This window comes from Dermochelys coriacea, chromosome 15 (genome assembly GCF_009764565.3).
Source record: "Dermochelys coriacea isolate rDerCor1 chromosome 15, rDerCor1.pri.v4, whole genome shotgun sequence".
Lineage (NCBI taxonomy): Eukaryota > Metazoa > Chordata > Testudines > Dermochelyidae > Dermochelys > Dermochelys coriacea.
This window is the reverse complement of record NC_050082.1, coordinates 5361231-5422178: the sequence shown is the minus strand read 5'-3', so window position 1 is coordinate 5422178 and position 60948 is coordinate 5361231. Positions and strand designations below refer to the sequence as shown.

At 50.6% G+C, this 60948-nt stretch overlaps 1 protein-coding gene across 2 annotated transcripts; it reads right to left on the bottom strand.

Moving 5' to 3' along the window:
• Positions 1-19040: 19040 nt before the first annotated feature.
• On the bottom strand, positions 19041-40326 carry LOC119843730 (proline dehydrogenase 1, mitochondrial-like). Of its 2 annotated transcripts, XR_006275822.1 has the most exons (15): positions 39949-40273; positions 39028-39236; positions 31365-31399; positions 30637-30786; positions 30217-30281; positions 29384-29500; positions 28149-28228; positions 27443-27524; positions 24359-24451; positions 23822-23968; positions 23358-23533; positions 23175-23273; positions 22279-22367; positions 20711-20828; positions 19299-19435 (listed from the first exon to the last, which is right to left on the bottom strand). XR_006275822.1 is itself a non-coding variant. In XM_038373511.2 (14 exons), exons 1-14 carry the CDS (start codon positions 40261-40263, stop codon positions 19245-19247), a joined length of 1848 nt encoding a protein of 615 aa, XP_038229439.2. In that variant the 5' UTR covers positions 40264-40326; the 3' UTR covers positions 19041-19244. The 2 variants fall into 2 exon arrangements, 1 of the variants encoding a protein (XP_038229439.2); XM_038373511.2 differs by lacking the exon at positions 20711-20828 and having other exon boundaries at positions 19041-19435; positions 39949-40326.
• Positions 40327-60948: the final 20622 nt, after the last annotated feature.

Here is a 60948-nt window from a genome sequence, read left to right as displayed (position 1 = left end):
AGGCCATACTTACTGAATGGGGAACTCTATCCTGGGACACAGTGAGTTTGAAAAGACTTGAGGGTTACAGTGGATAATTAAATGAACATGAGCTCATGTGATCCTTGGTTGTATAAATGGGAATTTCAAGTAGGAGCAGAGAGGTTATTTTACCTCTGTATTTGGCACTGGTGTGACTGTTACTGGAAAACTGTGTCCAGTTCTGGTGCCAACAATTGAAGATGGAGGTTGATAAATTGGAGAGGGTTCAGAGAAGAGCCATGAGCATGATTAAAGGATTAGAAAACCTGCCTCCTAGTGATAGATTCAAACTATTTAGCTTAAGAGAAGGTTAAGGTGTGACTTGGGCATACCTATACAGTGCTTTAGTCCAGGGATTCTCAATCTTTTTCTTTCTGACCCGCTCCTGACATGCTATAAAAACTCCATGGCCCACTGGGCTCAGGGCCCCAGGCTTCAGCCCCATGTGGTGGGGCTTCAGGTTTCTGCCCTGGGCATAGACACTGAAAAAAATTAGCCAGTTCTTAGCACCCACTGGCAGCCAGCTCCATACTTCCCCCCCCAGCACCTCTTGTCTGCAGGCAACCCCACCAATCAACTCTTCCCCCTCCTTCCCAGCACCTCCCACCTGCCGCAATCAGCTGTTCCATGGCATGCAGGAGGCATTGGGAGGGGGGGGGGAGCAAGGACAGGGCGTGCTTGGGGGAGGGTGTGGAAAGAGGCAGGGAAGAGGTAGGGCAGGGGTGGAGTGGGGGTGGGAAGGGGCAGGGTGGAGGCTTGGGGGAAGGGAGGAGTGGGGCTGGGGCTGGGGCAAAGGAGATGAGCACCCCCTGTGTAGAGAGGAAGTCGGTGCCTATGGTCCTGGGCCCCAGCGAATCTAATGCTGGCTTTGCTTGGCAGACCCCTTGAAATCTGCTCGCGGCTGCCCTGGACCCCTGGTTGAGAACCACTGCTTTAGTCCATATCAGAGGGGTGTACATTTTAATTTGCACTAGTGTGTTGCACACTTACTGGCCTGTACAAACACTCCTGGTGTGCATGAAAAGTTCCCCAGTGCATATTAATGTAGGATTGTCTGAAACGGGACTACATTGATGTGCAGTATGGAAATTTTAGTGCATATTTAGGCCACACGGATTTACATTTACAACCCTCGGGTGCGGACTAAAACACCATGTTGACAAACCACTGGTTACAGTCTATAAGTGCCTCTATAGGGAACAAATATTTGATAATGGGCTCTTCAATCAGACAAAGGTAGAACAAGATCCAATGGCTGGAAGTTGAAGGTAGACAAATTCAGGTTGAAAATATGGCACACATTTTTAACAGTGAGGGTGATTAACCATTGGAACAATTTACCAAGGGTTGTGGTGGATGACTGGCCATTTTAAAATCCCGATTGGATGTTTTTCTAATGGATACATTGTAGTTCGGGGAGGAGTTATTTCTGGGTGTTTCTCTGGCCTGTGTTATACAGGAGGTCAGACTAGATGATCACAATGGTCCCTTCTGGCCTTTAAATCTCTGAATAGATTTGTTTGTGTGCTGTTCATCTTTGGGACCATGATTCCCCAAGCCCTTATTGCCAATTTCAACAAACGCCCTGACAAACCTCAGACAGGATTCCGTCATTCTGAGCAGAATCACTCTCTAAGACGTGACTGTCATCTGTGACCACTAAACAAGGCACCACAGCATTCAAGAGAAATGATACCCAGATCGGATCAGACCCAACTTCCATCTAGCCCAGTCTCCTCTCCAGCACCATCTGCTTCAGAGGAAGGTGCAAGACCCTGCAGTTATGGGCTAACCTGTCCACAGGGAAAGTTTCTCCCTAACTCCCATCAGTGAGAAGCTGTTTCCTGCCCTGAAGCTTGAAGCTATCCCTTCCCAAACTCTTATTTATAAAAGATGTTTATCAGTAGCAATGCTCAATACTTTTTTGAATCCTGCTGAACTTTTGCACTCAGTGATATCTTGTGACAATGAGTTCCACAGGCTAATGGTGTGCTGCACAAAACAGGGCCATTTTAAATGTGCTGACTTTCAATTTAATTTAGTGCCCCCTTGTTCTTAGGTAGATGGCAGGGTGAATAGAAACACCCAATCTCTGTACCAGTCGCAAACCCGCTGCTGCTTAATGCTGATGGCTCTATTATCTTCAACACATTTGCAGAGATTTCCCCCTTCATTTTTGTACCTTGTATGACAGCAGGCATTAAGGTTACCAGTCAGAGCTCTCAGGGTCAGTGCTGTCCCTGAGCGGAAGTCAGTGCTGTGTTTGCTTCATTCCGGGCCTGTGCTACATCCCAAACGCTCCAGGATTTTACATGAGCAATGCACTGTGGATAAGTAAATTTAGGCCTGATTGTACCACTCTGCTGGCCAATTCTTGTTGCTTCCTGACTGTCCAACCTTGTCTGTATTCCAAAGCTAGATTTTCGAAAGTGGTTTAGTTTTGTAGCTGCTTTTATAACATTCATGTTGTGTCCTCCCTAAAGATCATGAAATCCCTTCCTATTCCCTGGTCCTTTGGGGGCTGTAATGCAGGAGTCACCAGGGGATGCTGTTACACATAATGTTATGCATTTTTTCTCCCCAGAGTGTGAGTGCTGCTCAGGTGTTGAAGAAATGCTGTGTTAATGTTAGTTGTGTGTTTGTGACGCTGTGGCAGGCAGCAAGGGAGTGTGCTCTCTGCCTTAATCCTTCTAGCTAGAGTCACTTCTGGAGGCAGATTGGGCACTGATGTTGGGCTGAATTGGGCACTGATGTTGGGCTGAGATTCATGAAAGAAGGGAGTAGATGCAAGTCATTTGTGACCATCTCTGTTCCAGAACTGGTGTCTATAGCATTTAATAAACAAGTTGTCCTAAGAATATACCCAGACACTGCGTCCCTGATTTTCTGCTCCAATGGAAAGCTGCCCTGCAGGGCCCTGACCCTTGCTTCTGCTCAGCAAGAGGGAATGAGCTCATTTCCCTGACAGCCTGGCCCTGTATCTGACTGCCTTTCTGCCATCCTGTTTCCAGAATAGAGTTTTCATTATTGCCCATTCTTTGAGCAGCCCCTTTTGAAGTCCCACTGGCCGCTTCCTCCCCATTGCATTATTGTTGTACAGAGGGCTTACTTCTGGAGTCCTTTTCAGGGTCCTGCTTGCATTCCCTGCCTTCCTTCTATTGCACCGGTCATGCAGGGCTGGAGGCTCCTGTTGCCATTAAAATCAGTGGGGCTTTTCACTGACTTTTGGGGCAGCAGAATCACGCTCCTTTCATTCCTGGTTCCATGCTCGCTTTTTATTTCCTTGCCAGCCTGCGTCCCCATCCCTTCCAGTGCCAGTGGCTTGGAGCATCGGTGCTGTGATTCTCAGGCAGTGTCTTGCTGTCAGCAAAAGGTAGCTGCTCAGCCAGTTCTTCTCTGGCTGGGAAGTTTTATTTTTTGGATCATTTTATTTTCTGTACTAGAAGGCAAACTCCCTTGGGCCATGGTTGGCTGAATTTGTGACCCAGCATTTACTGGGTTCTTAATCTCCTATGAATATGAGATTCAGGGAGTCTCAACTCCTGGAGCGTTAGCCCAGAAATGGCCTGTCTCGCTGTCCTCTGGACCTCGGCTCTGTGGCAAGAAGCCAATGGAGTTTGCCCTTCTTTTCTCTTTTTGATTCTCCCCCAACCCCTTCATTGTCAAGCTGGATCTCCCTGGTTTTCAGTCTTTCCCGATTTAGCACCAGGCCTCCACTTCCCTGTCAGGAGAACGGGACCCTGGCAAGATTTACATCTAGTTATAATCCGCCACCAGCTTTCACTGCACCCACAGGGCATGCTTACCACAGATGGGCCCAAGAGGCAGCACCAGCACCTCTTGGGAGTATTTCTGTCTTAAAGAGTTTGAAAAGAAGCTGTGATTTGCTAGGTTCCTCTTCACACCCTAATCACCAATCACCCCAGCCCAGGGCCATGAATACAGCTTCCCTGTGTTCATGGCTCAGATATTAACATGAAGAGGCAGGTTAATTTCTACTTTGGTTACTGAGGGCTCAGGGGTAGGCTTGCCCTGCTGCATCTCTCCCCCACAGCCTCCGGAGTACATTGGGGCTGTGTGGAGTTGGTACGCTGTCCAATTCCTGCAGAGTGGAGGTTCCCACAGGGCCTGAGCCTCTGGCAGGATTGTGCAGTTGTGTGAATGGACCTCAGCCAGAGAGAGCAGGGCCCCTCTGGCTAGTCCTCATATGGCCCACTGGCTAGACCACCAGGTAGTACCTGGCAATTGACACTGGCTAATTGGTGAGGGTTCAGAGAAGCCACTGGGGATGCTGTATTGAGGAGGAGGAGGGGGATTTATGGTCCCTGGGGTGAAGGCTTGGATTCATGCCTGAGTGAGTCTGGATGGGTTCATCCAGCTGAGACCCACCCCATACCCAGTCTGTTCCTCATGTGATGTGCCAAACCCTGCTGCAGGTCCCCACTCCCAGGACAGAAACGCACACTTAACATACACACTTAACACACACCCGCCAGGCCAGAGTCCAGGAGCTTGGGTGGGAGAACTGGCAGAGGATGGGCGGGGGGCGATGTGCTAGTGCAGCCAGCAGGCCTGTGTTGAGGGAGGAAGGCAGGACTGAGGGCAGGTTCCCAGTACAGAAGGCCTGGGCCCAGCAGGCAGCTCTGGGGCTACTGAACCCCTCTCCCCCCTCCCCGCCCCAGCCCCCCCGCCGCTAGCAGGCATGAAGGATGCCCGAGATCTAGAACAGGAACGTAGCACTGCCTCCCCCTGGTGGCCACGCTGCTGAACTGCAGGATGCTGCAAAGCGGATGGTCCTGTGTCAGCGTGCACACAAGCCTAGTGAGCCAGTCAAAGGCTCGGTGGTGTCTGTAGATAATCCACATTCATGTACTGGACCCGACGTACAAATGGATCAGGGCTTTAAGTCCGCCTGCTTCAGGGCATGAGCCAGACATTATCTGGAGGTGGGCCCCGGCATATCTTAGTGCCACATGGCAAGGGGCACCGAGGAGTCCTTAGGGGTTACAGAGATATTCTGCAGCTGGTAGGTATATTCTAGTTCACTAAAGAGTGTGATGGGAGGTCTAACATAAAAGCCGGGGGGTCACAGTATCATTGTGAAAGGCATGCAAGCCTGGTTTGCGAGGAGTGATCTTTATTCACTGAAAATTATGGTCATAAGGTCTGTTTCAGCTGAGGTGAAAAACAGGTTTTCAGTCAGCCAACCTAAGAACATAACAGCCAGACTGGGTCAGACCAAAGATCCTTCTAGCCCACTATCCTGTCTTCTGACAGTGGCCAATGCCAGGTACCCAGAGGGAATGAACAGAACAGTCAATCAAGTGATCCATCCCCTATCGCCCATTCCCAGCTTCTGGCAAACATATATATAGAACTTGCTTTTAAAGAAACTTCTCTTACCTCTTGAAACTAAAGATTGTAACTCATTTGCATGTGGATGTTTACCTGCTTTAACCTTGTACATAACTCTCATTTCCTTTCCCTAATTAATAAATCTTCGGATAGTTTATTATAGGATTAGCAACAAGCATTGTCTTTGGTGTGAGATCAAAGGTGTGACTGACCTGTGGTAAGTGACTGATCCTTTAGGACTGGGAATAACTTGAATATTTCTGTGATTCTTGGTGTAAGAGACTATCTATCACAAAGGTAAACTCACCTGGGTAGCCAGATAGACTGGAGTACCCAAGGAGGACTGTCTGTGACTCCCTGTTTAGCTGTTATAGTACCTGAGGAGTTTACACTTGATAACTGGTGGATGAAATCCACATATAGAATTCACAACCAATTTGGTGTTTGTGCCCTGGTTCCTAATAGTCTTCCCTGAGGTTGGTACTCACACTCTTGAGTCACTGCATGCAGTTTGACAGCATATTGTCATGACAGGTGACTACATATTGGTCCAAGAGGTCCCAGAACACATCGTAAACAAAGTGCTAAAAGGTTGCAGAGGTGTTCACAAGATCAGATGGCATCACTAAGTTCTCCAAGTGATCGTAATGGATTCGGAAGGTGGTCTTCCATTCATCCCTTGCCCAGATGTGCCCCAACCTACAAACCCCACCCCCGAACTTTCCAGGTCCATTTTCATAGATAGCCAAGAAGACCATATGTGGTCTAGCAGTTCAGGGATCAGAGGTAAGGGGTACACATGTAGGGTGGCTGGCTCTAGTTCAGACATTGTGTAGATTCGATCCTAAAGGGCCTGTGCCCCCAGACTGCAAATCTATGGGGCAGTTGTAGTCCCGGTGCAGGGGTAGGGTAGCTGCATTATTTTTCTCAAAAACATCCCCATAGTCTTGTTATTGATAGGTAGGTTGAGGGTCAGTCCTGAGTATGGCCCCATCTGACCCCTCACCAGTTCCCGGGATTCCCTGGAGATGAGCACTGCCTCACACTAGAAGGGTCTACCCAGGTCCAAAGACCCACTGTCAGCTGTGGGCAGATAGACTTGAAGGCAAAATTTGTAGGGGAAGCTGATTTTTTGTTATTACCAGAAAACCTGTGGGTTGTAGAGAGACACTGAGTATCAGCAGGAAATGCAGGTAACAGATTGCACTGAATTGCAGTGTCGCTCGGTGTCCTTGGATGGTGACTTCCAGGGATGCAGTCTCTTCCTCGATCGGACCTGGGGACAGGAGTGACCAGACTATTATCTCTAGGAGGTCCAGGATAGATTTCAGCCATACGGGAATTTGCACAGCTTGAGCTGTGATGGTGTATATAAAGTTAGCAGCAGCATCAGAATCAACAAGGGCCCAGTGTGGAGGTATCTGTTGGGATTCATCCTGAATGCATAACTGTATCTGTACTTGAAAGTGCATGGAGGACCTATGTGGCCCACAGCACATTCCAGTCAGGTCTCTCCGGACTAGTGTTTGCAAAGGGCAGGCAGCCAGAACGGGGCCAGGCTCACTGCCATAAAAACGTAGGTTATTATGCCGGCATCGCTCCCCCACCTTGGTGGTCAGATGCCAGTGAGCCAGACTAACCCGCCTGGGCTCGGGGGTCTGGTCTGCTGCTAATGGGGCTGAGGTATTGATGGGACAGCTATGACACCCTTTTTTCTCTCCCCTTCACTCACACAACTGGTTGTCAATACAGAGAGCTAAGTTGATGAAGGAATCCAGACTGGTAGGTGTTTCTGCATGGGCCTGCTTGTCCTGGTCTCTTCCTGGGGCCTGTCTCAAAACGGATAAAGCTGAGCTGCCCCATTCGATTCCACGTCAGGAGTGAGCCATTGGAAAGGTGAGGTGTACGAGGTAGCCCGGCCCAGTCATATCCTCCGCAGGTTGGCTTTCGCTGAGTAGCACTGAAGAGTAGAGAATGCTTGCAGGGAAGTGTTCTAGTCCTACACCACTGGGGTATTTTGTTCCAAGAGGGGAAAGCCAGTCTAACACTTCCACTTTTGCCTGCTCTGTGGAATAGGTCTGGGGTGGAGCAGGAAAAATAGGGGGCATTGATTGAGGAACCCTCTGAATTTTGGGCTGCTTCCATCAAAATGCTCAAGCAGGGTTACCGGGACCTTGTTGGGGAAACAGGGCCATGACCAATGCCTGCCTGCAGTGTTTTCTTTGGGCAAGTGGGCCACTTGTTCCTGAAGGGGCTGATTCGCAGCCAAAAATTGCATCACCTGAGCTCACCGTGCATGATTTTTTGCCTGGAGATGGTCAACCTGCTCCTGCGGTCCTGGTGTCCAGTGGGATCTGCTGGGGGGTGGTAAGGCTGAGGCCATTTCCACAAAGGGAGTTAGGGCTCTTCTAGCCCATGCAAACTTTCACAGCTGGGGCTTGGGTGGTCAGGATTAGTGGCTGGAGCAGTGATAGTCAGAGGCCAAGAACATTGTCAATGGGCAGAGCCAGAGTCAGGAACCAGGGGTCAGAGCCAAGGCTCAGAGCTGGGGTCAGTTGTCCAAGAGTGAGCTGGCAGGCAGTTCTGTAGCTACAGCTGGTGGAGGAGTCTATCTTGTTGCACAGACACTTCTGGGAACCCCTCTTGGGCTTAAATAGGGAGCCTGGACCAATAAGGGGCCATGAGAGAAGTTGTCAGTTCGGCCATCTGGGGTGGTACTTTCTGTGGGAGGTATGTCCATAGGGTCTGTGTCATAGGGTCTATGTGCTAACACTGCTGGGTAACGGCATGGAGGCACTGGCCATCCCGCACTCTGCAGAACCTCACACCCTGGCACCCTTCACCTAGGAGGTAAGTGGACAGCAAGTACCCTCATGAAAGAGGGCTGTTAGCCAGGCTTGGCTGAAACCACTGGAGATAACTTTGGGTGAGAAAAGCTTCTTTAGACAGGAGGGTCAAACCTGGTAGTTATGTTTAGGCTCCAGAAAGCGTGTTATTGATTGTGTTTTATATGTAACCATTTGTTTCCAATGTTCTGACTCACTAGCTGTAGACCGTTCTTTGCTAATATTCTTGTTTTCACTCTTGCTGGCTCTATGTCCTGTGTGTTTCGCAGAGCTGGGTTCTGAGGCCTAGCTAAGAAGCTGGTGTGTTGGCAACAGCAGTCCTGGTAACTCAGTGTTCAGGGGAGCAGGGGCTGGATACTACAGGGAACATTTGGAGGCCTCGGGGCATTTCTAGCGCTCGCTGTACAGAGAGAGTGAGGCCTGGCAGGCAGTTCTTGTGCTACCAGAGGCTAGTGGTTTTAGGGAGCTGATCCACAGCAGGACCAGACAAGACGTCCTTGCACGAAGGGCAGGGGCCTCACAACCCTGGGTACCCCTGGGAGTGTCACCAATGGGTACAGTGAGAAACTTCCCTGGGGCAGGTTAGTCCACCATTATCCACTGCAGGATTCTTGCCCCTTTCTCTGAAGCAGTTGGCTCTGGCCACTTTTGGAACAGACACTGGGCAAGATGGACCATGGGTCTCTGGCGGTTCTTGGGCTCCTCCAAGGGACAGTGCTGTATTTCCTATATGCCATGTTATATTTATTATGCACAATACTCCAGTCTTTGCTTTAAGGCAGGAGCACTGGTGCCCGAGAGGAATGTATTCTGGAATATGCCTGCAGTGCCATGCGTGGAGATGGCACAGGGCTATGCCAGTGTGGACAGAAAATAGGGCATCCTTGACTTAGCCTTGTTTCATGTCACAAAGGAACAAGAGGCCTTTTGCCTGCACTTCTAGAATTTACTATATTGGACAAGCTCAGCCTTGCCCAGGGATACATCACTCGGCACACTGGATGGGCAATACTCAAGGCAGGGCTCCTGCCTGAGGATAAAAATAAACCTAGCTCAGCTGCCTCATCCACTCAGTTTCCAGTCCATCCTGTGCACCGAACAGGACGGGGTTCTGCAGGAGCAATGTATGTGATAATAGGATTAAGGACAAAAATGACATTTCCTGTCTCTTCAACACTTCATTGTGCAGCCTTAATGTGCTTTTAACAATGTTTACATGGAATTAATAGAGGATTAATTAACACTATCAAGCCTAATGACTGGTGGTTGTGATACAGAGTATCCTTTAGAAAAAGACAGCCAGTCTTGATGTAAAAAGACGTCATGTGATGAACAATCCACTACATCACTTGGTAAGTTTCAACAACGGCTAATTATTCTCAGTTAAAAATGTGTGACTTAGTTGTAGGCTTGGCAGAATTTGATTGTTTAAACATGTCATTGGACGATGTTGATATTTATTTTTAAGCATTTTAATTTTTCACAGTTGTGGGGAATTATTGGAGAGGTCAGACAATTGTTTCATGACAGAAGCCCTTTTGAATTTCAAAAAAGTAAAGCTTTATAAACCATTGAAACACCAATTGTCAACATCATGTCAAAGTATGCAAAGTAAATACCCTTAAATCAAATCATAACTGTTTTCAATATTCATTCACTAGCCCATTTGCAACAAGCCTGATTCAGAAGTCTAGATTACTGGGTTTTGACTCTGATGAGTTCTCAAGCAGCATTACCCCCTCCCACCCTCACTCACTTTGCCTATCTGTAAATTCTTATTATTGATGGAAATATTTTTTCACCCATTTGTGTGAACTTGACATTTACCAACCTCAAATCCTTCCAAATCTACCTATTTCCAGTTTGAATGTTCTATCTTTAAATTCCAGGCCTTGAACCTTGGCTTGCCTTGGTTTGCTAACTTAAATATCTCTGCTATCAGAGATCTTCTCCCCACATAGGTGCTTACAGCCTGTGATCAAGTCATATCTCAACCTTCTCTTGAATAAACTAAATAGTTTGAGGTTTAATTTCCCAGGGGAAGGTAGGTTTTCCAGACTTCAGGTCATTCGTGTGGCTCTTATCTGAACACTTTCCAATTTTTCAACCTCCTTTTTTGAAATGTGGACACCAGACCTGGATGTATTATCCTAACACATGCCATATACACTCATGCCATACACATAAGTAATCCCACCTCCTTACTCCTGCTTGATGTTCCTCTGCTTAACATCCGAGGGTCACAGTAGGCCTCCTGTACACTGTTTTCTTCTGCAAACCCTATGGATGTCAGTCACTCAGGGGAGGAAGGTGGGTTGAAGTAGTTTGTTTCCACTCAAGGGTTAATAAACCCTGTCCTAGGTGGAGCTGTTGTGTTTTTCTGTGTTCTGAGCTGCATGTGAGTAGTAGTATAAAGAGTATCTACCCCATAAAGAAGCCCCATGGCAGCGAGTCTGAGAACCTGGTTCTACCAATGGTTTGTTGTCAAACTGGGAGGGTGCATCTAGTGGGGTCCTGCTGGGGTCAGTCCTGGGTCCAGTACTATTCACTATTTTCATTAATGATTTGCATAAGGGAGTGAAGAGTATGTTTATAAAATGTGCAGATGACACAAAGCTGGGAGGGACTGGAGACAGCTCGGAGGACACAATTAGAATTCAAAATGACCATGACCAGTTGGAGAATTGGTCTGAAATCAGCAAGGTGAAATTCAATAAAGAAAGTACAAGGATCTTGACTTAAGATGGAAAAATCAAATGCATAGCTACAAAATAGGGAATAACGGGCATGGTATAGTTCTGCTGAAAATAATCTGGGGGTTATAGTGGATCGTGAATTGAATAAGAGTCAATAGTGTGATGCAGCTGCAAAGCAAGCTAATATTGTGGGGTGTATTAACAGGAGTGTTGTATGGAAGATGGGGGGTGATGGCAATTGTCCCACTCTACTTGGGCTCAGCTGGAGTACTGTATGGACACCTCACTTTAGGAAAGATGTGGGCAAATTGGAGAGTGTCCAGAGGAAAGCAACAAAAATGAAAGAAGGTTTTGAAACCTCACCTATGAGGGAAGGTTAAAAAACAAACACAACAACAACTGGGCATGTTTAGTCAAAAGAAAAGAAGACTGGGGGGAGGAACCTGATAATAGTCTTCAATTATGTTAAGGGATGTTATAAAGAGGACTGTGATCAATTGTTCTCCATGTTCACTGAAGGTAGGACAAGAAGTAATGGGCTTAATCTGCAGCAAAGGAGATTTTAGGTTAGATAGCAGAAAAAACTTTAACAACAAGGGTAGTTAAGGTCTGGTATAGGCTTCCAAAAGAGGCTGTGGAATCCCAATCATTGGAGGTTTTTAAAAACAGATTGGACAAACACCTGTTTAGACCCTCCTTATGTTTACTTGGTCCTGCCTCAGTGTAGGGGGCTGGACCTGATGACCTCTTGTGGTCCCTTCCACCCCTACCTTTCTACGATTCTATAAGGGGAGACTTGATTACAATCTAGAAGTATCTACTTACAGAGAACAAATATTTAATAATGGGGGCTCTTCAATCTATCAGAAGATATAATATGACCCAATGGCTGGAAGTTGAAGGTAGACAAATTCAGGCAGGAAATGAGGTGTGAATTGTTAAGGGTTGAGTGTAATTAACTATTGGAATACAGTTTACTAAGAGTTGTGGTGGATTCCTCATCACTGGCAATTTAAAAAATCAAGATTGGATATTTTTTGAAAAGATCTGCTCCAGGAATTATTGTGGGTCAGGACTCTGGCCTGTGTGAGGCAGGAGGTCAGACTAGATGATGACAAAAATCCCTAATGGTCTTAAAATCTATGAACAACACAGGCCAGACATGGTGTTGCTCCTTCCACCAGTTCAGGGAGCTCTTCACATGCAAGGGGACCATGACCTAGGTGTCCAAGGTGTCCCTAGTCAGAGAACAGGCAGTTCTCAACCAACATTGAAAGCAGGGGAAGTGTAATCATGCACGATTGGTCCCAAAGGTACATGCTACCATATTGCCAAGGAGTTGAAGACAGCTCCTTAGTGATATCTGAGGGCTTCCCTGAATCATCCCTAGCAGTCCCGATAGTCACAAATCTGTTTGAAAGAAAGTACACACCGGCTGTCCCAGAGTCCATGTATGCCCCTATAAATGGTATTCCTTGCACTGGTACTAATGTTGGTTTCTTTACAGACAGCTGTAGGCTCATCTCTTAGAACAGAGCCTTCTGACTGGATGACAACACCGCCTGGAAAGAGCAGCCTTTGAGAAGCCAGTCGCTGAGGTACAAGTAAGCCATCACGACTGCTAGAACCTTCAAGAACACTGAAAACAGACCAACAGAAAAGCACTTGTTATTGGAAATGATCTTTGCCTACAGTGAATATTTCCTATGTGATGTGTGTTTGGCTATATGGAAAGAGGTTTCTTGTAGGTAAAGGGATGAAAACCAATCCCCTTCCTCTAGAGCAGGAATTCTGATTGTTAAGAGTCACCATCCTGGTCTTTTCAGGCATCACAAATTTGTCCAACTGTCTTAGATCTAAGAGTGGCCTCCAATCTCTGTCCTTTTTCAGTAGTAGGAAATATTATGAATAGACCCTCCCCTCCCCACGCTGCCCCTGTGAGGGGAAGGGACTGGCTCTATTGCTCCTAGCTGGAGGAGAGTCCACCTCTTGCCTTAGTAGAAGACCATGAGAGGGTCCCTGAAGAAGGACAGGGAATGGGTGTGAAAGGGAGTGGCAAAAACTGGATGTTGTAGCCTGATGTTATGACCATCAAGATCCATTGGTCTATGGTGATCCACTCCCAGGCCTGGTGAAAATGGACAACATGGTCCCCAGAGGGAGTGAGGGTGTAACTGTAAAAATCAGAGGAATGGAAGGAGTTGAATCTTCATCCAAAGCTGCTGTTTAGATGACACCTGGGTGGTTGCAGAGGGTGGCCCTCTTCCTCTGAAATCTGTCTCTTTCTGGGGAGCTTCCTGGGTCTTTGGTGCCTTGAGAACTGAGCAGGGCATGATTTTTGGGCAGTCTGGGACCTACTGAAATGGTTCTTGCTTGTAGGCGTATAAACACTCAACTAATGTAGGGTAACCCTGGTGTCCTTAAGTATGTGCAGTGAGCCATTTGTGGTCTCTGAAAAGAATTTATGACCATCAAAGGGGAGGTCACCTATTGTGTTTTGAACCTCTATTGGAAACCCTGAAAGTTGGAGTCATGACTCCCTGTGCATAACTATCACCGTGGAGATAGACCTGGCAGCCGTATCCGCAACAGCTAAGGATGCTTGGAGAGCTTGTCTGGTCAACAGTTGACCCTCTGCAACAATAGACTGGAATGGTTCCCTACAGTCACATGGCAGATGTTTAATAAAGGCTGTAAACTTCTTGTAATTAGTTAAGTTTTTTTGGCCTTGGCCACCTGATAGCACATGATGCAGAACTTCAATATTGGGGATGAGTAAGAAAAGAGTGGATCTCTTTGCACGAAAGTCTGATCCTTGTCACAGGGTAACCCTTGAAAAATACTGCCTATCCTGCTCATTCACAGCATCCACCATGAGGCAGTTAGGTTGCTGATGGGAAAACAAAGTCTGAGTCCTTAAGAGCACATACTACTACTTGTTGCCATTTTGCATGTTGGTGGCATGGCCTCTGTCATGCTGTCTGAGCTGGATCCAGGAGAGCCTCATTGACAGGTAGTGCCACTCTGGAGGGTGTTGCTGAGTGCAAAATATCAAGCAGCCTGTGGGGCTAGTCTTTGACATTCTCCAGAGGGATCTGTAGGGCACTCGCTACCCTTCTAATGAGGCCCTGAAATTTTCATCGATGGAAAGAGGGGGAAGCATGAGTGCCTCATCCAGCAGCAACAACAAAATGGGAGTTTCAGGGGTGACTTCCTCATCTGCCCTCCAACATCTCCTGCCTTGGAAGGGTAGAGGGAGGATGTGGAACCCCGGTCTCCCTAAAGGACAGTACCAGTAGTTTACTGGATTGTTGCAGATAAGCAGCCCACGGGTCCCAATATGGTCATTGTGGGGATCCATCAGGGAGCAGAAGTTGCGTACAAGGGCTGATTCCACCATGCTTGATGAGCCACAGAGTCCTCACCGTATGAGGGCAGGTTCCTACAGGGCTAGGTAGGAGAACCTCAAACAGAACTTGAAGAGAGACCGACGGAGTCCTCTTCTTTTTCCTCAACATCTTCCCATGGGGGAGCAGCCACTGAGGACAGAGGAGAAACCTCTGCCAGGGAGCAGCCACTCAGAGACTGAGATCTTGGTACCACAAGATGCTCGGTACCTGACAGCAACAGGGACTCTGGTTCATCCAACACTGAGCGATCCCTCGAGTATCGGAACTTCTGTGGTACTGGACAGGACCCTGGTACTGACACCATACCTGAGGTTGCTTTGGCTGGAGCTGCCAGTGCCAATAATGAGCATACCACAGGCTTTGTGGGTGTCAAACACCAACGCTTACTTGGTACAGAGGGTCCAGGCACCCCCAGCTGAGCTTGCATCGGTAACTATGACTGGTGTGTCACAGCACCCATGAGCAGGATGCTTCAGTGCTGATTGGACCGAGCTCAATGGTACCTTGTGTTTACCCTCCTTTGTGATGGAGGGCACAGGAGCCCTATCAGCCGCGCTGCCTCTCCTTGGAGCCCCAGGCCTTTATGGGCCCACTGCTATCAGAGGAAGAGTCCTCCAGAAGACAAGGGTCCCAAGGGAAAGAATTGTCCTCTTACCTTCAACTAGCAACCACTCTAAACTAATGGCCACAGCAAACAGAGAAGGCTGAGCACTCTAGGCGGACACACCAGTGTTCTGTCCTGGGCTGAGGTGGTAGGGAAGAAACTGAGGGCGGTTTGCCTATGCACCTGTATATAGCCTCTATGTCTGCCACAAGGTGGTTTAGGGGGCACGTGTGGGCTGAATGGGCACCGGTAGCTAGAACTCTCCAATAAGGGTTTGAGGGGCACATGCAGACGCACACCTGAAGTGCAGCACCTATTGGGCCACTACTCCAAGAAGAAGGGGGAGCACTTGAGTGGAGGGGCAGAGAGTTCAGGAAGAAATTGCGGTGAAGACCCCAGGAGCAGTGGATTACGGGAAGGATGGGGGGGGGTGTCAGCAATTTGTGGGGTTAGTGAGGGAGGGGCTGGAGAAGTGCTCAGGGTGGAGCAGTTTAGGATGATGTTTGTGGCAGGCTGAGGATTAGGGGGAGGGCTATATTTGGAAGTGTTTGAGTTCTGGCTGAGCCGCTGGTAGATTGGGGAGCACATGCCCAGGGGCTGGGTTTACAGGGAATACACTCACGGACAGAGCGCGGCCAGAGTTGATGGTTCAGTTCAGTGGCCAAAACAAAAAAAAAACCCCAATTGCTTCAGTTTTTCCACCCCAAAATGAAAACCTAAAAAAACCCAGTTTCAGGTCACATGAAACACTGACTGGGGAGTCAAATCAACACTTTTAAACAAAACATGGATTTAAATTGATATTTCATTTAAAAAATGTCATCGCAAAATATTGTTCGGAAAATGTCAATTCACAATGGAATTCAAAACTGGTCATTTAAAAAAATGTCCAACCAAACCCAACCGTGACTTTTCCAAACACATTCCAGGTGAAACTACTGGCTGAATTTGACCCCAATTAGTGAGTAGGTGCAGTGCCCCTCCCCATGAACTTTTTGGGGCACATTTGCCATTCACCAAATTTTTAGTTGCCCCTCTCTACTCCAGCAGGAACTTTGTGCAACACTTGCTGATAATCTATTGTGAACCCTAAGGCTTCCAATCATGAATCACAAATCAGGTCCTTCAAAATCCTGTGACTTTAAAAATAATGTCAGGTTCTGTACATTGACCTTCTGGTGTTTCCATCCCAGCCTCTAGGAGCCACATTCCAGCTTTTCTCCCCACGCAGGAGGGCTAGAAACTGACCCTTGTTTTAAAGGTCAGCTGAGCTTCTCCCATATTCATATGATTCCAGGAGCTGGGGTTTCACTGAATTCATCACAGATCATGAGACTCTCACTAACACCCCTAGGCACAAGCTTTCACTCTTGTCCCTCTCATTAACAGAAGTTGGTCCAATGAAAGATATTAACCCCACCCCACCCCCAATGCCCTGGGACTGACATGGCTACAATACTGATAACAGTCTGAGTCAGCCACACTAGACAGCAATTTGTGGGTGAGGTCGTGACAGTGGGGAACACCATGGTAATGATGCAAGTAGGGCCCTCATCTTCAGGGTGAGAACTACCTGGGGGGAGTGGCGGTTTTCCGTGAGCACCATGGGGAGCAAGCCCTCTCCCAAGGACTTTGCTTGAAGACTTGTGTGCTGTGGGGAGGAGGAGCAGGAGATGCGTTAGCAGCAAGGAGTCTGTCATGGACAGCATGAGAACCACTAGCTGGGGGGAGGCTAGCCCCCAGCCCTACCCCTTCCACATCAGAGCCCACAGTCCGTCACTGTGGCTGCAGGCCCCTGCCCCAGGCTAGTACCCACAGCCCCAGGAGGGTGGGCAGTGTGGCTGCAGCCTCCACAGCCCTGGGAGGCATGGCCCCAGCCTAAGCTGGGGCCACCGCCCAGGAGGAGCAGCAGAGCATGAAAGGGTCTGGGGGAAGAGTATGCTCAGGGCCACACCTGGCTGTATGGGGAGGCACAGCCTCCCACAGTCTATCATACCCACCGCCCATTCAGCCTTTAGTAACCCAGAGGGGGAACGAAGGAGGGTAGCATTCCTAGGGGCTGCAGCAGAGCTAATCCCCTGAACACCTTTCAGCAGGAGTACTACTCAAATCCTGCAGCAGGAGAATCAAGAATGAGAACTATGGGCTGCTTTCTCCTTTCCCTTGTGCACTGCCAAAGGCAGCTGGGCACATTCCTGGTCTTTTAATGAAAGAAAGCTGTTTTAGACTCCTCCCTCTCCTGAAGGGGAAGCTTTATGAGCCAGGAAACCATTTCCACATTATTTTGTTTCATACCCCGCTTAGCAGCACTAGGATTGACCAGGGGAGGAGGGAACTGCAAGAGGCAGATACCTCTATGTCTCCACAGGCACTCCTTAGACCCCCTGGCCTGCAGCAGGGAAGGCAAGACACCCCCCCTCTGCATTTGTGGGATCAGTTTTGTGCACTAGGAGCAGGTGCAAACAGTGGCAATGGGCACCCCACCCACACACCTTTGAGTTGTACAGGACCCTGGCCCCCCAATTTTTCCCTCCTCCAAAAGCAGCCTACATTTTATTCCCTGCCCTCTTTGCTACTCGCTTTGGGGCTGAGGATGAAAGCTCAAAGCAGATTGCTAAGAGGTACTCAACAATACTCATCTAATGTGGCCGTGCTAGCCCCAGCCAGGACTGCTGAGGGGCAGGTCCTTGTCCCCTAGGGCCCAGGCTCACGGGCCTGACAAACACCACCAATGCTGGTCTGGGAACGTTGGTAGATTTAATACAATCACAGTTCTTTTTTCAAACCCAGGGTGTCACCGCAGCCAGCTCCAAATCCAAGAAAACCCAGCAGTGCAGACAGCTGGGCCACATATAAAAACCACAGTTCTGTTCTAAAGCAGCACATTCCCTTTCCTCTCCCTGAAACCCCCCCCACCCAATTTACCTCATTACCAGCACAGGTGCTTCCCCTTGTGTTGCAGTCAGCACCCCACCCTTCCTCCTTCAGCTGCAGGACCAGGGAAGAGCTGCCATAGGCTGGCTGTGTGCAGTCTGTGCAACAGAGACCAGCCATGCTGCCCCCCAGACTCTGTTCACAGATAGGTTGAGCAGCAGCTTGGAGAGGCATTACCCCACTGGTGAGAAACAGGAGCAGAGCATGCCAATCCCCTCCCACCCTACCCATTCCATCAGCTAGGCAGGCCCTCTGCTCTAGTGACCAGCATCAAGTGCCAGGGCTACAGGCTTTGGCTGGTGAGGGCACAGAGGTGGCTTTGTAAGTGTCATCTACTGGAGTTCCATCCCCTGAAGGCAGCTGGGCTGTGACAGCACTTCACAGCCTGGGAACAGCTAGAGAGTGCCCTGGCCCAGCTGGCAGAGGGAATCCAGCTCAGGCTCTTCAATAAAGAATCTGCACATTAGTGATCTACGACCTCCGTCACGCCACTCACAGAGCAAAATCCACCCTCAGCTTAATCCCCAACCCACCTTAGACAGCTAGGCTGGCCCAGCCTGGGGAGGAAAGGGTGTGATGAAGGCACTAGCCTGAGAACCATTCCTGGCTCTAATAGACTTCCTTCCCATGTGAGCTCAGACCAGTCACAATCATTGCATGCCTCAGTTTCCCTATCTGTAAACCAGGGACACTCCCCCCAGGTGAGGACACAATTCAAGATTTAAGTAACCCTTAGCAATGTGCAGGCCACAGAGCTGCCTGGATGGAACCTCCCACTATAGTATGAACACCCAGCTCTCACCATCCTCACCCCACCCTGGGGAGCTAGTGGGGGTGCCAAGCTACAACTGCTTTCTGATGACTTAACCTTTGACCCCGGGGCATGCCATCCATCCTCCTAGGAGCCAGGAATGTGATCGTGCCAGCACCAGGAAGATGGATGGAGTCACAAGCAGATGGCTATGACTTGCAGTGACATGATCAAGTCTCCCACTGTTTTACACCTGTGGCTGCTCTCCCCCCAAAACCCTGCCTTTAACTAGGGGCCATGCTGCAGTTGTATTAAATCCCAGAGAGGCAATGGTGGCCTAGGACAACATTTAACTGCACGACGCCATCCTTAAGGAAACAGCTGCTGCTGAACCATCCTACAGCAGGGGCAGTGACATGGGCCTGCAGCCGAGATGTTTATTGGAGATTCAGGTCAGATATTAATGCACTAGAGAGTGTCTTTGCAGAGGACCAAGATTGGTGGAGAAGGGTAGTTGGAGAAAAACAGCAGCAGTTCTATTAAAAAGCCACTAGGTCTGCCAGTCTGGGATATTTGCTGCCGCATGACAGCAGTTCTACTTCTATATCCCAGCCCAAGGCAGGCAGGTTAGTGGCTTGGATTACAGAAAAGGCTGCCAGTGATCAGTCTTCTCTTCAACTCACTCCAGAGGAGCTGCCTCTCGCGTTTGGCTCTCTTCATGAAGCCCCTGTTTTCAAGAGCCCTTCTGGACAGGTATGGCAACACTTTGTTCACAGGGCCGTAGGGAACATATTTGTAGACTGGATAACCTGCTTGCCCTGAGGAGAGAAATCAAGGTAACTTACAGGATACAGTGGGCATGAATCTCTGCTAGTGCAAATCAATCCCACTCCATCGACTGCTGAGATACCAGTTCACAGCAGCTCAGGATCTGGCCTCCCAGAGCAAGACTTTAGAATTGCATCTGGAAAATGATTCTAGACCACCTCTGTGGCCTCTGGAAACCTTTCTCAGAGAGCACTCATTTTAATGTCTCAAGCAAAGGAATTTGCACCTGACCTCAAGGCAGCACTTCCCCAGCCCAACAGAAAAAAGTCACCCTACATAATCTGCTAACACCATTTCTTCTCATTCCTTTGTTACACCCCACCATGTTTACTTCAGTGTGACTGCGGCACATTGAACCCTTTCATGCTTCAAGTAGAGATCTGCAGACTAAGACGGGGTGCAGTGAGGAGCAAGAGCAGCCCTAAGGTGCTACGGGGCGGAGGGACAATTCTGGAAATGCTCTGAAGGTACCAACAAAGGGACTCAAGAGAGAAAGGTTCAGACTCCAGTCTGAACCTAAGTGACTCTCCCAAGAAGCAGAGATGAGGAAGATGAGCCATAAAGAACATGTCTGAAACATTCAGCAGTAGTCCTGAGAGGCAGATAAGATCCCCTTAAAAAAAGGATCCCCTTGAAAAAGGCAGGGGTGGGGGAGAACTGGGAATTTCCTTGAGCTTGGGGAAGATAGAGAGAAGTGGCTGGTGTCACAGGAGGAAACAGTGGGAAACCCCAGAAGCAGGGAGGGTTGGGCCAATTCAAGAAGCACTCAACCAAAAATACTCAAGTTATGACATAAACATGGTCTTTTTCAGCCAGCGGGCCAGTGACTTGGCTGAAGGAGACTGGAAAGGCCAAGCCACCCTCAGCTTGCCATGGAAACTGCTGTGACTCCAGCGGGGTGAGGAGTAACAGCCCAGCACCGCCATTGCACTAGTGACAGGCATGTGAACAGTTACTGAGTGCCTCGGCACTCCTCATCCGCGCCAGTCCAGGCAGCTAGAACAGTGATGTCCTAGGAGTCACTAAAGCAAGGGTGGGGCAGCACTGGGCAGCTCAGCACAGTGCCACAGGCAGACCACACAACAACTCCACCCACACGACATTCCCATGTCAATTTAGTTCCACAGTAGCTACAGCATCATGCACATGTTTCCACCCCTTCCCTCTTGGCATAGCAGAGGAATGCCGGCAAGTGCTAACATGCGTCAGCAGAATATGTGGGAAGACTTCTGTGGAGGATGGGATCTGATGCCATGGCTACTTACACAGGCCAAGGAGAAGAAACCACTTCACTCAGCTCTTCCAGTTGTCCCACAAGCCTTAGTGACTAAGAGCAGCCAGCGGGTCCACCGTGAAGGTGCATCAGAGCTCCTGCAGCCAGGCCTGTGTGCACACAGGTATTACCAGACTGGGTCAGCGCTATGGCCCACTAGGCCAGTATCCTGCTTCAGGGCAAGGTGCAACACACCTCACAATAGGTAGTGATAGGATAGTCACCTGCCCCAGGGGAGTCCCCTCCTGACCTCCAGTAGTTAGTGGGCTCCAACCCAGAAGCAGGAGGGTTGATGTCTTTTCTTGAGCTTTTTAAAATTGAATTTAACTCCTTGGGCTATTTGTTACCCATAGAAGTGTCCAATAGCCTTTGAATGTGGCTAGTTCTCTGCCTTAATAATACACTGTGCCAGTGAGTTCCACAGTCTCGTTACATCTAGAATGAAAAAATGTTTCTATTCTTTGAATTTTTCACCTTCCAATGTCACTGGATGTTCCTTGCTCTTGTGCTAAGACAGAGGACAAGCACATGATCTCCCTTCTCTAGATCAGCCATTTTATATACTTCTATCATATGTCTTATGTATCTCCTTTCAAAGAAAGTGGGGGAGGGATAGCTCAGTGGTTTGAACATTGGTCTGCTAAACCCAGGGTTGGGAGTTCAATCCTTGAGGGGGCCATTTAGGGTTCTGTGGCAAAAATTGGGGGACTGGTCCTGCTTTGAGCAGGGGGTTGGACTAGATGATCTCCCGAGGTCCCTTCCAACCCTGATATTCTATTCTAAAGGAGACCAGTGCCGGTCTTCTCCATCTCTTCATCCAAGAGTTTTTCCTGCCTCTGGTCATTGTCACTTGTCTCTGTGTCCCCTCTAATTGTGCAATATCCTTTGAGATAGGGTGAAAGGTACAGTACACAGGATCCAGATGTGCGCCAACCACTGATTTGTAGAATAGCATTACGACTATATTCTCCATCCTGTTTCTTATGCACCTTAACATCTTGTTTGTTTGATTTGACCACAGCCATGCAGTGAGCAGATCTTCAGTGAGCAGGCTACACGTGCCAGTCCCTGTCCTGAGTTCACACAGTTACAATGTGGCAAGGTGCACAAGTTATTAATTGTGTCCTCTCCTGCACTGCTCAGCATTGAACTGCCCTCTTGCCTGGCTAGGCCCCTCGGAAGTGCTGCCGTGCCCATGTTTGACTTAACTAACCTAAGTTGCATCCTCTGCCAATTGCATCACTTCACTACTCGTCCCTTTCCCAGATCATTAAACCCTGCTCCTTATGCGCAGCCTTCTGGCACCTGCTCTTAACTTTTTGCCATGACAAAAGCGATGTATTCCTCCTGTTTTGTCCTCTCAGCTAGTTTCTGATCTATGATAACACCTAGCCTCCTACCTCATGACTCGTCTCTAGTAATCATGCATGAGAGATCTTGTTCAAGGCTCTTTTTAAAAAAAAAGAAAATCAGCCAGATGGATCTCTACTTACTGACTGAAAAGAGCACAGCAACCCCTTCCCCATCTTGGGCGCCCAGAGGAATACACCAGACACTTACCCAGAGGGAAGGTGATCTGGTCACACATGCCCAGCAACTGCCCAAAGTACACCTTTTTCTCAGAGGGATGAATACCAAGCTCTGCCATTCTGTAATGGAATCACCAGAGTCACACCAGGAGATGCCCAGCAGGAAACACTACACTGGAAGGACTGACAGTGAGCTGGAGGGCCCACGAGAATCCTGCTCCTTTTCCAGAAATCTACTGCCCACAGGCCTAAATTAACTTCCCATAGAGTAAAAAAGTAGACTGCAAGAGAAGCACAGCAGAGTTGGGTAACTAGTGCCCGTCCCCTCAGAGTGCCTGGCACAGCTCTTCCCTGGAATCACTGCATGCCCTTGCCCAGCACACAGTGCTGCATCTAACAGTTTACAGCCCTAGCATATCTTTGTCAGGCCACTGGCCTTCAGTGGGAACTGATATAAAAACCCAGGAGTCTGGCATTCAGCACTGGTCTGAGCGAACACATTTACACCTGCAGGCCAGAAAGGTCACCACAGAGTAAGGAAGTAAAGTCCATTCCTGAAAGCAGCTTCTGCCAGCATCTGATCTCCTATTTGCCAGACACCCAAGGGTCCCAATTCAATTGAAGCCCTGGGGCTATTCTCCTAACGAAACAGGAAAGTACACGAATTCAATTCCAGACAATGCACAAGCCCTCTCCCTTCCAGCCTCTTTCTCCAGCTATGGCCAGCCACTGTTCCTAGTGGGTGACAGATGCTGTGCAAATGTCACCCACACAGTTCTACTGCCACCCCTGAATCCCTTCTTGCAGCAGCCCCTGCTAGCCCCACCCTAGGCTCCCACACAGCTGCTCTGCTGCAGCTCTGTCTCCCACTGCTATTTGAGGCCTGGCATCCACAGCTCTTGCCATGCTGCCACATCAGTGCCCTACCTGCAAAGGACGAACTTCACCGTGTCCTCGTTGTGTGATGCCACCATCATACTGACTTTCTGGCTGTATTTGATCTCCTCAAGAACGTAGTCCAGGCACCTGCAGGACAGATCACACGTGGGCCCAGGGAAGTGCCCAGGGCACCACCTCCTCACCCTGGCATCCCAGCTCTGGCCCTCCTACCTCTTGTACATCTCGCTGGTCTCTTCATACGTAGGGTTGAGGAGATCCTCGTAGCCGACTTGGGCAGCTCGAGCCTGCTCTTGCTCCATGTACGCCCCTCTGACCAGCTTGGCCCCAAAATGCCAGCCCTCGCGGCGAGAGAGCTCCACATCCATCGTCACGTTGTCGTATGCCTCCTGCAGTGGAAAGACGGAGCGGTGACATCCACTGAAATGCTGTCTGGGGAGCAAGTCACCAAGCCTGCTCCTGGAGTGGTTCTGCCCTGAGATTGGGCTGCTGGCACAAACTGGCATTGAAGCACCCCCTCCTGCAGCATGACCCATCTCCACCCCATTAGCTGCCACCACTGCTTGGAGCACTGCCATCACCACTGCATCCGGGGCCCTTCAGGCATGCAGACTGCACCCCGCATACTGCTGGGCCCTAGATCCCCTGCCCGCTTGTGGCACTGGCCAGACCCTCACCTTCAGGTAGCACTGGAAGGTGTTAAATATGACTGCCTTTTCCATGTTGAACTTGCGCTGCATCTCCAGGGTGAGCCGGCTGATGGCTGGCTGGAAGTAGGTCTGCTCAGCGTCCACCATCAGCCTCACTCCCAGCTCCAGGGCTCTCTGCAAGGGGAAGGACACACCTCAGGTCAGGCCACAAGCAGTGAATAGGTTCTGCCCAGGTGGAGTCTGCAGGGCCAATGCTGAGCCCACTGCTGTGTGTAGTACTGCCGGGGTCCTGCAGATGGCAGCACTCTCACCTGCAGGCCAGTGCCTCCAGGGAACACCTGCTAGAAGAGCCCTGTGACCCTAGCACAGCAGCAAACAGGCCACAGAGAGCAGGGCTTGCAATCTGGGGCTTACCCAAAACGTTTCTGGCACCGAGGCCATGCTGGGTCATGGGTGAGCAGGTCCATCTCCTTTACCCTGAGGTCAGGGCCCACTCTACCCCACCCCGGCTTGGAAACTTCCCACCAAGACCCCCATGACAGTCCAGGAAGGGCTGCTCCTAACCGTGGCCAAGACATCCATCCTCTGCAGCATTCGCTTCATCTGCAGGTCCTCCTCTTCAGTGAAGCGCGAGAGCAGGGGCTCCAACTGGCCGGTCTGAAAGGAGAAGCACCTGACAGCCTCAGTGCTATGCCTCCGTGGCCACCGCTTGGACATTATAGACCACAAGCCTTCCCTCCCTCACCCAAGGTGCAGAGCAGGACATGGCACAAGGCATCTGGACAAGCGCTAACCCTGACAGCCCATGCAGCTATTCACTCCCTCCCCATTTACACACGTAGGGTGCAGGCACATGGGACAAGCATTTGATGCAGAGTTCAGCACACAAGTGTGGGGGGGGCCCAGCTGGGATCAGGTTCCAAGGAGTAGAAGTACCAGCATGTTCCAGACTAAGGGGCAGCCCCCCAGCCCCATTCACCAACCCTGTGCACCTGCCACCTTAGACTGGGAGCCAGAGCTGCTGCTCCCCAGATGTTATAGAAGGGCTATAGAGCAGTGGTTCTCAAATTTTTGTATTGGTGACCCCTTTCACATAGCAAGCCTCTGAGTGTGACACCCAGTTTGTGAACCCCTGGTGTAGAGGGTTAGGTGCCTGGGGTCATGGCAGCTGCTGGCCCGGCAGGGCCTGGGAAGCAGGATGGAGCCCTTCTATCTGAGGAGCCCCCCCAAGAAGCTGTTTGAGAGAGGAGAACGCTTGTGCCCTTAGTCCAGAACTTCCCCTAGTTCCATGCCAGGGGAATGGCTCCACTGACAGGCCTGGCTGAGACAGCCTGGTGAGAGTCCAACCCATTTCTCTGCTCAGGCCAGCACGGCAGCACTGGGCTGTGCAGAGGTGGGATTGAAGTGGATGCCCAGGCTTGTCTCCCCTCCCCACCCCGCCTTCTTGTCTGGAAAGAGCAGATTAGAGCACAGCTCGGCTGCTGACACCTGCAGGGCCCAGCTCAGCCATGAGGGGGTGCTGCAGCGCTGCTACAGCTCTGAACTGCTGGAGCTGGATCCCCAAGAGGCAGGAATGCCTCAGACAGAGGACCCTGGAGTCTTTCCCCATCCAGGGCAGATGGAGTCTAGCCACCCCTCCCCACAGAGCTGCTCCCATGCAGGGCTCTGCTTAGCCTGGGAGTTCACTTGCATACACTGGTGTTAAAGGAGCTCCACCATGTGCATCTGACAAATCATCTCCCCCATTCAGTTCAAGTTCTGTCCTCAGAGCCCAGCCAGGCATCAACCAAGGCCATTTCATCCTGTTACTACCATCTGAAGACAAGGGCCCTGCTGCCGGCTTTACTCCTACCCATGTGGCAGCTAGCAACATTCTACCATCACTCACACTGGCACGGAGTATTGACAGGTGCCTCACGCCGTCACCCCTCCCTCCCGCTACCAGCTTCTGATTGCCACCTGAGCATCACTTCAATGCAGAAGACACCTACATCCATGTCCCCTCCTTGTAAGGCCCTTTCTTCACTTCTGCCTTGCCCCAAATTCATGTCTTGGCTTAGCCATAAACTCATCAAATAGCAGTCCAAGTGCCCATAACAGGCAAGCAGAGTGCCTCTCAGATAGCTCCTGGCTGTGAGCACCCCACCGCCATGTCCTAGGTCTGTGGCCTTTTCATTTGCAGACAACCTTAATTCAGCTACTCCACAATGAAACAGGGTTGTGTTCATCTCCCCTCACCTCCAAAGGCTCAGTGTGCTAGGGGAGGCACAGGTGTAAGTTAAGGCAGTAATGCAATGAGCTTATAAGCCTCAACAACTGTAAGACAGTAGCTTAGGTAAACTTATCAAAGCCCAAGGCCCCCAAAGCCTTAACAGGAGTAGCTAACCAGGAGTGACCCTAGATCATAAGATGCACAAGGCAGAATGCTGTAGGGACTAAACTGCTGTAACCATGACTTGCTAGTTGATACCAGCTTGGGATATTTTTAGTCAGGGACATCAGCAGATGTCTGACCCCAAGAATGTCATGGGAACTATCTGACATCTATGCTAATGAGCTTGAAGTAAAAGCCTATGGAAGAAGGGCACCCCAACATTAGTAGGGGGAGGAACTGCCAAGAAGGAAAAGGGGCTGAAACCCCTCCTGAATATGCATTTGGCCTAGTGATGTTGGTACAACACAAGTTGTATCCCAGCTTGTGTGCCTTGAGATGTGTCTCTTGAGGATGGTGAGGAGGAAGGTGAGGCTGTTTTTCAAAGGATGGCAAGAGTCGATGGATGCTCAGCTCCCTCCATTATCTCTAGCTGCCTCACAGGGTTAGAGGGTTGTGGCTCTGAACTGTATTAATAAAACTAGAAACTGTGATTGCTGAAGCACGAGTGTTGCAATCCTACTTCCTGTGGCTCCTAAAGCAGGAACTCTGATAATACCAGACCAGATCCTGGGTCAAGAACCTACCGAATTCTAGTGTGGTAAAGGGGGGAACAAACGGACCTAAGCAATAGATTAGGCAACACAGTTCCCTCTTGGATTATTTTCTGAATGGCTCAGTTCTACCAAGTTCAGCTTGCCCTGCCCAGTGGCTCCTCTTCCACATCCAGTCAGCACACCCCAAACTTGCAATGATGCATTAACAATAGGTCTGACTTCTCTTACCTGCCAAGACCCAAGCTCAGGCCCTCTTGATTCTGCATTTCCTCAGCTAGTGCTATGACATTGACCACTAAGGGGAGGTCAGGAATGCAGGTCCTTGCAGCCCAGTGCATGGGGGGGATGCAACAAGGCCAAACTCTTAGCCCTCACAACCCCTATGTGATGGTTCAGAAAAAGGGTAACCCAGGGCTGAAGAGTGCAGATGCAAGGGGAGAGAATTCTTTATGGTGCACAGTGTACGTAGAAGCAATGGGATCCAATCAAGGGATCAGACGAGTATCAGGATGAAGTGCCTGACAGGAAGCACCTCCAATGTGACTGGCTGATCCCGGTTACTTGGGAGTTTTAGAACTGACTGGCTAAGACATCGGAAGGTATGATACCAAGGGAACTCTCCAGCTGCAGTGTTCTGTGCCATTACCTGGGACAAGCTCTACTGCTCAGGAGGATTCCCTTGGGGCCTCTCTCTGGGCCAAAATAGTGCCACTCACCCACCTTCATGTTTGGGATGAGCAGCAGTTTGGAGAGTTTTGTTCGGCTGTCAATCAGGCTGTTCCAGTCCAGCAAGTCCATGGTGCTGCAGCCAGAAAGACTCTCGTTAGTGCCAACTCCAAGCAAGCTCCAGACTGGGCCCCAACCCCAGCAGCCTCCCCAAGGGGTGCACCGGCAGCTTCCTTACTAATTGGGATGGATCAGTGACCCAGAGCCCACTGCTGCCTGTCCTGACCCAACCGGGGAAGATTTCAGCAGAGCTCCCTGGGTGTAGATCCCAGCACTGGGATTTTCCTTGGTCACCAGGAGCCTGGCAGAGCAGCAGGATCAGCATGGCAACTCTGGGTACTTATCCAGGCAAACTTCCACCCGAGCCAGCTACAGCTCCGAGAACTAACACGCCCCTCAAAATGCCCAAAACAAACATGGCCACCACCACTTTTTACCCCTTCCCATTGCAGCTCCCTGGCCTCAGAGAAAGGCAGCCTCTCCCAGGACCTCTGGCCTGAGCCATTGCTCTAGAATTTGGGAAGCTGCCCTCTCCACCTCCTACCCCAGTCCCTCTGACAGTACATTCACTGGCTGAAATGGAAGCCTTTGGGACCCCTTCTCATGCTCCTTTCTGTAGCACCCCCACCCCTCCCCACTCTGCAGCATGTTCCAGGAAGACCAGAGGGTCAGGCTGGCTGTGGCCCAGGAAGGAGCTCACCCAGACATGCCCAGGTCCTCGCCCGTGAACCAGTGCTGGCTCTCCGCTTTGGTCGCAATCCCAAGGTTTGCCAGGGTCTCCTGCAATGAGAAAGGAGCAGGTCAGAGTCCCTGCTGCCACCTGCTATCCCCAAACGCTGCAGTGAGCAGCAGCCCTGCTGCCTTTGCACTGCAGGCCCAGACTCTGCCCTGAGCCATGACTCTGCTCCGAGACGATGGCTGGGGTTGGACTGTGCCAGTCCCTGCACACCACACACCCAAGTGGCTGAGATGCAGACAGCCGCCGTAGGGTCAATGGTACCAAACAGCCACTTGGAGCTTCCCTGGGGGTTCTCCCCTGCTGCTGACCAGCTCTTGGGAGAGAAGGGAGCGCTAGCCTCATGGCTGCAAGAGGGCTAGTGCAGGAGCTATGCAGGCATATGTACCAGCACCTGGGGCAGACCTCACAGGTACGGCACAAGAGGGGCTCCCCGCATTGCTCTGCCTAGAAGGGGCAACAATAAATCTCAAAAGACTTACAGTGCACTGCGACCGATGAAGGGGAATGGGGATTACAGCGCAACTCCAGCCCAGGGGAAGGACTGGGGGAAATGCACAGAAATGAGCCTGCTTGAGTAGGGAGTGACAGGGCATGGCTTATACTGGCTGCTGCATCATGCTCTTTCGGTCACTGGGCATGGAACCAGAACAATGCTCCTCCCAGACTCAGACTTTAAGGCCAGAAGGGACCATCCTGAACATTGAGTCTGAGGTCCTGCACATTGCAGGGCACAGAACCTCCATCACCCACTCCTGTAATGGACCCCTCACTGCTGGCTGAGTGACTGAAGTCCACAAATCAGGGCCTAAAGACTTCCAGTTACAAACAATCCAGCATTTGCACAAGTTCAAGCCAGCAGGTGACCCATGCCCCATGCTGCAGGGGAAGGCAAAAAAACCACAGGGTCTCTGCCAATCTGACCTCAGGGAAAATTCCTTCGATCCCAGATATGGTGATCAGTTAGACCCTGAGCACATGGGCAAGACCCACCAGACACACACCTGGGAAAGAATTCTCTGTAGCAACTCAGCCCTCCCCAGTGCTTTGATTCAAGGCCCCAAAGCATTTCACAACCCCCCAGAGAAATGTGGGGGCACAGTCCCCCAGGAGGGTGATGCAGCCAGGGCATGAACACACAGACGCCCATGAGGCAGGGGGGGAAGACAGCTCCTTTGGGAGCGCTGCACCCAGCTCACCTGCAGCTTCTTCACCTCCAGCTTGGTCTCCACCACAGCCAGCCCAGCCTTGCCCTGCTCCGCTGCCATTTGGTGAAAGAACCTCCTCCACTTCATCAGCACCTCAGAGAACTGCAGCTGGGGGAGCAGACCACAGGGTGAGCTCCCCTTCCTCTCCCCACCGGGGATGACTCAGACCCCCCACCATGATTGTACCCTAGGGGCACTATCCACCCAGCTGGGCGCACTGCCACACCAAGTAAGCAGGACTGGCCTGCTGGGCCCCAAAAAGGACCGTGCTGGCACTCCCACTACCCCAGACCCCTCCTAGTAAAGATCAAGGCCCCTAAAGCTGACACTAGGCAGGGGTCCCAGTGAGATAGCCCAGCATTTAGCCAGATCTCCATCCTCAAAGCAAGAGGCAAGCTCAGGCCCTTCTACATCAGATAGGAGCTCCGACTCTCTAGGAATGGACTAAGGCCCAAGCCGCTGCCCTGACCAGGACACTGGTCTCCCCAGGGAGTCTACTGAGCATCACTGACAGACACAATCCATAAGCATGTGCCTGGCATGGACCTGATGGGAGGGACCACCCTGCCTGGCACCCAGCTCGCTGCACTGAGCCCAAGTGGTGGGGTGCTGCCTGCGATGAGCATAGCAAGGCAGATTTGGTCCCAAAGCCCTCATCTAGCATTAGGGGCTACCGCCCTTTCACACGCCAGAGCCACCTCCTCGGCAGCTCCTCCCACCTGGAACAGTCTCCAAATAACTCCCAGAGCCTGTCTCAGCCTGAACACCCCTCCTTCCTGCCTCTCTCTGCCATCGTGTGAGCCCTGGCACCAAAAGTCACTCACCAGGAACTGAGGCCTTCCTAAAGCCGTCAGCTTAATGGCCGAAAAGCTGTCCTCAGAGCTGCTACCTAAACAAAGCAGGAGAGAGCTGAGGTGGCTGCAGCATCCATAACTCCAGGGCAAGTAAAGGAAAGCAGTCCAGGGGAATCCAAAGAGGGAGGAGGAATTTAGAAAGCCAATCTGAGCTGGCAGATCTGTCCTTCGCCCCTGCTGGATACCCTCCAGAGACTGCAGCAGCCCCTGGCCTCTGCAGCAAGCCACACAGCGCTGACCGTTGCAGCAGGAGGGCACCCGGAGAGCCATGGCCCTGGGGTGACTATGCAGCCTGTTGAGGGAGGGGCACAGTGCCAGGTGCTCCCAGAGGGACAGTCAGGCACAGCAGACACAGGGGCACTCTGGGGGTGGCACATGCAGGGCACCTACCTGAGGCCTCGATACAGCGCAGGAACGTGTCCATGTGCTGGTCACACTTTGTTTCGTCTGCGTAGAAGTAGGTGCGGGCACTGATGACCTTGTCCCGGCGGTCCCCAAACTCCCGATGTGCACGGTACTGCTTCTCTCTCTGGGCAGCACCTGGGGACAGGTACGGGGAGCGTGCTGCAGACACGGCTGGAGTGGGGGATATTGCAAAGAGCCCACATGTCCCTGGAATAAGCCCCCTTACTCTTACCATTCCCATCAGCCCAAGCCTCTGGGGATCTCTTAGGCCCTAGGAGAAAGTCCCAGGGCTAGATTTTCATTGGATCGAGGTCCTTCTAGAAGATCTGCTCTAGCTCAGCCACAAGCCAATGGGCTGGAGGCAGGATTCATGGGGTGGGATTCCCTGGCCTGTGCTATGCACAAGAGCAGATTAGATGTTCCAGTCTTAATACCCATGTGAGAACTCAGCAGCTGCCGGACCTTAGCTCTGTAGCAATGAGACCCCCCCATGAGCCGAGGCCCCCCCCCGGAGCACTTTAAACACACAGTCTGTGCCTGGGTTTTCACAGATTACGAACAGATCAAGGTACATTGGCCATCATGCCCCAGGCCTTCCTGCAGAAGGGTGAGGGCCAGAGCCCTGGAGCATGTTGGGGAGGGGATGATCTGGACCAGAGTCTCAATAGATTAGCATCCAACTAGGCTGTGTGAGGAGCGGTTGCATCACTCACCCCCTGTCTCCTTCTCAGATGCAGAGGTACAGGACCTAGAGGAAGGAAACAGATGGTGAGACTGGCACCAGGGCAGTCCAGGAGCCCCCCTGGGACTACAGTCCACCCCCCTCCCAACCAGCTCCCTTGGCTTCACACGGGTCAGCTCCCTGTACCAAAAGGGCCACTGGGGTTTGGCCAGATCCCCAAAAGCCCCTCATCCTCCCTGTTCTTCACTCCGGCAATGGAGTTCATAGAAGCGCTTCTCTCAAGCGCCTCCGGGGCCAGAGCACTTTGCTGGTGAGGAAGGTGATATTTTCCAAAGCCTCCTTCGGGCCTAAGCCCATCGGAGTCAGTCATGTGTAACTCCCCCCCGCCATACAAAAATCAGTGGGACCTTCAGTGCCTTGGAAAATGTTAGCGGAGATTCCTACCCCACCCCACGGGGCAGCCAGCTCTGGGGTGGAGAAACTGCCACAGGTGAGGAGAGCAAATTTGCCCCAGTCTCCATGCCCTCTAGAATAGTGGTAGAAGCATGAAAGGACATGAATCTTTAGTGCATCTGCCATGTAACTATCTTGAGACATGAGCTACAAAAATGTCATGTGAACCCCTATTCTCACTTTCAGGTGACACTGTAAACAACAAGCAGGCAGCATCATCTCCCGTAAATGTAAACAAACTTGTTTGTCTGAGCAATTGACTGAAGTAGTAATGAGTGGACTTTTAGATTCTAAAGTTTTATATTGTTTTATTTTTGAATGAAGTTATGTTTTGTACATAATTCTACATTTGTAAGTTAAACTTTCATTATAACGTGGTTGTACTACAGAATTTGTATTAGGTGACTTGAAATATACTATCTTTTTTTTTTTTTACAGTGCAAATATTTGTAATAAAAAAATATAAAGTGAGCACTGTACACTTTGTATTTGGTGTTATAATTGAAATATATTTGAAAATGTAGAAAACATCCAAAAATATTTAAATAAATGGTATTCTATTGTTTAACAGTGTGACTTATTGCAATTAATTTTTCAATTGCTTGACAGCCCTAATTAATATCTTTTGTATTTAGTTTAGTAGGTTTTTCTTAAAGTGCAAGTCCCCTCATATGCAGCAAACAATCTTTCACAAGCTGTCAGCAAGGCTGGAAGGCACCCTTTGGCCAGATTTTGATAGGGACAGCGAGAGGGACCACCCTCATGCAAAACTACCTCCTGCTAATTTGAGTCTCTCCTCTAAACCAGAGGCAACATAGATTAGCATATAAACAAGTGGCTAGGTCTAGCATGGTTTCAGAGTAGCAGCCGTGTTAGTCTGTATTTGCAAAAAGGAAAGGAGTACTTATGGCACCTTAGAGACTAAAATTTATTAGAGCATAAGCTTTCGTGAACTACAGCTCACTTCATCGGTTTAGCATGAAGCTGGGGTCAGGACTGATGGGGCCTGGGGTCAGCAATGGGTCCTGGTTGGTTTAGAAGCAGAACGAAATTCCATATGAACAAGCGACAAAGCCATCCAATTGCAGCAAGCACAGCAGCATGGGGCCCCCTTGCCAAACTCAGCGTTCTGCTCTTGGTCTTAGTAGTGCCATTGGCCATAGCCGAGAGAATGCAGTATAGGCAATACCCTGCCTGCCTCTGCGGGTGCGCATTAATCTGATCGTGGCAGTGAGTGGAGGAAACACCAGCAATTCAAACAAGCCCAGAAAGCTGCAAATACCAGCCCCTCCTCACCCCCCCCCCCCCAAGGGAAAGCTGAAAGAGAAAAGTCAAGAGGCAGCATTTAACAGACAGAGGTACTGCCTGGTGAGAGCAGCCACAGAGCTGGGAGCAAGGGACATGTAATGCAGCAAGGCACAGTCCTCAGAGTACTGCTGGGCAAGGGACATGCTAGTGGTGGCAGGCCCCAGATTCCATATGTGAAGAGGATTTCTTAATTTCACTAGAAACAAGGAATTTTCAATGTGCAGACACTAGGCTTTGCTAGGGCAAGCCTAGACCAGTTGTGTACCAATTCAGAGACTGACACAGTTCAAGCCATGAAACTCCGTAGTGCAGGTGCAGTGATCCCCATACAAGACGCTCAGTGCTGTAAATTTAGCAGAATAAGCACCTTTAATGCAGGCGTCACTGTGCCCACACTAAGAGGTTGCACTGGTTTAACTATGTGCTTTCAAATCTGTACACCGTGTAGCCCAGCCCTTGGGGTTTTCAAGAGCAACTGTGCAGCTAGAGACCAAGTAGCAGGAAGTGAAACGGGCCCGCCTGGTGTCCCTGTGCCAGGCTGAATAAAATGCAAACTGGAACAGCAGCAAGAAGTTTCCTGTTGGTTTGTTAATATGGGAGAGCGCACTCATGTGTTGACATGCCCACCTGGTCAGCATTCCTTTTGCATTATAATACAGTGTGGTTTTCTGGTTCCTGGCCTGGGTTTTTAAAGTATGTCAGAATTGTGCATTCATAGAAGGAATTTTGCATTTTAATAAAGCCAAAAAGAAGAAAAGCCTTTTCCCAGCTGAACAAACAGACGAGCTCCCGTGTAGAGCCTCCTTTTTGGAATGTTAATCCCAGCCAGCAAAGAAATCACAGCAGATAACCCAGACTTGCTTAAATATTTGCCTACAGCAATTTACGGGATGGAGCAACAAGGGAATAAACCTTGTCAGAAGAGGAAAAGACATCCCCTTTAATAGAGTGCAAAGCAGCCTGCTGGGACACCAACACACCCTGCATCAAAACAGCCAGCTCCGTGCACACACAAGATGAGACTAGCCCAGAGGTCTGGCAGGGGTTGGAGGAATTACACACCTGATACTAGCACCTCTCATCTCCCAGGGCTCAGCTGATGGTGGTTCAATTCCTTCCCCATTTGTGAACTCCTATGGGCAGCTCAGCTCTGAAGGAGGTAGAGCTAAAGTGTATTTTGTACTTGGCACAGTGACCCATAGCCTGGGACCACCATGGAAGAGCCTCAGATTCAGGGCCAAGAGCATCACGCTGGCTTTGGAGTTTGGGCCATGATGAGGGCGGTGGTCTCTGGAGTTACAGCGAGAACCAGGTGTTCTGAAGGCCTGGTCACAGCCCAGCAGAGGCTTTAGAGATTAGGACCAAGCCAGTGACTTGAACCTGGAGTGGCATTCTGGTGCCACGTGCCTTGGGGCTGCCGTGAAACACATGGGCTACAGTTAAAGTGGCCTGGACTGATGTTCCTAGTTACAGCCATCCAGTTTCTGAGTGACAGTCAGGGTTACTAGGTTCCCACCAAGAGGAACAGCTGCAGCTTCCTAGCTAGCTGGATGATGGGCAGCCACTGGTATTGCTGTGTGGTTCTCAAGGAGGGGGGCGGGAGATGAGTATTAGTATGCTGTGGCTGCGCCTGTGTGAGGCCCACCTCGTGTTTAACGGGCACTCCAGAAGTCACTGGATCCCCAGACTTGCTGGACACTATTTCTGCTGTCTCTGGGCTCAGCCAACCATTGCCCTGCACCTTGTGCAGCGGGTGTGATAGTGCAATGGGGCTGGTTGGTAGCATAAGTGCACAAGGGAATGGTGAATCAGGCTCTTACACAGCACCAAGAACTCTGCCAGAACTCAAAGCTAACCCAGGCTCCAGGCCTAGAGAAACAGCCCAGTTTACAAAACACTATCCACACGCAGTCTGATTTGGCTGGAGGGTTAATTCTGACCACTCTGCTTTGGTGAAAGCCTCATGATGAGGAAGAAGCTGAAGCTGCTCCTCTGGGGAGAAAGCATTTCGTTATTGCTCCAACACAGACTACTATGCCATAATGTTTCTATGGGAATAGCTGGAGCCTCAATTTCCCCATTTTCCAAAACAGAGGATGCAAGAATGGGCACAGTCAACTGATAAAAATTTAGCATGGAATTTTATGAAAAATATCTCCACAACATTTGCCTTGGTCTAGCCCTGAGCACCACAGCAGCAAGGGCATTGAGATTAACAGTTATCAGCTGGCAAACACAGATCAATTTCCTTAGCTGTGGGGCTCCAGGGCAGAGCAGGGCTCCCTCTGCCATCACACTCTTCACTGTACACCCAACTTAGCCACACGTACAGAGAGAGCACAACTATTACCAACTTAGCATAAACCCCTGTGCCAAGTGCACTGCGTATGTGCAGCTTATTGGCGGTCAAAAGTCATGGCTTTACCAAATCAAAACTAAATTTCACCAGAACACTCAAGATGTCCTTGGCAGTGAGAACCATCTCATCTTCAGCTTTCTGCCCCAGCCAGCTCTGCTGTGTGCCTGGGCAGGCGTAGTCTCAATGACTGGCAAGGTATTCCCCTTCCCTCACCCACTGATCCTTGTTTTCAAGCAGCTGAATTTTTTTTCTCCAGCTTACAAAAAAGGAATTTTTACGGGGGTCAAGGCTGGACACTTTTTACCCAAAAATGAAGTTTCAGAAAGTTCTGATAGCCTGAAGACAGGGGCTTAGAGTGGAAATAAGGGCAACTTCAACTCAGTGATTTACACAAGCACCCTCTAGTCTACACTAGAAGCCCAACACTGGCACAGCTACCCTCTAAATTACTTTAAAACAATGTAATATCAAGCTGTTCAGAAGGCTCCTGCACTAATAGTACCCACCACACCAGATACAGAAACAGATCTTAGGATGTCTAAAGAAAACTTGTTTGATAGTATTCTGTCTGGCAAGGAATCACTTCTCAACAGTTGTGGTTGTGAAGTCTCTACTTCATTATTTTGTCCTGCTTCCCTGTTCATCTGTCTGGTTCTTTGTCTGTTGCATAACTAATTTTGCAAGATTTAAATCAACTAAGGTGGTGGGGTATGATTAGGCAAAGAATTGTTTTGCAATATGTTAGCATTGGACAAGGAACTGCATAACGCTTTAGTAAAATTATTGGTTAAGGCAGGGGAGGCCAACCTGGGGCTCCGGAACCACATGCGGCTCTTCGTATAGGCTCCAACTCTGGGGCTGGAGCTACAGGTGCCAGCTTTCCAATGTGCCGGGGGGTGTTCACTGCTCAATCCCTGGCTCTGCCACAGGCCCTGCCCCCACTCCACCCCGTTCCCTGAGCCTGTCATGCCCTCACTCCTTCCCCCTCCCCCCAGAACCTCCTGCATGCCACAAAACAGCTGATCTGGCTGTGTGGGGAGGGGGAGGCGCTGCGAGCAGGGTGGGGGAGCTGATGTGAGGGCTGCTGACGTATTACTGTGGCTCTTTGGCAATGTACACTGGTAAATTCTGGCTCCTTCTCAGGCTCAGGTTGGCCATCCCTGGATTAAGGTGTAGCTAAGCAGGACTCCAGTTTCACTATATAAACTGGGTTCCAAGAAGGAGACTGGCTGGGCAAAAAAAGGAAAAGAAAAGAAAGACCTGGAAGAAGAACTTGCCTCCAAGACACAGCCCAAGAGCAGAGCTGCTAGAATCCTATGCATGACCCAGACATGCAGCAACAAGAACTCAGCTGAGACCGATCTTGCCTGGCCAACAGGTAAAGTCTGCCTGCATGACTGGGATTGGTAAGCACAGCATTGTATTCTTAGCATGTGTATTCTGCTCTGTGATTGTTAACAGAGGGAGGTTAAGAATTTCTGTGTAAGGCTCTTTCACTGGTAAAAAGGTCCTGCAAACCCACAGAAGAGTACGCCTTGATCCCTAGGAACTAGGTAAAGGTGGGTGCCCTAGAGCGTGCGGGTAACACCGTCAGCATAATAAATCCACCTCTGCAAGACCTCGCCTGACAACATAGCACTGACCATACTGGCACTTAGGTCGGTGTAACTTACGTTGCTGAGGGGGCGGCTTATTCATACCCGAGGGGGGACAATACAGATGCAACCTGTAGCGTAGAGAAACCTTGGGAGGAATCTAGGGACACAAGTCTTGCAAGAAATTGTCCTTTTGGGGCAGAACTCAAGGACACCTCCAAGAGGATGGAGAGGGATCCCTGCACCAGCTCCCAGGCGGAGGCAGGCAGGCGAGGAGATCTGCCTGCAGGGGGCAGTCAAGCCGAGCCTTCTGGGAAGCAGCACAGAATTTGGCAGCTCCAGTGCTTACCTAAAGGCTCTGCCTCTATGACAGCCAATCAAACTGAAGGGGATGGGCCTTATTGACCAATTGCATTACCAGGAAGAAGCTCAAGCCCTTGGCAAGTTTGAAAGGGCACATTCTGTCCCAGGTACTTGCAGGCGGAGGCAGAGAAGACAATTTCCCTTCAACTGCAGCAGGAGCTCCACAGTAATCTAGTCCTCGCCCACTACCAAGGTCATAGCAAACTGCCCCAGGCCAGGCTTGAGGATTCAGCAGCACTGAGCCCACCTCCATGAGGGGAGGACAGATCATGTGCACATGGGTTCAAAGCACATGCTATATTGGTGTAGGTTCCATTCAGCACCACAGGCCAGAGACAACCCGGCTTTGCCAAACACAGCTCTGATCCCACAGCAGAGGCGGCTCCGGGTCTGAAAAGGATGTACAGGTCAGAGCGTCGGGTCACACAGGTCCTGACTGAGCACAACATGCACTGGCCCTGAATTTCCAAGGGACCAGTGATTTTGGGGATCCAACCTAAGACAGCTTAGGGACCCAATTTACAGAAGGTGGGTGTTCAGCACTTCTTAAAAATCAGACCCTTTGAAGACATCTCAAATTGGGTCCCCAGAAAAGAGGCCCTTTCTCCCCACTGGGAAAGAAACATGTAAATGCTTTCAGTCTCTGAGAAAGGGCATGCAGGAGGGATGATGTCCCAGGAGGGGTGCCACTGAGCATTTTCCAATTACATTATTCTTTGGAGGCAGGGGTGAATGGGTGGCTTTTTGGTGCCAAAGCAGACCGGTGTCAGCACCTGGGAAACTAGAAATCTGAACTGTATGTTCTCTTTTCACACATGGGCTAGTCTGAGGAGAACATGACCAGAACAGCAAGGCAAGGTCAGCACGTCCATGCGGCACAAACTACAGTGTGAATGAGCGAATGATTTGAAATGGCCATGGTGAACGTGTAACAGCCTGAAACTGTCTCCCAAGTCACCAGCTCAAATCTTAACCTTAAGGTAAGTTTGAGGGAGAACGGATATGATGAAGCTGTCATGAGCCTGAAGCAAGGCCAGGAAAGGAAAGCAAAGGGACCAGAAGACAGAACAGAAGCAGTCAAATCAAGACTAGGATATCACATTTTATGGGGTGTGATTCCCTAGGAAAGCTCAGCATGCTCCAGCCATTCCCTTTTATAACTAGGTTGCTTGAGCAACAAGGCCTGAAAAAAGGAGCTTAACTCACACTATCAGATCGTTCCTTCTCCTGTGCCAGCAGCAGCCCTGGAATAACAGAGGCAGGTAAAAAAAGGGAAAATCCTCACCAGATGTTCCCCCTTAGGTTACACCCACTACTGGAGCACAACCAGCTGCCTAGTTCATCTCACCCCACACACTAGCTCTGCCCCCCTCTCAGCACTCCCTGGGACACCTTTGTACACCAGGAGGTTTGAAGAGCCAAGCTCTATTTTCTTGCTCCCCTCATGAGCCATAAAAGCTCCCCAAAGTTGTTCCCTGTTCTGATCTCAAGCTTTGGGAGGTCTGGCACTACTAGCCATGTTGTGTATTTACATCCCTCAGCACAAGTTGCCTAAAGCTTTGCTTTTAATTGCCTGCAATCTGCAAACTAGAAGTGAGAAGCGCTTAGATGCTTACTCCATTTCCTTACGCTCTGCCTCCTCCGGCATCAGATCCTCCTCCACGCTATAGTCCAGCACCGAGCCCACCCCAAACGCACGGTTTCGTTGGATCAGGGGTTTGATGGCCTCTTGGTCCTCGCCAGCCACAAACTGCCCATAGAAGGTCATCTTCATCAGCTTCTCAAACAGCTGCTGCCCCAGCAGCTTCTGGCTGAGGTTCATCAGCTGCAAGACACAAAGCCCATGCAAGACAGCTTTCCCCAGCGCAGGCACCTTCTTGCCCCGCCACACCTGGGGTAACAACTTTGCATTAAGTCTTAGAAATGGTGCTCTGGGAATGCCAAGACCCAAATGCACCAGTAGCTGCAGGGCCATGGATTAGTCGGACCTCAGGGTCCAGCCAGTGCTGGTCACACCAGAGCTCTGCCCTGCCACAGCACTTTAGAGGGTCCAAATCACCATCCCCATTTATACAGAGGAGGGAAAGCACATGATCGTCCCCGAGGTCCCGGAACCATTCCGTAGCAGCACCGGGATGGAGCCCAGGTCTCCGTCCGTGCTCCAGGCACTGGACCACACTCTGCGGGGGGGGGGGGAGGGGAAGGGCAGTGAGACCCTGACAATCGTACCAAAGATGAGATCCTAGCAGCACCTGACCCCAGAGCCGGTCCGCCCCAGACCCCCGCTCCCAGCACCCGTCCAGAGACACCCCGATGCCGGTGCCGGCGCCTAAGGCAGGAAGGAGGCCAGAAGGCATCAGTCACAGGCAGGCTCGCGGGGTCCCCTAGCTGACTCGGGGAAGGGGTGGGTGTCACTGAGGCTTTGTGCCTTGCCCCGACGCCCACGCCTTGCTTTGCAGAGCGCCGGGAGATGCGCGGCCCCAGACCGCTCCCCAAACCCCCGCGGGGTAGCAGCCGAGCCCCAGGGCCCCGCTCACCTGCCGGCTCCGCGCCACCAACGGCTCCACCGTGCACAGCCCCAGCACCGCCAGAGCCCGCACCAGCTCCGCGCTGCGCTTGCTGCGAAACGCCTCCCGCGCGTCCCCGAAGCGCACAGCGGGCGGCAGCGGCGGCACGCGGGGCGCCCCCCGCGGACCGGTCCCGCCGCGCGCCGAGCCCCGCTCGGGCGGAGGCGGCGGCGCCGTTTCCCCCGGCTGCTCCTGGCGGGCGGCGGCGGCGGCGGAGCGGAGGCAGCGGGGGAAGCGCAGGCTGCAGGCGGCGCGGACCATCAGCGGCCGCGCACCGCTCGCCATGATGCAGGAGCCCGGCCGCGCCCGCCCGCCCGCGCCGGTTTAAATAGAGGGAGCGCTGGCCCCGCCCCGCCCCGCCCCTGGCACGCCCCGCCCACTATCTGGAGCGTCCCGCCCCCTTAGGGTGTAGCCCTGCCCCCTCCCTGCAGCGCCCCCTGTCGCCTGTTGGTGCGCTGACAAAGCAGAGCCGGACCCACTGTCAGAGTTATGAAGGGCCCCACCTCGGGGGTGGGGGCTGGACTCCATGACCCCTCCCTTCCAGTCCCTGTGTTTTCTCTTTGTCTGATACAGGCACCGATTTCCCCTCCATTAACCCCCCACCTATTTGCATACTTGCTATCTGCTCACCCTAGTCCCGAAGCAGTCCTAGCCTGCCCCTAGGGACTGTGACCCAATCCCCTAACCTGCCCCCCCTAAGGATGGTGGCACAAACCCACCCTATCCTGCCACCAGGGACTGTACCCCAACCCCCCATCCTGCTCCTAGGGACTGTAACCCAACCACCCTATTTTGCCCCTAGTGACTATGCCCAACCCACTCCTTAACCTGCCCCTAGGGACTGTGCCCCAAACCCTAACCTGCCCCCTCAGAACTGAACCTACTAAAGGCCCCTGATGGTGTCAGAGAAATCAAAGAGCAGTTCCATTTCCATCTCCCCTGGCTGTGAACGCCTCAGTGGATTATGGGGCACGAAAGTAGGTGCGCCCAGGGATTTGCAGGGAGTCTGGGATCCAATGGCCACGCATTGTAAGAACAACACAGTGAGCTAGGATCTTGCCTGGTCCCCCTTCAGCTGTTGGGAAAGGTGTGACCGTTGCAGAGCCACACATGCCCACTATGGCTTTGCCTTCCTTAATCAACCCTAGTCTTCTGATTGTAGAGCCATTGGCCATTATCTTTGAAAACTCATGGCGATCAGTCGAGGTCCCAGATGACTGGAAAAAGGCTAATGTAGTGTCCATCACTAAAAAAGGGAAGAAGGAGGATCCGGGGAACTATAGGCCAGTCAGCCTCACCTCAGTCCCTGGAAAAATCATGGAGCAGGTCCTCAAGGAGTCAATTTTGAAGCACTTCGAGGAGAGGAAAGTGATCAGGAACAGTCAGCATGGATTCACCAAGGGTAAGTCATGCCTGACTAACCTAATTGCCTTCTATAATGAGAAAACTGGCTCTGTGGCTAAGGGGAAAGCAGTGGACGTGTTGTACCTTGACTTTAGCAAAGCTTTTGATACGGTCTCCCACAGTATTCTTACCAGCAAGTTAAAAAGGTATGGACTGGATGAATGAACTATAAGGTGAATAGAAAGCTGGCTAGATCATCGGACTCAACAGGTAGTGATCAATGGCTCCATGTCTAGTTGGCAGCCGGTATCAAGCGGAGTGCCCCAAGGGTCGGTCCTGAGGCTGGTTTTGTTCAATATCTTCATTAATGGAGAATGGAGGATGGTGTGGATTGCACCTTCAGCAAGTTTGCAGATGACACTAAACTGGGAAGAGTGGTAGATACGCTGCAGGGTAGGGATAGGATACAAAGGGCCCTAGACAATCAGAGGATGGGGCCTAAAGAAATCTGATGAAGTTCAACAAGGACAAGTGCAGAGTCCTGCACTTAGGACGGAAGAATCCCATGCACTGCTACAGACTAGAGACCGAATGGCTAGGCAACAGTTCTCCAGAAAAGGACCTAGGGGTTACAGTGGACGAGAAGCTGGATATGAATCAACAGTGTGCCCTTGTTGCCAAGAAGACTAACAGCATTTGGGGCTGTATAAGTAGGAGCATTGCCAGCAAATCGAGGGATGTGATCATTCCCCTCTATTCGGCATTGGTGAGGCCTCATCTGGAGTACTGTGTCCAGTTTTGGGCCCCACACTACAAGAAGGATGTGGAAAAACTGGAAAGAGTCCAGCGGAGGGCAACAAAAATGATTCGGGGGCTGGAACACATGACTTATGAGGAGAGGCTGAGGGAACTGGGATTGTTTAGTCTGCGGAAGAGAAGAATGAGGGGGGATTTGATAGCTGCTTTCAACTCCCTGAAAAGGAGTTCCAAAGAGGATGGCTCTAGACTGTTCTCAGTGTAGCAGATGACAGAACGAGGAGTAATGGTCTCAAGTTGCAGTGGGGGAGCTTTAGGCTGGATATTAGGAAAATCTTTTTCACTAGGAGGGTGGTGAAGCACTGGAATGGGTTACCTAGGGAGATGGTGGAATCTCCTTTCTTAGAGGTTTTTAAGGTCAGGCTTGACAGAGCCCTGGCTGGGATGATTGAGTTGGGGATTGGTCCTGCTTTGAGCAGGGGGTTGGACTAGATGCAGAGGTGAAAGTAAGCTGGTACGCCCCGGTACGGCATACTGGCAGGAGCTGGTGCACCGTACTGGGGCAGCCCGGCTTCCCCAGGGAGCAATTTAAAGGGCTTGGGGCTCCCAGCAATGGCTGGAGCCCCAGGCCCTTTAAATGACCTCCAGAGCCCCGCTGCTGGAGCCCTGGGGTAGTGGCTGCAGGGCTCCAGCAGCAATTTAAAGGGCCTGGGGCTCCCCTGCTTCTACCGCCCGGGCCCTTTAAATAGCCATTGGAGCCCCGCCACTGCTATTTAAAGGACTGGGGCGGTAGAAGCAGGGGAGCCGCGGGCCCTTTAAATAGCCCTCGGAGCTCCAGCTGCCTCTGCCGCCCCGGTCCTTTAAACAGCCGCTGGAGCCCCGCCGCTTCCCCAGGTAGAAGAGGTAGAACCCCGGGCCCTTTAAATAGCCCCCGGAGCCCCAGGCTGCTGCTGCTACCCCGGTGGGGGGGCACTTACCTTACAGGGTGGGCTGGGGCTGGCTCTGACCCCCTCAATCCTGCCCCTTCCGCCCTAGGCCCCGCCCCTTCCGGGGGCCAGAGCTAGCCCCAGAGTACCAGTAAGTCACTCGACTTACTTTCACCCCTGACTAGATGACCTCCTGAGGTCCCTTCCAACCCTGATATTTTATGATTCTGTACAGGAGATCAAGCGGCCCGCAAGGTGCGGGCATTGGGCACTTAAGTGAAGTGCCCCTGTTGGGCATCAAAATTAGAATTTTTTAAGGGCCTTTTCCCAACACAACAAGGCACGATGCACCTTGGGCACAACCACAGCTGACAGCTCCAGCTCCTAAAGTGTATGGAAACAGGGATAGGATGGAGGTTGCTCCAGTTGTACCAGCAGCCCCTGCTCCAATAATCCTGCACGGCCAGATGCAGTAACACACCTCAGTGTTGTTACCCGTGAGGGGGAAGGGGAGGAAATCCCCATTAATCCAGGAGGCAGGAGAGGTGTCCGGTGATTAGGGCAGGGTAAACATGGGCCAAAGCAAGGTCCGGGGGCCCTTCTAAGCTGGTGTCAGAGGTCAGGGCTAGCCGTGGCCTCTGAGTAGTGCTGGCTTGTCAGTGGCTGGCATCAGAATTTTCAGGCCTGTTTAATGCATTTACAAGGCTGGTGCCCCTGAGCGTCAGTGTTAGATGGGGTGGGGAGGAGTGGGGGCCTGGGGAAGGGCTGGGAGGAGAGAAGTGGAGATATGGGGAAGAGTGGGGGGTGGGAAGGTGCTGGGGGCAGAGTAGGGGGAGGGAATGTGCTAGAAGGGGCGACGGGGGGGGTGGGAAATGCTGGCGGGAGGAGGGGGAAGTGCTGGCGGGGTGGGAGGAGTGGGAGGTGCTGGAGGTAGGAGTGGGGAGGTGTGGAAGGGGTAGGGAGGAAAGCGGGGTGGGGAGGTGCTGAGTGGGTAGGCGGAGTGGGGAGTGGGAGGTGCTGGGGGGAGGAGTAGAGGGAGGTGCTGGAAGGGGTGAGGAGGATTGGGGTGGGGAGAGGTGCTGGGTGGGTAGGAGGAGTGGGAAGTGCTGGGGGGAGGACCGGTGGGTGAGGGGGTGGGAGGAGTGAGGGGAAGTGCTGGGTGGGATGAGAGGAATGGGGAGGTGCTGGGTGGGGTGGAAGGAGAGGGGATGGGAAGTGCTGGGGGGAGGAGTGGGGGAAATGCTGGGTGGGGGGAGGTGCTGAGAAAAGAACAGGGAGAGGTGCTGGGTGGGGTAGGAGGAGTGGTGGGTGGGAGATGCTGGGGGGAGGGCCAGGGGGTGAGAGGGGTGGGAGTAGCAAGGGGAGGTGTTGGGTGGGGTGGGAGGAGAGGGAATGGGAGGTGCTGGGGGGAGGAGCAGGGGCGAGGTGCTCGGTGGGGTGGGAGGACTGGGGGGTGGGACGTGCTGGGAGGAGTGGGAGAAATGGCGGACGTGCTGGGGGGAGGACCGGGGGGTGAGAGGAGTGAGGGGAGGTGCTGGGTGGGATGGGAGGAGTGGGGAGGTGCTGGGTGGGGTGGGAGGAGAGGGGACGTGGTGAGGGGGGGAGGTGCTGGGGGAGGAGCAGGGGGAGGTGCTGGGGGGAAGGAGCAGGGGAAGGGAGGTGCTGGAAGGGGTGAGAACATCCCCATGGGGTCAGGGTCTCTCGTTGCTGTGTGCAGATTTCACTCTGTGAGCTCCCCGGAGTGTCTCCAGGGGACGGGTTCTAAGTGGATGCTGTTAAGGGGGCTCCATGGGGCCAGCTCTCGCAGTTGGCATGGCAACACAGTGGCCGACTGGAGAGATGGCGGGTGGTTCATAGAATATCAGGTTGGAAGGGACCTCAGGCCCTGAGAGATCTTCTAATCACTCCAGGCCAGAGAGGGAACGGATGACCGCAGCACCTCCAGCTGAGCCCTCTGCAGCCCCTGGGCTGGGAGTCCAGGTCCCTGCTGTCCCCGCACTCTCATGGCTCATTTTTCTCCCCCACCTTGTCTCTCCTCTGTTCTGTCTCTCCTTTTGCCTCTGAGGGGAGTCTGGCTTCCTCCCCAGGACGGCTCCCCCTTGTACCAGCGCTGCGAGCAGAGAGGCAGCCATGGCAATGCTGTAACCAGCCAGGCAGTGAGTACAGCTTGCAGGGCTGGAGGTGGCTGATTAGAGCAGGTGCTGGGCACGTCGTTCAGCGCATCTGCCAGCGAGAGCCAGCACCAGGGACACAAGTTGCTTTCCCTCTGGTCTTCCTCCCTCTGCTTGTCTTGTTTTGTCAGGGCTTGTCTTGTTTTGTCCTAGAGGAAATAGGATCAGACACTGACAAGGCAACAGCAACAGCTCCTGCCCATCTACCGGACTTTTTCTTCTTCCCCGGACAGGACAGTCAATCCCAACACAAAGGCCTAGCAAACAGAGGGAGCCCCTCCCTAACTGCTTAATGCTGGGTCAGCAAACAGTTGCTTTATCACCATCTCCTCCTGTGCTGGGCTGGACACACTTATCCAGATAGCACAGGCAAGGGGAAGGGAGAAGGGGAGGGAGCTTCAGGCCCTGGGGAACGGAGGCGGTGAGGGAGTGAGAGGGCAGCATTGTACAGTCCATTCCACAGACCCCAGTGCACAGCCCACTCCTGCTCCTACTGACCAGGCTGCTGCTCAGCACGGAGACCATTTTAGACAGAAAGATACCAGTTAGGGTTGCCAGTTTTGGCTGAACGTATTTCTGAAGGTTTCATCACATAGCGTTAAATATTAATCTCTAATACCTGGAGACTCCAGGCCAATCCTGGCAACCCTAGTACCAGTGAATGTCCTTTCAGTTATCTGAGCTCCTTTGCATTCACAAGGAGCATGGCCTACTGGTTAAAGCAGTGGATTGGGAGCCAGAGCTGTAATCAAGCCCTGGCTTTGCTGTGTCACTGGCCCACTCCGGTGTGGGTCACACTATGGGCAGATGAGGTGGTGTTAGTTCTCCAGTGTTTGTAAGCCTCTTTGAGATCCTGGAATGGAAGTCACTCGAGTTACAATTCAATATGATTATTTTCAAGCCTACTGGGCTCGTTTCCAGGGGAGCCCTGGACTGGCTGTGAATCATGCTCCTGATTCCCCATAGAAATGTGTTGTGTATCCAATGGAGAACTGCAAACTCAAAGAGATTCTGTTATTCTGAGAGCCTCAGTGACATCTAGTGGCTAGTTATGCTAATCACATGTGTGTATGTGGCCATGTCTACACTGCAGCCTATATTGGCAAAACTTATGTCACTCAGGGGTGTGAATATTCCACCCCTCTGAGTGACATAAGTTACACCGGCGCATGTGCACAGTGCTTCTCCCGCTGACATAGCTTATGCTGCTCACGGAGATGGTTTTGTTATGCCAATGGAAGAGCACTCTCTCATCACCAGATGCGTTACAGTGGCTCAGCTGTATTGGCCTTAGAAGGAGCCCTCCATTAGGCAGAACCGATGAAGCAGTAGCAGAAATTACCTGCAAGTATTTGTTTGCATCTGAAAGCACATTTTGATTAGACTGTGGTTGTGACAGAAATAGTTTGCATTATTTTTAAGTACTAGACCCTCTACCCTGAATTTTTGTAGGGGGTTGTGAACTTTTTACACTTAGTTTTTTGGGGGTTTTTTAATTCAAAATCTGCCAATTTTAAATATATTTTTTGCCTGGAATGTCCAAGTTTGGTCACCAGAGAGAGCTTGCAATAAATGAGCAATTTTAAAAATAAACATTTTTCCTTCAAAACCAAACAGAAATATATCCATTATTTTCACAAATAATTTAAGAATTAATAGTTTTACCTAATCGTTGAGGTTTCATGGAAATATTTTGTTAAATTCATATTGTAGAAGATTGAAGAAGTCTACCCTTAAAAATTAGATCCACTTAGCTGCATTGCTCAGGGCTGTGAAAAATTTCACATCCTGAGCACTGTAGTTAGGTTGAGCTAACCCCAGCTGGAGACACAGCGAGGTTGATGGAAGAATTTTTTTATGTGTAGACATAGCCCAACGTTTCCCTTTGTAAACACCCTTTCCATGCATTCCCACAATGTGACCTGGGGAGCGAGCTACAGAGCAGGCTTTTAATAGCATTATGGAAATAACTCCTTTGAACATCATTACTACAAGGGGGTTAAATACACTAAGTCCAGCATAGTGTGTTGAACTTGAGGGTAAAAAACATTGTGGTTTGTGTTAAATCCAGAAAGCCGACGTTAAAAAATTAAAAAAAAATTATTTGATGTTTTAAAATAAACTAGATTATATATAAAAAAATCAGTCAGAATCTGACCCTAACATTGCTCCATACCTAACACTAGCACTAACCTTAACCCTACCCCCAGTCCTCACATTCCTGTGCATTCCAGGGAGCACAAGGGTATGTTTTGTACCTGGATGAAACAAGCAAACTCTAATACTTCCTTCTATATCGTGACTAGTGCCCTGTCAGACCCTAACATCCATCTGCAATGGGGCTAATGTCATGGACTTAACATATGCAGTGTGTCAGTCCCACTATCCCAGGATTCACAAGGTGGGGGAGGTAATAGCTTTTATCAGATCATCTTCTGTTTGTCAGAGAGACAAGCTTTCAAGCCACACAGAGCTTTTCTTCTGGTCTGGGAAAGGTACTCCAAGCATCACAGCTAAAGGCCAGATGGAACAGATTGTTTAGCATGAGTAGTTAGTTCATTTTGTAAGGGACCATTCAAGGTAGGGTTCCACCTTGCATTTAATGAGAGCCCTGTTGGACCATAATATCCTCATGCCATGGATGCAATGTCAACCTATGTAACCCTTCTGCCAGGTGGAGCTGGCAGTAACAAGGACTGGGATCAATGTCCAGGGGTCCCAATTAACAATACAACACAGATCCAGCTCGAGACTCCACCCAGTAATCTGAGAAAATTAACCACCATCCTGGGGCACCTCTAAGAGGCAATACTTCCTCACTTGCAAGCACTAAGTCTGTGAATAGCAGAGAAAACTTAATAAAAGTGGAACAGAACCTGGCATTAATTTGAGAAAATACCACAACCAGGATCTGAACACATCTGGCCATGAGCAAATATCCAGCCTAGAGTACGCTGGGCGGTGTCTTTTGCCTCCATTTCTCACCTTACAGTGTGAAAGTCCAACCAAAAAAAGGTCCTTTAACACAGCACTCCCCTCTCCCTCCACTCACAGCTGCTGAGTCAGTGGAGACCCAGAGTTCAGAGGTGCGTTCACATGATTTCACCTCCCACATGGGGGACGGGGGTTCGAGGGAGGAATGTCAAGCAATGCCTCAGCTACTGTTGCCACTGCGACTGGCTCACAGTTGCTGCTCTCCACTCTGTGTCACTTCCTGCTGCCATGCCACTGTTCACTCCAATGCTGTTGTTCGTCATGTCACTGTTTGCTCCACCGTGCCATCATCTGCTCTATTGCCGATGGTCCAGCACCGACTCCTTATACTGCCACCTGCCTCTCTACTGTGACCTTTATGAGTCAGTCTTCTGAGGTTCCACTCAGCTCTCAGTGAGTTCAGCAGCTCGTGGGAGGGACCCTCAGCGCTAGTGCAGACTGGGCAGTCTTTTCTGCAGAAAGGTTGTCCTGCAGCAGGTCTAAGGCTGAGCACTTAGACCTGATTATCAGTGATTTCAGTTCTAGTGATTATTTAACAAAACAAATGGTTCTGTCTTTAAACAGTGGGAAGGGGCATGTCAAATGGTGCCTACAACTCTTTTAGACGGCAGAAACACAACACCAGTCCTGTCTTGTCCTGTCTCTCACCCCCCGCCCCCCCCCACTGGGCTCTGGCAGCTGAACCCCCGGCTTAGCAAGTGCAGTTCAGTTGAGGGTGACCCCCTCAATCAGGACAGGCCAAGCACAGTTCTGCTGCCCTTCACTCGTACAATCAGGATAACAACATTTTGTTACCCCTGCATTCTACTAAAGTGATCTGTAACAACAGCCAAAATTGATCACTTAGGCAACACAGCTCTGTCGGCTGGATACCGAGGCAGAGGGGGTGTGTTCATGTAAACACATGCTGGTCCTGAAGCCTTTCCCCCAGCTCATCATTAGCTGTCATGGTGGAACTCATTCAGACCTGGCTTACACCTATAACCGGACAGATGAAAAACATCAACAGCATGACCAGACTCTTCTGCTTCCCTCCATATTGCAATGAGTGCCCTTCAAGTGCTCACATCCCCACATATCCCAATGGGAAGAATCTTATGTCCTTAACATGTCCTGGGAAAACATGCCTCTTAGGGTGAGAGACTCAAGGGAAATCAGTCTATTTAGCTTAACTAAGAGAAGGTTAAGGGGTGACTTGATCACACTCTAGAAATATCTATATGGGGAACAAATATTTAATAATGGGCTCTTCTGTCTAGCAGAGAAAGGTCTAACGTGATCCAGTGGCTGGAAGTTGAAGCTAGACAAACTGAGACTTGAAAAAAGAAAAGGAGTACTTGTGGCACCTTAGAGACTAACAAATTTATTAGAGCATAAGCTTTCGTGAGCTACAGCTCACTTCATCGGATGCATTTGGTGGAAAAAACAGAGGGCCATCCACAGCCTCAGAAACAACTCTGACATCATAATCAAAAAGGCTGACAAAGGAGGTGCTGTCGTCATCATGAATAGGTCGGAGTATGAACAAGAGGCTACTAGGCAGCTCTCCAACACCACTTTCTACAAGCCATTACCCTCTGATCCCACTGAGAGTTACCAAAAGAAACTACAGCATTTGCTCAAGAAACTCCCTGAAAAAGCACAAGAACAAATCCGCACAGACACACCCCTGGAGCCCTGACCTGGGGTATTCTATCTGCTACCCAAGATCCATAAACCTGGAAATCCTGGACGCCCCATCATCTCAGGCATTGGCACCCTGACAGCAGGATTGTCTGGCTATGTAGACTCCCTCCTCAGGCCCTTCATTACCAGCACTCCCAGCTATCTTCGAGACACCACCGATTTCCTGAGGAAACTACAGTCCATTGGTGATCTTCCTAAAAACACCATCCTAGCCACTATGGATGTAGAAGCCTCTACACCGACATTCCACACAAAGATGGACTACAAGCCGTCAGGAACAGTATCCCCGATACTGTCACGGCTAACCTGGTGGCAGAACTTTGTGACTTTGTCCTGACCCATAACTATTTCACATTTGGTGACAATGTATACCTTCAAATCAGCGGCACTGCGATGGGTACCCGCATGGCCCCACAGTATGCCAACATTTTTATGGCTGACTTAGAACAACGCTTCCTCAGCTCTCGTCCCCTAATGCCCCTACTCTACTTGCGCTACATTGATGACATCTTCATCATCTGGACCCATGGAAAAGAAGCTCTTGAGGAATTCCACCATGATTTCAACAATTTCCATCCCACCATCAACCTCAGCCTGGACCAGTTCACACAAGAGATCCACTTCCTGGACACTACGGTGCTAATAAGTGATGGTCACATAAACACCACCCTATATCGGAAACCTACTGACCGCTATTCCTACCTACATGCCTCTAGCTTTCATCCAGATCATACCACTCGATCCATTGTCTACAGCCAAGCGCTACGATATAACCGCATTTGCTCCAACCCCTCAGACAGAGACAAACACCTACAAGATCTCTATCATGCATTCCTACAACTACAGTACCCACCTGCTGAAGTGAAGAAACAGATTGACAGAGCCAGAAGAGTACCCAGAAGTCATCTACTACAGGACAGGCCCAACAAACAAAATAACAGAACGCCACTAGCCATCACCTTCAGCCCCCAACTAAAACCTCTCCAACGCATCATCAAGGATCTACAACCTATCCTGAAGGATGAGCCATCGCTCTCTCAGATCTTGGGAGACAGACCAGTCCTTGCTTACAGACAGCCCCCCAATCTGAAGCAAATACTCACCAGCAACCACACACCACACAACAGAACCACTAACCCAGGAACCTATCCTTGCAACAAAGCCCGTTGCCAACTCTGTCCACATATCTATTCAGGGGATACCATCATAGGGCCTAATCACATCAGCCACACTATCAGGCTCGTTCACCTGCGCATCTACCAATGTGATATATGCCATCATGTGCCAGCAATGCCCCTCTGCCATGTACATTGGCCAAACTGGACAGTCTCTACGTAAAAGAATGAATGGACACAAATCAGACGTCAAGAATTATAACATTCAAAAACCAGTTGGAGAACACTTCAATCTCTCTGGTCACTCGATCACAGACCTAAGAGTGGCTATACTTCAACAAAAAAGCTTCAAAAACAGACTCCAACGAGAGACTGCTGAATTGGAATTAATTTGCAAACTGGATACAATTAATTTAGGCTTGAACAGAGACTGGGAATGGATGAGTCATTACACAAAGTAAAACTATTTCCCCATGTTATTTCTCCCTCCCACCCCACCCCCCACTGTTCCTCTGATATTCTTGTTAACTGCTGGAATTAGCCTACCTGCTTGTCACCATGAAAGGTTTTCCTCCTTTCCCCCCCCTGCTGTTGGTGATGGCTTATCTTAAGTGATCACTCTCCTTACAGTGTGTATGATAAACCCATTGTTTCATGTTCTCTGTGTGTGTGTATATAAATCTCTCCTCTGTTTTTTCCACCAAATCCATCCGATGAAGTGCGCTGTAGCTCACGAAAGCTTATGCTCTAATAAATTTGTTAGTCTCTAAGGTGCCACAAGTACTCCTTTTCTTTTTGCGAATACAGACTAATACGGCTGCTACTCTGAAACCTGAGACTTGAAATAATGTGTACATTTTTGGCAGTGAGGGTGTTGGGAGTTGGCTGTGTGCTCTGGGCTGGTAGTACTGCCTAATGGTGATACTTGGGGTGAAATGCCTAACTGTGAGAGTCCAAGGGTCACTTGACATAAGAACGGCCATACTGGGTCAGATCAAAGGTCCATCTAGCCCAGTATCCTGTCTTCTGATAGTGCCAATGCCAGGTGCCCCAGAGGGAATGAACAGAACAGGTAATCATCAAGTGATCCATCCGCTGTCGCCCATTCCCAGCTGCTGGCAATTCAGTTCAGGATAGTGTCACGCACTGGCAAGAGTCCAAAGGCCACTTTGCCTGGCAGCAATAGTTTGGGGTGTGTCCCCTGCTGATGAGAGTGAGGGGATAGAAGAACCTGGGCCCAACCTACGCCACTGGGTTCCAATCCAGGGCCTTTCGAAACAGTGGTCCTTGCACAGGGCTCAGGGCCTGAGACCCCTAAGTCAGTGGTCCTCAAACTTTTGAGGGTAACTCCCCCTTGCCCCTGTCCGCACCCTCCTGCCCCCCATAAAGGGGGCCGGGAGTGGGGCTGTGGGTATGGGGGGGCATGGACATGGGTAAGGGGATTTAGGCTGAGGCCACAGCTTGGGGTGGGTCAGGGGCTGGGAGTGGGGTTGCGACCAGGGTCCAAGGCTGGAGGTGGGGGTGGAAGTGGAGCTGCACTGAGGCAGGGGCTGGGAGCCAGGGATGCAGCTGGTGATGGGACCAGAGCAGAACTGGGGGTGGGGAGGGGCTGGGTGGCGCTCCCTCCCTGTCCCCCGGGGGAGCTGGCCCAGGCCCCACCACGCATTCCTGGACGTTACTCTTTGCCCCCCTAGGGGGGTGCGCCCCACAATTTGGGGACCTCTTCCCTAAGGCACTCCCTGGGCACTTCCTAACTTTGTTTCAGTCCCTTCAATGTCATCCTGGATTGGATTTGGGGTCCCTCCTGTGTTCCCTTTTAAATGCTCCCTCCACTAGAATCATGCCCAGCAGAGGGGAGGGGGGCATGGTCTCTTGGGCCCAGAGCAGCTCTTTAACACTTGCCTCACCTGTGAGGGATTGGTACAGCCTGTCCCAGAGGGTAATTAACCATTGGAACAATTTGCCAAGGGTCGTGGATTCCCCATCACTGATAATTTTTAAGTCAAGATTGGATGTTTTTCTAAAAGCTCTGCTCTAGGAATGATTTGGGGACGGTTCTCTGGCCTGTGCGATACAGGAGGTCAGACTAGATGATCACAATGGTCCCTGCTGGCCTTGGGATCTATGAATATGAATTTATAAAACAATGACCCAATCCTTAAAGTGATCTGAACAAAGTGAGGCACTATCATAATCTGGGAGTAGCAGCTTTGGGAAGACAGTGCTGAAAGTGCAGCCCTCAGCAACCCAGCTCAATTTTTAATTGTTTTTATGCTGGATCTGTGACCTTCCCCACTTCAAGAACTTTATTGGACCCCCTAATTGCTAAAATATCCTGAGTCCCCCTCAGTCACTTGTGCCTGACCCTCAGGTCTAGCCTCCAAACCCTCCCATCTCTCCTTATTGACAAGCGCTGACCCCTCTGTCAGCTGCTGTTCCCTCCACCGCCATTCAGTGAAGGACCATCCCCCTTGCCAGCTCCAGAATGAGCAGGGCCTTCTGCTTGGCCAACCTCTAAGGGCACTTCTACACTTCTAGCCAGGGGTGTGATTTCCATGAGATATACCTATAGTTGCGCCGATCAAGCTAGTACACTAAAAATAGCAGCGTAGCCACAGCAGTGTAGTTGCTAGCCGCACTGAGTACATATCCATCTGAAATCCACAAACTCAGGCAGCTAGTCCCTCCTGCCACTCGCACCACAGTGGTTACTCTCTAGTGTAGAAAGAAAAGGAGTACTTGTGGCACCTTAGAGACTAACAAATTTATTAGAGCATAAGCTTTCGTGAGCTACAGCTCACTTCATCGGATGCATTTGGTGGAAAAAACAGAGGAGAGATTTATATACACACACAGAGAACATGAAACAATGGGTTTATCATACACACTGTAAGGAGAGTGATCACTTAAGATAAGCCATCACCAGCAGCAGGGTGGGGAAAGGAGGAAAACCTTTCATGGTGACAAGCAAGGTAGGCTAATTCCAGCAGTTAACAAGAATATCAGAGGAACAGTGGGGGTGGGGTGGGAGGGAGAAATACCATGGGGAAATAGTTTTACTTTGTGTAATGACTCATCCATTCCCAGTCTCTATTCAAGCCTAAGTTAATTGTATCCAGTTTGCAAATTAATTCCAATTCAGCAGTCTCTCGTTGGAGTCTGTTTTTGAAGCTTTTTTGTTAAAGGATAGCCACTCTTAGGTCTGTAATCGAGTGACCAGAGAGATTGAAGTGTTCTCCAACTGGTTTTTGAATGTTATAATTCTTGACGTCTGATTTGTGTCCATTCATTCTTTTACGTAGAGACTGTCCAGTTTGGCCAATGTACATGGCAGGGGACACCATCATAGGGCCTAATCACATCAGCCACACTATCAGAGGCTCGTTCACCTGTGCATCTACCAATGTGATATATGCCATCATGTGCCAGCAATGCCCCTCTGCCATGTACATTGGCCAAACTGGATGAGTCATTACACAAAGTAAAACTATTTCCCCATGGTATTTCTCCCCCCCACCCCACCCCCCACTGTTCCTCTGATATTCTTGTTAACTGCTGGAATTAGCCTACCTTGCTTGTCACCATGAAAGGTTTTCCTCCTTTCCCCACCCTGCTGCTGGTGATGGCTTATCTTAAGTGATCACTCTCCTTACAGTGTGTATGATAAACCCATTGTTTCATGTTCTCTGTGTGTGTATATAAATCTCTCCTCTGTTTTTTCCACCAAATGCATCCAATGAAGTGAGCTGTAGCTCACGAAAGCTTATGGTCTAATAAATTTGTTAGTCTCTAAGGTGCCACAAGTACTCCTTTTCTTTTTGCGAATACAGACTAACACGGCTGCTACTCTGAAACTTGTGGATACAATGGCACATTGCCTTTCCAGGTATCTGGCACGGGCGGGAGTGAATCCCGGAGGGCAAGGGCCCTCGCTCCTCTAGAGAAACAACTGAGCATGGATCTCTCCCCATTTTCCTGGGCTGCTCAGCCACACCTTGATGATTGTGCCACACTGGGGAATAGTCTATTATTGATGACCTGAGAATCCATAAAATCCATGGAAACAAAAATGAATGCAAGACAAACAGGTGAGAAGCGGATTCAGTGCTGGAGGAGATGACAGTTTGGAAGGGAGGAAAGGCACTTCATGCATATTTCATAGGCTGGTGCTCAGCAGAGGGGCTTTTTGATGCAGCAAAAACCACAGATGGCCACAAGTTATGACAAAGACTCACGGCACCTGAGAGGGAAATTTCTGAGGTGAAAATTTCGCCTTCTGCATTTTAGTAAAAATGTCAAGCTGGCCTCACAGGTGATTTCCCTGCGAATGGACCTGGTGCAACGTATGCTAATGGACTCCCTGTATGAGCTAGCCACGGGTGCCTTAGCAATGGGCTGCGAGTAGTGAGGGCTTCACACTGCGGGGTGGCTTGAGGGCGAGCTCTCTGCTGCCTGCGGCCGTTCCACTGAACCCCCAGTGCGATTCTTAGAGCTTGCATATTTCTGTTGGACCACACAGAGCAAGGTCCCGGTGCAGGCTGTGCATACGGGCTTGTCCACGCCCTTCAGAGGAAGAGAGCACACAGCCAGCCAGGCATCTGCCCTGATCCAGGCAGAGAAAGCTGGAGGAGGAGGACGGGTGGAGGGTTGAGGAGAGGACATGTGAGCAACTGGACAGGCTGAGGGTGCCAGAAGCTGTTGTGCTGGGACTTGGGGCAGCTTTTCCCACCTGCCCCCTGCGAGGCCTGGACCAGAGGGCTGCTCTGCAGACCAATAACAAACCATAACAGCAAACAATAGCCTCCCCCATACTTTGTGGAGTTATGAAGCCTCCCAGACAGTCCCAGTTGGCATCATGCCCATTAGCAATCTGGCACCATGAGTGCTTAGTGCAAAGCACAGAAGCACCATGGGACCCTCAGAGAGCGCATCCCCAACGTGGCTGCAGGGGGAGCTGGAAGGCAAATGGGGGTCTGCCATCTCCGTGCATACAAGCCTGACAGCTGGGGTCCGGCCAGCACCTGGGGGTGCGCAGTGTTTCTGCATTCAGTGGCCATCATGGTGCCCTGTGTCCCATGTGAGGAGGTCGAGTAGCCAGCTTCTGGAATGCTCTCCCACTCCGTGCATTCTGCACCATACACTGGAGAGCAGCAGGCCAAGGCAGGTGGGAGAGTTGCTGAAGCCAGCCCCTAGCCAGAGGCGGAGGTCTCAGTGCATTGCTAACAGGCCCTGGGGTGGAGGAGCGCTCTCCCCAGCTGGTGGTCATGCTGCCAGGGGGCCTTTCTCATTCACTCCTAAAAGCACCAGGGTGCCACACGCAGGGCACATGTCTCTCCCCTTGCTATTGTGCAGGTGTTAAAGCAGCTGGAGGCAGGGCATAAGCTGCCAGTATTCCGGGCCTTTCTCCAGGAGAGTCTAATGAACTCCCCGTTTCCATCAGATATGGAAACTCTGAGGCCAGGTGCCCAGCCCTGTCCCTGCACAGTAAGGTCATTGCCCCTCTCCAGCAGTGATAGGAAGCCTAGGCCAGGCCAGAGAGCAGGAATGACCATTATAGCAGAGGTGGGAGGTTCTCACTCTATGAATACGCTGTCCCTCACCCCACTGCTCCCCTCCTCTACCCCCCAGAGTAGTCTGGTGCCCCTCAGGGAAGGCTTGTGCAAGTCCAGCTGGTTGCATGCTTTCCCTGAGAATCACTTGTCCACACTCTGTCTGGCCTGCATATCCAAAGCTTTGCACAGCACTGCCAGGCATTCCCCAGGGAAGAGCACTGGATCAGAACGCTAGTAGCAATCTGCTACCCCCCGCACCCTCCCCCCAGTCAATGCACTCATTCAGTACATGACACAAGAAATGCAGTCTTGCCAGATTTCCTGTCCAAAGACTTGTGGTCCTTGCTGGTGGTATCAGGAGAGACACATACATTGATACAAAAAGAAAAGGAGTACTTGTGGCACCTTAGAGACTAACAAATTTATTAGAGCATAAGCTTTCGTGAGCTACAGCTCACTTCATCAATTTGTTAGTCTCTAAGGTGCCACAAGTACTCCTTTTCTTTTTGCGAATACAGACTAACACGGCTGCTACTCTGAAACCATACATTGATACAGTTACAGCCAGTGCTGCTGATGTGACTAACTGGATAGAGGCCCTTAACCCCCCCCCCCCCGCAGATTCCTAGCAGATCGCTTTCCCTGGACACTGTAGGGGTGGCTCAGCATACTTCTCTTACCCCTGGCATCTCTTCTGCAGGGCTACTACCCATGTGCTGATTCCAGGCTGCTCTGACAAAAAGAGGCTTTTGCAGCCTGTGAAAACTGGCAATCCAGTGCTAACACCGTGGTGAAAATGGAGATGCTAGCGATGGAGACAAAATACACCGGAGGGAGAAATATGGTAGGTATAAACAAATGGAAAACTGCCCAAGGGCATGGGAAGCTGTGTAAACCATGGTTCACATACAACTATAGCATTTAAAATCAACCCACACTCTGCCTGCTGAATCTGCTAGTGACAAACCCTGAACATACTCCACTTGCTGCTAGAGAGAATCAGGGCGCAGGGTCTCCCTCAGGCCCTATCAGTAGGGAGAGGGCTGCCACCGTGGGCTAGCCAGAGTCCAGCAACCTCTTGGGTTTCCACTGAATGACATTTGGAGAGGACACAGGAAAGTTCATTGCCCAAATGCTGCTGCTAGAGCCGACGTCTTGGTTGCCAGTCATCTGCATTTGCAATGTGGTTGGGGTTTCAAATCCACATCTTGCCAAATTGCAGAGGAGTGGGTTAGAACCTGTGGGTCAGAACCTGCAGAGCTGAACCGGAGATGGGCAAAGGTGCCGCCTCTGAGCTCATCTGTAGGGCATGGAGAGTGGTGTGTGTTCTTCCTATTCAGGCACAAGGAGCTGGTGTTACCAGGCATATTATTTTTATTTAAACACGCCATAACCCAGCAACATAAGCCAGTTGCGAGCTGCAACCAGCTGCAGTGCTGCCCTGCACTCCAGCATACAGGGTGCCCTTTGGTGTGCCACTAGGAATGGGGAGTGTGACCATCTAGCCACCAATGCCAGGAGCCTGTGGCCCCAGGGCTTGCATAGATGCAAATGGGGCAGAATGGCTGTTCAAGGACTGTTAATAAAAATAATCACCTGACTGTCCATCAGAAAAGTAGCTTCTCCTTGTGGAACATTCCAGTTTCCTGCCCTGATGATCTCCAGAAATACATAGAGGAGACCCTAGTGTCATCTGCTCTGGCAGACCCATGCAGCTCAAAGCCCTGGAGCAAGGGGCTGGTGATAGTACTGAGCACAGAACAATAACCAGACCCGCAGGAGAATCCATTCCAGGTAAGCTCCTTTGCTTTAAGCTGGGGAAGGAGTGGCCAAGCCAGAGACCTGAGGGAACCTGCAAGAAGAGCCGACATATCAGAGAGCTGCTGGGAAGGGTTTGGTTTTGAGAAATGCATTTCTTCAGTTTTGTATTTGTATCGTGGGAGTGCCGAGAGGTGTTCCCTGAGTTCAGGGCACCAGAGTGCTGCATACAGTGAGACAGACTCTGCCATGAAGAGTTCTAGACAAGACAGACAGAGGGTGGAAGAAAGGAAGGATTATTATCCCATCGTGCTGGTGGGCAGCTGAGCCACACAGAAATGAAATGACTTGCCTGAGGTCACACAAGCAGTCCTGGGCCAGTGCCTTAACCGCTAACCCATCCTTCCGCTCACTGGACATTGCTGTTGATTTTTTCATTTGCAGATATTAGAGAAGCTGAAGTCTGTCCATAATCTGCCAATCATAGACTCCCACCAATAATGCAACCACCTACCAGCTAGCTATTGATGTTCTCGGGTGGAAATCTCCCTGGAGACTGTAACTATCTCTCTAATCTTCCGCTGCTTTACACTCTTCTAATTCCACGGACTTCAGAGGACTAACTCCTGATCTACACTAGTATAGAAAAGACCAGTATCTGGCTGTGGGACTGCTCCAAATTCCCCTGCATTTTGTAATGCATTAAAACAGACATTCAGTGACTTACTTTCAGTGCAAGAAATAAAACTGAGTCAGACTCTTTCTGAGTCTTGCTGTGAGTTGCTGCAGGTCTAATATTGCTGAGCAGCCAATGGGAAATACCTTGGTGAATTCCCATCTCCAGAAAGGTCAAACCTCTGCAAAAAGGAGGTTGCATCTTAAAGGACATCTGGGAAATATTTCAGAGCAAGGAAGCAAACATCAAATTTTCCCAGGTTGTTTTTTTTTTTTTTTTGCAAGGGGCCCCTGTGGTATTCCATCAATTCGGAGAATCTGTCAAGCAGAGCTCTGAGCTGGGGCATCCTGGGTAGAAAGCAGGACGCCAGAGCTGGCTGTGGGAAGAGGGAAGGTCAGCGAGTGCCTGCAAGAATTCTGAAGCAGTGAGGAACTAGAAAAGAACAAGTTTAAAGGTTTTGACAGTAACGAGGCTGGGCTGAGGAATAGCTGTAAAAAGTCTTTTTCCAGGCTGGTTCCCTGGGCTGGTAGGTTGTTTACAGCATCTGGATTTCAAAATGCCTGGAAGAGAATCAGTTCTATTTCAGACCCACGCAAATGATTTCAATGCCTCATTCTAAAGATAATTCCCAGGAAAGGAGAGGGAAGAAGTTGAAGGAGGAAAGGTCTCAAGTATGGTGCTTTCATTGCTGGCACATGATGGCAATGCCCCTCTGCCATGTACATTGGCCAAACTGGACAGTCTCTACGTAAAAGAATGAATGGACACAAATCAGACGTCAAGAATTATAACATTCAAAAACCAGTTGGAGAACACTTCAAACTCTCTGGTCACTCGATTACAGACCTAAGAGTGGCTATCCTTCAACAAAAAAACCACACACCACACAACAGAACCACTAACCCAGGAACCTATCCTTGCAACAAAGCCCGTTGCCAACTCTGTCCACATATCTATTCAGGGGATACCATCATAGGGCCTAATCACATCAGCCACACTATCAGAGGCTCGTTCACCTGCGCATCTACCAATGTGATATATGCCATCATGTGCCAGCAATGCCCCTCTGCCATGTACATTGGCCAAACTGGACAGTCTCTACGTAAAAGAATGAATGGACACAAATCAGACGTCAAGAATTATAACATTCAAAAACCAGTTGGAGAACACTTCAATCTCTCTGGTCACTCGATCACAGACCTAAGAGTGGCTATACTTCAACAAAAAAGCTTCAAAAACAGACTCCAACGAGAGACTGCTGAATTGGAATTAATTTGCAAACTGGATACAATTAACTTAGGCTTGAATAGAGACTGGGATGGATGAGTCATTACACAAAGTAAAACTATTTCCCCATGGTATTTCTCCCCCCCACCCCACCCCCCACTGTTCCTCTGATATTCTTGTTAACTGCTGGAATTAGCCTACCTTGCTTGTCACCATGAAAGGTTTTCCTCCTTCCCCCCCCTGCTGCTGGTGATGGCTTATCTTAAGTGATCACTCTCCTTACAGTGTGTATGATAAACCCATTGTTTCATGTTCTCTATGTGTGTGTATATAAATCTCTCCTCTGTTTTTTCCACCAAATGCATCCGATGAAGTGAGCTGTAGCTCACGAAAGCTTATGCTCTAATAAATTTGTTAGTCTCTAAGGTGCCACAAGTACTCCTTTTCTTTTCCGAATACAGACTAACACGGCTGCTACTCTGAAATCTGAAGGGGACAGTTTCCCACACGGAGCACACACTGATAGAGGCTAATAAACGGACAGCTCCTCACCCCTTTCCACCACCCAGGGTCCCCGCCCCTCCCATTCCTCGTCTCTTGCCCCTACCTCCCTTCCTGTTGCCCCATGATCCAGTTCTGCATCCCCCTCCTTTGCCCAGCTCTGCTTCCCTGCCTGTTCCCTCTTACCCTGCTCCTTCTCTCCTCCCATCCCCTTTTCCCATGTTGGTACTTACAGATCATCACCCCTGAATCTTCTTTTGGGTG

What these genes read in the sequence shown, in the direction of transcription:
- LOC119843730 (XM_038373511.2), bottom strand. Translation starts at nt 40,263, where the DNA reads ATGGCGAGCGGTGCGCGGCCGCTGATGGTCCGCGCCGCCTGCAGCCTG. An exon ending in TAGGAAGGCCTCAGTTCCTG is followed by an intron (nt 29,501 to 30,216) that starts GTGAGTGACTTT and finishes CTGCTCCCCCAG; the next exon opens with CTGCAGTTCTCTGAGGTGCT. An exon ending in GTGAAGTTCGTCCTTTGCAG is followed by an intron (nt 22,368 to 23,174) that starts GTAGGGCACTGA and finishes ATTCCATTACAG; the next exon opens with AATGGCAGAGCTTGGTATTC.